Source organism: Glycine soja, chromosome 3 (assembly GCF_004193775.1).
Source record: "Glycine soja cultivar W05 chromosome 3, ASM419377v2, whole genome shotgun sequence".
Classification (NCBI taxonomy): domain Eukaryota; kingdom Viridiplantae; phylum Streptophyta; class Magnoliopsida; order Fabales; family Fabaceae; genus Glycine; species Glycine soja.
This window is the reverse complement of record NC_041004.1, coordinates 14,367,730-14,439,818: the sequence shown is the minus strand read 5'-3', so window position 1 is coordinate 14,439,818 and position 72,089 is coordinate 14,367,730. Positions and strand designations below refer to the sequence as shown.

At 32.4% G+C, this 72,089-nt stretch overlaps 3 protein-coding genes and 1 pseudogene across 7 annotated transcripts; 2 read left to right on the top strand and 2 right to left on the bottom strand.

Annotated features, from left to right (window-relative positions):
* The first annotated feature begins 4,117 nt into the window (after window positions 1-4,117).
* On the top strand, window positions 4,118-10,402 carry LOC114404976 (annotated as a pseudogene).
* A 485-nt stretch (window positions 10,403-10,887) lies between these two features.
* LOC114406183 lies at window positions 10,888-16,276 on the top strand. Of its 3 annotated transcripts, none has more exons than XM_028368824.1 (10): window positions 10,888-11,425; window positions 11,561-11,610; window positions 11,727-11,765; window positions 11,858-11,886; window positions 12,122-12,228; window positions 12,840-12,946; window positions 13,109-13,173; window positions 14,398-14,503; window positions 15,838-15,878; window positions 16,060-16,276. In XM_028368824.1, the coding sequence occupies exons 1-10, from the start codon at window positions 11,223-11,225 to the stop codon at window positions 16,219-16,221; spliced, it is 909 nt and encodes a 302-aa protein (XP_028224625.1). In that variant the 5' UTR covers window positions 10,888-11,222; the 3' UTR covers window positions 16,222-16,276. The 3 variants fall into 3 exon arrangements, with proteins under 3 accessions (XP_028224625.1, XP_028224626.1, XP_028224627.1); XM_028368826.1 differs by having other exon boundaries at window positions 10,900-11,425; window positions 15,833-15,878; window positions 16,060-16,183; XM_028368825.1 differs by lacking the exons at window positions 15,838-15,878; window positions 16,060-16,276 and adding an exon at window positions 15,196-15,806 and having other exon boundaries at window positions 10,893-11,425.
* Window positions 16,277-44,087: 27,811 nt separating this feature from the next.
* Window positions 44,088-46,504, bottom strand: LOC114406182 (L-type lectin-domain containing receptor kinase S.4-like). 2 transcript variants are annotated; one of them, XM_028368823.1, is made up of 2 exons: window positions 46,036-46,504; window positions 44,088-45,750 (listed from the first exon to the last, which is right to left on the bottom strand). In XM_028368823.1, exons 1-2 carry the CDS (start codon window positions 46,274-46,276, stop codon window positions 44,222-44,224), a joined length of 1,770 nt encoding a protein of 589 aa, XP_028224624.1. In that variant the 5' UTR covers window positions 46,277-46,504; the 3' UTR covers window positions 44,088-44,221. The 2 variants fall into 2 exon arrangements, with proteins under 2 accessions (XP_028224624.1, XP_028224623.1); XM_028368822.1 differs by having other exon boundaries at window positions 44,088-46,503.
* A 2,762-nt stretch (window positions 46,505-49,266) lies between these two features.
* LOC114406181 (delta-1-pyrroline-5-carboxylate synthase-like) lies at window positions 49,267-61,649 on the bottom strand. 2 transcript variants are annotated; one of them, XM_028368820.1, is made up of 20 exons: window positions 61,334-61,649; window positions 56,646-56,717; window positions 56,449-56,552; window positions 55,928-56,030; window positions 55,632-55,793; window positions 55,076-55,353; window positions 54,297-54,447; window positions 53,690-53,854; window positions 53,443-53,520; window positions 53,000-53,089; window positions 52,655-52,741; window positions 52,426-52,512; window positions 52,250-52,346; window positions 52,060-52,163; window positions 51,830-51,905; window positions 51,103-51,253; window positions 50,946-51,014; window positions 50,123-50,189; window positions 49,965-50,035; window positions 49,267-49,688 (listed from the first exon to the last, which is right to left on the bottom strand). In XM_028368820.1, exons 1-20 carry the CDS (start codon window positions 61,508-61,510, stop codon window positions 49,607-49,609), a joined length of 2,271 nt encoding a protein of 756 aa, XP_028224621.1. In that variant the 5' UTR covers window positions 61,511-61,649; the 3' UTR covers window positions 49,267-49,606. The 2 variants fall into 2 exon arrangements, with proteins under 2 accessions (XP_028224621.1, XP_028224622.1); XM_028368821.1 differs by lacking the exon at window positions 61,334-61,649 and adding an exon at window positions 57,597-57,662.
* Window positions 61,650-72,089: the final 10,440 nt, after the last annotated feature.

Sequence of the window (72,089 nt, the reverse complement as noted above, 5' to 3'; positions counted from 1 at the left end):
TTCTCAGGCAGTTAGTCCTTTAAATCTTTGTAAGGGGAAACAAAAGATATCTCAGGCGGTTAGTCCTTTGGAATTTTTTGTTTTAGGGAAAGGGAAGAATCAAAAGAATTCCCAGGCGGGGTCCTTTGAATTCTCTTGGAAACGGAGAAGGGAGACACAAAAGAATTCAGGCGGTTAGTCCTTTGTTCTTTTGAAAAAGGGAGAAGAGAGACACAAAAAGAATTCAGGCGATCAGTCCTTGTTGAATTCTTTTTGGCAAAGGGAGAAGAGAATAAAAAGATATAGCACACTTTTGTTTTCTGCAGAATTTTCACTTGCAGAAGAACAAGGTTTAAAAAAGAAACTTTAGAAAGCATTTTGGCAAAGGAAGAAGAAGAAGAAAGATGAGTAGGAAAGAATTGTAAAGATAGTAAAGGTTTAAAGGTTTCTCAAAAGTTGTTCAAGAAGATGTTGAAAAAAGATTATTGAATGCAAGTCAAGGTCTTGCTTTTATAGACTCTTCATGTCTGGTCAAGAAAACCATTGAAAGAGTTATAACTTTGAGAAAATCATGTCAAGAGTTACATCTATTGACTTTTTATTCAAAACTTGTCATTGGTAATCGATTACCATAATCATGTAATCGATTACACAATGCATTTTATGAAAAGATGTGACTCTTCACAATTGAATTTGAATTTCAACATTCAGATACACTGATAATCGATTACCAATATATTGTAATCGATTACACCATTTAAAAATCATTTGGAACGTTGCAAATTCAGTTAAAACTTTTTGAAATCAAATTTTAGCATTGGTAATCGATTACAGGAAACTGGTAACCGATTACCAGAAAGTAAATACTCTGGTAACTTAGAAAAATTTGAGAAAACTCTTTTGTAAAACAAAATTGTGCTATGTTTGGTTTTCGAAAAATCGTTTTCAATACTTCCCTTGTGAAGTCTTCTTGATTTCTTCTCTTGAATCTTGAATTCATCTTCTCTTGAATCTTGAAATCAACTTCTCTTGAATCTTGAATCTTCTTGATTTCTTCTAATGAATCTTGAAATTAATCTTGATCTTGAACTTGTTGACTCAATCTTGAAATCATTCTTTTGGGCTTTTTGTCATCATCAAAACTACTTGATTCATACTTGAATCATCATCATGAAGCTTGCTTCTACATTAGGGAGCTCAATTGTAGAGCAGCAGAGTTTAACTCCAAATTTCTTGTGTTAATCTCACCTCTCTAACAATAGTACTTTGCAATTATTATGTCTCTGATGTTACACCTTTGTTTCAGTTTGTTGTAACAATCAATTAGAGTTAGATCAACTACCACACTATAAATACTTCAACCTTGTACAGAACAATTTAGAAAGCATATGATTCAGGTTTCCATTCAAATATGTCTGGATTCTCTTTGGTCTCATTTTCTCTCACTTTCGCTCTGTTACTGGATTTCTATTTCTGAAAAAGAATGTGAGTTCTAATGCCAACCTAAGAATGAATTTTGTGAATATCTTGAAGACATTTAATTTATATTCACACAATTAGATGAGACTGTACAAGGAAATAATGAAAAAAAAAGGAAACCTCAATAAACATAGCCCTTAATTCCTATAATTTATCATATGCTTAATCTTTAATCCATACTAAATCAGTAAATTAGGTGCCTTATGTTTTTTTATCATAATAAAAGCTGAATAGAACAAGAGAAGCTAAAATCTAAGAAAAACTGAACCCATGGCATTAGCAAGCAATAAGTGATGCATGGGTGTAGGACAAGACGAAAACAAATGAAGTTTATCCTCATAATTTGCTTCAGACTATTACACATACAATAAATCAGTTCAAAATTATCAAGGGCATGGTTTTGAGGCTTTACACGTATGAAAATGAAGGGCATGGGTTCTGAGGCTTGGAAGCATGTTTGGTGTCCCCATTAAGCATCCAATGTCTTATGCAAATCAAGCACTTTGACTGGATTCCAACTCTTCCTCAACCATTTATAAGATTCACAAAGTAGTGGGTTTCCCTTTCACACACCTAACCCTTTGAAAACAACCCATTAAACTAAAATTCAGATTTATTCCATTTTATAATATATTACTATTTTCAAATTCCACTTTGCTGATATTTGATTGAGGTGGATGGGCTCTGACAAATTTGGGTGCCCAATGGTTTACTACACCATCTCTTTCTGAGAAATATTATAGGTTCTATTTCTGTTCAATATCCTAGCTAATTAAACAAAGGGTGGGGCTTCCAATTGTTAATAGTAAGAGATGTTGGGTATTAGAGACAATATCAGCCCTCTGTCGTAATAAGTGCTTCTCTTAATTAGTTTATTGTCCCAAATCTTCACTTTATAGCCTTAGGAACCGTCTTAAATATAAAATCAAGATCACAACTATAAAAAATATGCTCCAGATTTGGAGTTCCTGGCTCCCTGTGATGGTGCCACCCGCTCCCACTCTCTCACTATAAAATATTTTTCATTATGCTCATTGTTAAGATAAAAGTCTAGTTTTGATTAGAGAATAATACCAAAAACATGCAAGAAACTAAAGGTAAGGAATCTTCAGAAAAATGTAGAAGCCATTTTTGTGATTTTTTTTATACGTAAAATAATGGAACCAAAACTTTTTACAAGGAAAAAATAGAGACACCAACTAGAAGGGCACACACAGACATTGTTGAAAGAAGAACATGGAAATTGAGTGTTCCTATTTTTGTCTTCAATGTTGTACTATTTGCATCAAAAGGTCTAAGTTCTGTCTTCTGAACAGACTCAACTTGCTTAAATAGAAATATTAAAGCCTATATCCCTTCATCATACTATAGGTAAGAAAATAGAATACAACATTACTTATAACAGTAATGGAGATTCTTGTCATTCTCCTTAGGTTCTTGTTGGTGTTTCAGAAGCAAGGCCTAGGTGCCAATAATAGTTCAATTGCATACATAATTAAGTAATAAGTATTACTTTTGAAATTTGCTATTATAATCTAAAATTGTACACAGGTGAGCCCTAAGTGTCCTATTTTCTTGAACTTAGAGACTCTACAAACATCTAAAACTCTAAACTCATGATTTATCCAGAATTGGGTAGACTTCTTACCCTTTAGAATGACACTCACCAACCTAAAATTGTGCAAAACTTTGATACGAAAGAAGCATATATATGCAAATGTGCTTCAATCCAACAAATGATTTAATCTACCACATATTGTTATCTTTATTTGAAAGTTGTGCATCAAGTCAAAACTTCACCACTTTATAGGCTACACCAGCAAATATTGCTAACAAACAATGCTACTAATAATTAATAACAAAATTGAAACCATAACAAATTCATGACATAATTTACTATGAGATAGTATGCACCCATTAAGCTAACACTCTAAAGCTAGATTGTGCTAGAACCACTGATTATTATGCATTACCAACTACAATAAACTTGAAGGTAAAATACACTTCAAAGTTCAAACCATAAAAGGCTATATTGAATTTGATAAATATATCAAAAAGGTAGTTTTCTCAGCCAAAACCATGTAAAAGATTCAAAATTTAGAAACAACTTCAAGTCTTCAACATGTTCAAAGTTGACTCAAAACCATCTCATATCTTTCATAATTAGTAGAAACTAACCTCAACCTCCTTAAACCCTACATGCAAATTTTGAAAAAAGAATAAAGACAAAGGAGACATATCTATGTCGCAATTAAGATATGGGTAATGAAAATGAAAACCTTTGGCTATCCACACAGTTCAAACCACCTATTAACAAACCAATATAGCATCCAGTTTTTCCCCCCTAAGCCTCACTTTTTAATCTATATAAGCACCAAAACTCGCACTTACTTGTAATCAAAATAGCAACTTCAACTACTGATATCATATCACAAAACAGTGAAGAATTATTAAGGAAGTTTTATTAGTTTGAAACTGCACCAATTTATTGAAGAAAAAAAAAGCTTACAAAGACCCAGTGACATAAAAACATATATTGAAAAAAAAAAAACAAGCTTGCAAAAGCTCACAAAAATGAGAAAAAAAGCAAAACACGTACCTTGTGTTGATGTCGGACTCCAACGGAGGATGCTCCACCTCGCGGCAATGACGAACCCCAATGGCAGTCGCAAACCCCAGCGGCGACGATGGTGAGGAGGAGATGGCGGTGACAGGTCGCAAACGACGGTCACAGGTTGCAAATGAGGTGACAAGTCTTGTGGGTGAAAGAAAGGCTTTGTTTGCGAGACTGAGCGCCCGAGGGGAAAAAGGATTTTGGGTTTTAATTTATGTATAACATAACTGTTAGTCGATGAATACGACTAACTTTTGTGTATAAAACTTGTGTGAATTGTATCAAACTCCTCCAATTTATGGTTATTTTGTAGTGTTGTAAATACTTTTTGTTAAAGATAGGTAATAAATACTTAATACTTCCATTTTGTGTGTTTAATAATCGTTTTCTCTCAATTTCAAGTTAATTAGGCAAGTTTGTGAAGTGCTAATTTTTACCCTCTCACTAAGCCAATCTTCTGCCTTAGCGAGTCATCCGCTGAGCGCAACACTCCTCGGCTGAGCGTGAGGAAGAATCTGGAAGAAGGATGAGCTGTGCATTTGTGCTAAGCGATGGGTCATCCAGCGAAGCACACCGCTTCAGTCCATCCGCTGAACGAGAAAAGCACGCGCTAAGCCAAAATTCACTAATGCGCGCTAAGCGTGCAAGCACGAACAAAACCACCTATTTAAGCCGGAAATCAGATTTTGGAGAGGAGTTTGGCCTTTTCTTGAAGCTTCTACATGTCTAGAGAGTTCTAGAGAAAGAAAGGTCCAAGTTCTAGAGAGTTTGAGAGATTTTTGTGTGAAGATCTGTAGAGACCGGAGCTTGAAGAGAAAGTCGTCCTGAGAGCTTGAGATGAGTTTGTGAGTGATTGTGAGGTCCTAGAGATGGAGGAGACATCCCCACTACTTGTATTTCTTCAATCCTTCATCTTTCTCTTCTCTTTGTTGTAAAGGAAGCTTCTCAATTATGGAGAGCTAAATCCTCTGTTGGTTCTTCCTTTTAGGTACTTGATGTAAATACCTGTATGTCTATTTAATGATGTTTCGTGTGTTCACTATGCTATTAGAACTTCATTCTATCATGCTTTTACCTTGATCACGTAGATTGATGTGTTTTTAGGATCATTCAATAGTGGAAACCGGTCTGATTCTTAGAACTTGATAGGACAGAGCTAGTTTATCGTATTATCATGAGGGATCGGGGTACGGTAACCTAGTTGTTGTATGTTTGTCTTAATGCGGTTCTGGTTGAGTTTAGTCCAACAAGAGGAATCTGAGGATGATACTTGATCAGGATTAGGCTAAACTATCATGAGGAATCGGAGTTTAGCATTTCAGGAGACACCATAAAACACATGAGCATTGTTAAGTAGTGAATATCCTTTTAACATCAGGCACCTAATAGGAAGATCAATGTGTTGTCTACTTGTCTTTACGCATCATTACTCACGTGATTTTCCTTTTAATAGATAGTTTACATACTTGTTCATACTCAACATATCTCTTTTGATACTAGACATTTATTCACTGAAGTAGCTTTACCAAGTAACACAAGTTTCCCGAGAGTTCGATACTCGATTCTTACCGTTTTATATTACTTGCACAATTCGGTGCATTTATCGGATTCGAACAATAACATCGGTTTTTTTAAAGAAAATCGATATTAACCTCAATTGGTTAACATCAGTTTTATAAAAATCTGATGTTAACGTCAATTTTTTAAAAACCGATGTTAACCAATTGTGTTAACATCAATTTTGAAAAAACCGATATTAATCAGTTGACATTAACATCGGTTTTTTAATAACCGATGTTAACGATCTCATGTTAAGATCGATTTATCCAAAAATCAATGTTAACATCAACTGATTAACATCGGTTTTTTCAAAACTAATGTTACTTAACTCAAATTGTTTACAAAAATGTCACCGTGCTTTTGTTAACATCAATTTTTTCAATAACCAATGTTAATCATGCGATGTTAAATCTATAAATTCTAGTAGTGAATATTTTGTTATATGTTACTTATATTTTATTTCATTAAAGTCTTTATGTTTGTGTGTGTATGTAATGTCCTTATAATATAAATTTTAAACATTAGTCGTATCAAAATATTCCTGATGTGTTCTGTGTTTGAGTTACACTCGGTGTTTAATAGGAACTCCATGAAAATCTCACGGAGAATAATATATTTAAATTCAAATAAAATGATATACTATCAATCAATTCTAGAGATCTTCAATCCGACAAAAAGCATATGAATCAGCAAAACCCTACACAAACTCCATTAAGATCGGAACAAGCAAGAAGCATGACCCACCAAAGCAAAACCAACAACACAAATCGATTACGGGAAAGGATCGTGAAAATAAGGACAAAGAACTTTCAGAATTACGAAATCGAAATAATTGAATCGAAATCGAAAAGATGAACAATTGGGAGCTAGAAGAAGAAACCGAAACTTAACGCTTAGCCATATTTGAACGCGGGAAAAGCCTGGTCAAGGGGGTTTATATATATAGAAGATGAGGGTCAGGATTGACGGGTGAGATTACGCGGTTGGTGGAAATTTTAACGGTGATGATGCAATTAAAGTAAAGTCATTGACGCGGCTTTCTAATGGCGGTGGAATGCTGAATAAGATTTCGTTGGACGCGACTTAGAATGGACGCTAACACGCGCTAGAAATATAACTATCATGATGGACTTTTTATATCCTTAAATAAATAATAAATAATGAAGGATAAAATAAGAAAATTAACTGTTGTAATAAAAATCTATGTATCGGTTATCATATTTTATTAACTATTAAAATTTATTATTTATTATTTTAAATTATTTTTCTCAACTTAAGACAACTAGATCCTATTGCAGCCTTTAAGTGGTTGCATAGACTATTTTAATTGTGAGCATTACATATATAATTTTTTAGACCAATTGTATAGATGAGTTTTCAAATACTTAAGGGGCGGTTTGGTTTGAGAAAATAGTTTTTTACTTTTATTTCTTAAAAATAATTTTGCGGAAAAATTGTGTTTGAACTTTTTGAAACTTGTGTTGAAGGACAATTTTTTTTTTTGTTCCGAAGAAAATTTTTCATGAATTTTTCTACGAGAAATTACTCATAAATTTCTTCAAGGAAATATATTATCGATATATTTGTCTCCGAGAAATTACCGCTGGACAAATTTGGGGTTAATTTATGACGTACAAATCCAAAGGAAAACATAACATCTTTGACAAATTTTGTAGGTCAATAAAAAAATTTTGTAGTGCATTCATTAGACACATTATACATACTTAGATAGTCTACCGAGTTCAATTAAGTCATTTAAAACATATTCAACTAATTATATGTAGTTATAACTACTACAAATTTATCATTCAACATCGTCAAATCTACATCGGTTATTAAAAAACCGATGTAGCAAAATACGCGGTGGCATTTTTACAATTTAAATCAACTTTTTTAGAGTGTTAACAGCGGTTTTATAAAACCGCCTTTGATTTAAATGTTTCGAAAGCGGTTTTATGAAAACCGTATTTGTTTCTAAGCTCACTACTGCGGTTTTAATTACGACCGTCTTTGAATTCATAATATTTTAATTTATTTTTCATTTTCATTTTCTAACGTTGAGAACACGACTTTTCATTTTCACTCCAGAGAGGGTTTCGTTTCTGGCTCCTCCTCTGGTTCCTCTTCCCCTCCGCCACCATCCTTCAAACCCTTGCGCTGTCCAAGCCAAGCGCCACTTCATCCAAGGCGTGCAGCTCCTCACCCAAGCCAGAAGATCCAAAAGCGCTTCCACCGCAACCTCCCTCGCCAAACAGGCCCTAGCCGAGGCCGAGAAGGCCCTTACGCTCGACTCCAAGGATGCCGCCTCGCACCTCCAGGGCTTCAGTACCAACGCGCTGGATGCTCTCGACGCCGCGTTGTCCCCTCTCGCCGCGGGGTCCCTCGCCGAGGAAGAGAGGGGTGACGCGTTGCTGAAGAGGGCGGGGCTCAAGATTGCGATGAGCGGGCGGCACATTGACCGATGCTGGCCGATTTGACCGAGTCGGTGAAGCTGAGTCCGTGAAACGCGAAGGCGTGGTGCATGTTAGGGGAGTGCTACGAAGGAAACAAAATGGGAGAAGAAGCGAAGAAGGCTTATGTAGAGGCTTTGGAGTTGGAGCCACAGTCAAATGTGGCTCAAGAAGCGCTCAGCAGGTTGGGTTCGAATGATGTGAGGTTTAAGATGAGATCGCTGTGGAGGCCCTAAAGAGGGTTGCCAGAAAGATCGGTCTCGGTTGTACGGGCTTGGATGTTTCAGAATTTCCTGCACCTGTGAGTTTCAACCATAGAAGATCTCATTATACATGAAATGAACTTAAAGAAATTATTTATTTATTATTTGATGATGAATTTTCAAGTATCCTAAAGATGCAGAGAACTTTTTACTTGCAGTAAAAAGTAGGTTGACGAGAAGTCAGGTATTTTACCGGCCTACTACTAGTCTTGTTGTTTGTTACTTTGCTTAAAGAGCATATTCTGATATGCTTGGTTTGGTTGTGTCTTCAAACAAACTCAGGTATCCAATTGGTTTATAAATGCTCATGTTCGGCTGTGGAAACCTATGATTGAAGAGATGTATGCTGAAATGAATAAAAGAAAAGCCTATCGAAATGAAGAAGGAATGCAGAGCAACCATGGAACTAGGATAAGCACGAGCAATGAAAGGTTTAATCAGTGTCAACTATAGGCGAACAAAGTCACATGATGAAAATTCATACTAACTCGTTCGTTTTAGCATGATTTTTTTTTCTTATATTGCAGTGCAGTCTCGGAAATTAGATTAAGGGTATAAGTTGTAAGTGCCGGTTAAATTGCTTATGAAAATTCATGTGTAACATATGCTTGTCCCTTTCTAATTTATGTTTATCTAAATCAAATGTTTTTATGTAGACCTTCCTGCATTTATCTTATATGGAGTTTAGAACAAATTCGTTGAATTGCTTAAATGAAATGCACTCAGCTGGGCATATATTTATATTTATATCTATTTATGTATTTATATACATTTCAGAATTAATTACATTTAGAGAAACACAACTTTTCAAGTTAGTTACTTTTCTGTATCCTGCCTTTTGAATACATGGCTGATATATGTTGACAGGGAAATTCAGACATTTACTTGTGGTGGAGAATGGAGAAGTTTTGGGTTTACTAGACATAGCAAAGTGTTTGCATGATGCCATTGCCCGTATGAAAAGGGCAGCTGAGAAAGGAAAAGCAATTGCAGCAGCTGTTGAAGGAGTTGAAAAACACTGGGGAACCTGAGGTTCTGCTTTGTAGACTATATCCTTTTTAGAATCTGCATTTTGTTTTGAAGCTGTTAAATGCTAGTTTTGGTTTTGGTCCTCACCCATTTTTTACTTATCTTCATTTGATCCTGGTAGTTGTTGAAACTTGAAACCATGGGTGTATTCTATGTACTGAATCAAATATGATAAAAAGGAGATACAAAAACATTGAAATATAAAAATGCTATTTATGATTTTAAAAGAACAAATCCTAACCTCTCTGATTTAGTCCTTTCGAAACATAAGCTAACCTGTGAGCATACATCATAAGCTAACTTCTCTGATTTATTTTGCCATCAAACATGTATAGTCAATAATCTTATATTAGTAGTTTGATTAATTAATCTATGCATCATTAGCTCCTTTGAAGAGAATTCGATGCCTAACCTTAGTCCACTAGCATTAATGGCTGGTAAGTGGTAAAAGAAATATGAACATAATTGTTGTTAGTTTAAAGATTTTCACTGTGTACTGAAAGTGTAGCAATTTTTGCTCTAGTTTCCTCTGGTTTCTCGGAGTGGAAGAATTCGGAAGCTGCTGTTAGATGCAAAAGATTCAAAAGTTTTACGCATAAGTCTCCAAATGTGGCAGGTGGTGCAAAGGCATTTGAGGTAGCTTCCAAGTTTTTCCATGGAATCAATGTTGAGTTCACCCTCTATAAACAAAGCTCAATCATAAAGGTGTAACTAGTTCATATTTCTGCCTTGGCTCAAATGTGAACAATTCTATTGTATTTTTTAGTTATCTTTTGCTTTCTCACTTGGTAGGTTGCAATAGACTAGCAGATTCAGACTTCAGCCAAATTTGAGTTATCTTTTTCTTTGTTTGGTGAGTAAGGCAGTGCTTTGTTTTTGCCACATTTGTTGTTTTTTATGTGTATAATATTATGTATTGCATCTTGATCAGGAAGATGGGGTGGATATTTACTGCACCTAGTTTGTTCATTTTATAAGCGGCTTTCTTATTCTAAGTATTTCAGAACTAATGCATACCATCGACATCCTAACTCTTCTTTCTCAGGGTGAGACAATATATCCATGGGTTAAAACTGTCATAACAACAGAAGAGGTAGGCCTTAAATGTAAGAATTAATGTCTCATGTGAGAGACATGTGACTTATGTAGGGACTAATAAGTAAATAATTAACGATTAAGAGCTAAATTGTAATTGGGCTTAATAGGAGAAGTTTCTAGGGTTAACTGCTACTTGATGGGAGTAGTGGTTATAAAAGGGGCTTAATACCCACTAACGTGAAATAAGGTCCCCTTCCTGACCAGAAAAGTGTTCTCTCTCACTCATAGTCATCACTAACGGAGAGAGGCAGAAAAGAAAGGGCAAAGGAAGTGAAATCTTATTTCTCTCCTCTTTCAAGGAAATCAAAGTGCACCGGAGAGAAGTTCCTATGGAGAAAGGTACAAGTCTTCCTATGGAGAAAGGTACACATCATTATCTATTGTTGTTTATTGATTGTTTGTGAGAACCATAGGTTTCAAGATCCTGTTGTTTCCTATCATTGATAGTCTAGGAAACCCCTTAAGAATTTTTACATTAAATTCCCAAAACAATCTCTATGATCTCTCTCTCTATAAGTACATATTTGGTTTTCATGGTTTACTTAAATTTTAGTTTTGATCTTTATATTTTAAAAGTTTAACTTATGGTCTTTATGATTTTGCAAATTTACATTTTGATAATTTGATCTTTATAATTTTATTCTTAGTTTTGATCCTTATAGTTTTATTTTGTTGTACTTTTTTTAGGTTTTGGTCCCTCTAGTATACCCAACGTTCACATACACAACACAACACACACCTAACTTGTTTATGAGAGCTATAAGTCACCACCTTCTAGTTTCACTACTCGATTGGAGAATCTCTACCTCACGATCTCTTTTTTCTCTTAGAACCATCATGTCACAATCTGATCATTCCTCTGCTTTTACCACACCCAGATTAGTTCTCAAGAAGGTTTTGGCCAAATCTCAACATGAAGGGGATGGAGCTGTTGTTAGAAGAGGGATTGGAAGGTATTCTTAATCTTGGATTTTACTATTATGCGTTAACTTGGTTTGGTGGACATTTCCTTTCATTCTTGTATTTTAAAACTCCTCTTATGGGTGGTAGGTGTATTCATGGTTTTATTGATTTGATTTTTGTATCAGGAGCGAGTTGAAGAACTTGGATCCCTTCCTAATGTTGGATCACTTCTCAGGTAGGTACATTCATACATACATACAATTGTGTTTGTGTGAAACCTTATTGGTTGAAGCCTACTTTGGTTGACCTCCCTTTGTCCTGTTTCTGTTCCTTGCGTCTTTGACTTTGCAGTATCTCCCCCAGCAGGATTTCCGGATCATCCACACCGAGGTTTTTAACTCATATTTTCCTCGTTTTGTTGTTGGAAACTTTGTCTATTATTATTCTGTTTCCTTATATTTTGATTTCCTTCTTGTTTTCAGGTTTTGAAATCGTCACCTACATGCTAGAGGTACACGTGGTTACATTTAACCTTAAATTAAATTGTGCCTGTTGTCTTCGGCCAAAGCCTATATATTCATTGCAATTATAAGAGAGTTATTAACTACTGATTCCAGGCTTGCTAGCATGATTCTTGGCGATTTTAGTTTGATTTACTGTAGTTTTTTTTGTTTTGATTGGGCGTTCTGTCCCTCATGTCTATCGAAAACTAAAATAAACTTTTGTCTAATCTTTTATGCTTGCAGCTAGCTGGCATTCTTTTGGATACTGCGAATCTAAGGGACCCTCGTTGCTCCTCTAAAGATAAGTACATGGCTTCATTATTGATCAATGGTGCTCCTATAATCACAAGGTATTGACTTTTACATTTTTATAAAGGTGAATTTGGCCTATCATTTCATTTCACAAATGACAATATATACATATCACATTCCCTCTCTAAGTGGTACTGCATGCTGACTGTCGGCAGAGTAGATCGAACTATTGTTCTAATAAACTACTACAATATAAAGTTTCAGTTTAAGAAAAAGAATTAATAATATTTGATTGTATCTCATGTGAAAATTGGTCAAGGTTATTGTGGTCTTGAATCATGTAATATTTTCTTGATTATAAGTCACTTTTTACAAAAAATATGGCTTTGATGTTTTTTTTTTAAAAGTTTATAAACTAGTATCAACTAGAGGTGTTTTTGATTAGGTTATATTAAAAAAAAGTCATTGATCTATCATAAAATACATTTTGATTCAGTTTGAATAAGTTTTTTTTTTATATAAAAAATATAACATATATAATGTTAATGCGATAATAATTGCATAGTATAATTAACTCTGAGAATACATATGGTAAGGTATTTTCATTTTATTAATGTTTAATTTGCACACTTTTTTATATTTTATATATGAATGTGGGACACTATATTAATAAAATTTATTTATTTGAGGGGGGTAATAAACCAAAAAGTGCAGATTCAAGGTCAGTGCAAATTGGCATGAGTTGTATCGGAATTTCAATCGGACAGCTTCTTTCTCACGCAGGAAATCTAGCTCAAGAAATAACACGCTTCCAGTGTACGCGACTCTGACATAAAATCTCCGTTATTGAACTAATTAAAAGTTTCCATTTGGTTTTGGAAATAGAATATCTTTTTTTTTAATGGTGATAAATATCTCATTGTTGATAATTATATGCATTTCTTACTTTCAACCCCTTTTATTATTATTGTGCTTCAGTATCTGAGAAACTTCGAGCACTTATTGTCGTTTCGGGGTATTATAACGATGAAAAGAACTTCAAGGTTTGTTTCTACTTTCCATACTAATCAAACTCCAAATTAAGTCAAAACATTAAGATTCATTGCATCTTATATTTTATTAGTGTTTCTTCGATGATTACATCTATGGCTGTAAAAAAACCGAACTGAATTGATTTTGAATTGTTTTAATTAGTTTGATTTTATATTTAAATTGTTAAATTGATTTAAATACAAAATCGAAATGATTTTAAAAAATTAGTTTTAAATTGAATTAATTTTTAACTAATTTTAAACTAATTCTAAGAGTCAAACCAGTTTTGAATTGATTTTCAAATTAATTTTTGAACTACTTTTTTTAAATAAAAAATATTTAAATAAAAATCAGTTCAGTTAATTGAACTGATTTTGTAGAAACAATTCAATTAATCAAATTAATTTTATAAAATAATACACTAATTTTTTCTTGAACTAATTGAAAAAAAATTTATTCAATTTAAGTTCAATTTCAATCTAATTTTTTTAACACCTCTAATTACATTCTATTTTTTTTTAACACCTCTAATTACATCATATGTATGAGGAACCTAAATAATGTAAACAAACGCGTACTACTACTACTAGGTGAAAGATTATTTACTTGGCTTTAAGTATGTAGAGTGAATTATTAGTGTTGAAGTATAGGTAACATGTTTTGAGTAATGATATCAACTTTCAATAAAAAGGTGACATACGGCATGCTCCCAATGTTATTGTAACATTGTGGGATTTAGCAGAGAGGTTCAGATATTTGTAACCTTATCCATGTGATCAAATAAGTTTTTATCATGTTACAGGACTATGAATTATAGAACCGCTCTTATGTTTTACTTTTTTATACTCCAGCATGGCATTTTATCTGGCCAAAATTTGATTATACTATTTTTGTTTCTCAATGACATAAATTAATTTAGGTTAAGCATGTATACTTATTTTGATTAGTACTAAATTTTACGATGTTTTTTTCAGCTAATATGTTTGTCTTTATTGTACCTTTTCATAACATAGTCTGATAATACATAATTATATTTTTGGGGGAAGAATACATAACTAATTTAGCTTCGATATGTAATTATCTTGCTTAGTACGAAATTTTATCAACGACGTTTTCTACTAATTAAAATTAGCTTTACTATTGCAGTCCTCCTCTTAATGTATCACTTGATGTTTAATTTTGGCTTATTCGTGCCATACAAACTGAACATAATTTCTATAAATATGTTTGTTTAGAGAGAAGTTTTAATATCTATGGAATCTGCAAAGCAATTGGAGAGTTTGCTCTTCTTCTTCGATTTCAATGCTTCCCGGCTGCCACTCAAGAGCTTACACTTTCCAGGTTGGTTTTAGCTTTTGACTCATAAAAGGCTTAATTGTATTTGATTCTTTTATGAAATAATTTTAAGATGACGGACTGTTATTTGATAAATTGCCGATTCGAGCCCACATGTGAGTCCTTCATAAATGTTTTTTTTATTTATTTATTAGGATTGCAAGCTTTTCTTATCTTGAATTGAGGCATTATTTCTTTATCTTAAAATTTTATTAACAAAAAATCATTTCGTTTCTTTAAGAAAATTTAAAATAAGTTTCTAAATATTTATTGTTATTTTAATTTTTAAACATGTGTTAATATTAATAGTTAGGTTAATATTGTTCTAAAAATATTGTTATTTTAATTTTTAAACATGTGTTAATTTTTAAACATGTGTTAATATTTTCATTTTAATTCTGAAAATATTATATTTTCAGAATTTATTTTCTTTTTTAAATTATCCAAAAGCAAGCTGATTTAGATACACAGCATAAAAAATCTTCACCATTGCTGAATCTGGTTAATGTGATACACTCTATATTGCAATCTGTTCTAAGAATTCCAATCACAAAAGAGGAGCTCCAGCATAAGATACTTATGAACTCTTTGGATTTTGTTGAGATTAGTATGTTCTAGCACTATTGTTTACAACATACATGGTTTCTTGTTGATTATTATCAATAAACTCTAGCCAATTAATATTCTCATCGCTATAGGAGAAGTTGAAGAACAAATTGAGTATCTGGAAAAGTTGGTGCCAAACTGGATCTACAAGAAATTGGTTGTTACAGGACATACTGTGTACTGATGAGTCCCTTTTAGGAATGTTGATCATATCTAAATTAAATATTGTAGGCCATTAAGTTAGAATTAATTTTATTTTGTTGTGTGTGTTGGGGGGTGAGGGTTAACATGAAAGTAGGCAGGTGCTGCTTATTAAAATTAAAGAAATGTTGAGCCACTTATGCTTTCATGAATACATCATACGATGTAGTTTTTTGTGTTGAGCCACTTATGTTGAGCCACTTATTTTCTCGGTCTAAGGAAGTAACACCTCATAAAGGTTTCTTACATACCTCACGTGTTTCTTTTCATGGGTGAGATAATAAGTAGCAATTGACATATGAAGCCTACAATTTTTTTGTAGATCAATGTGTGGGGTATGTAAAATTTTGTATTACTATGATACTTGCACATGTGCTTTTATATTAGTTCAGTGGCTCAATGGTACATATGAGGGTTTGGTCCTTTCTCATATGCATTCCCCCCCCCCCAATATCTTTTATATTAGTCAATACTATTTTTTAATTTGCTTTTATGCTGACTTACTTTTTTATTTTCATCTACATATAGTGCAGAAGTGGCCATGGAAGCTGCAATAGCAGGTGGCATTTCAGTTGTGAGTATACTTTTGATGTTCTTTTATTTTGAGTCATATGTATATAACTCAGGACATTTTATATGGCCTGTTTTGTCTAATTTTTAAAATTGGTCCTACTAGTTAATTACTTTAAATGCTTTTTGGGCCATATATATGTTAATGGTGTGCTTCTCATCATCTATTTTCTTTTTACATGTAGTTGGAGATTGTGGTGTCGACCTCAGGTGTGTTTGAGGTTGTTTACCTAAATTTTTCTACTTCCTTACTAGTCTTGTTCTTAGATTTAGAATTCATATGCTTGAGATTGTGGTGTCGACCTCAGGTGTGTGGAATTTCATTATTTGTATTGTATTACATATAAGCAATGTAGCTTCTTGTACTAATTCAACCTGAGTAAAAAAAATATCCATATTCTACATCGGTTCAATTATAAACGATGTAAAAAATATCCTCATTCTACATCGATTAGGCGATAAATGATGTAAAAACTCTTCAAATTCTACATCGGTTGATTGAAGACCGATGTAGAAACCTTTCCATTCGTATCCATTCTACATCGGTTTTAGTGATAAACGATGTAGAAAATCTCCTCATACTACATCGGTTTGACGATAAATGATGTAAAAACCTTTCATTTTCTACATCGGTTGATTGATAACCGATGTAGAAACCTACCCATTCAACACCGTTTTCAGCCTTAGAACCGCTGTAGAAACCTACGCATTCTACACCGGTTGTAGCTATACAACCGATGTGGAAAAACCACCCTTCAAAGACGGTCATAAAACCGATGTTGTGATTCAACGACCCCGAGTTACCACCACGCGTCATAACCGATGTAGAAAGGTCGTTAGAACCGATGTAGAAAGTCTTTTTTTTTAGTAGTGATTATGAACAAATGATTAATGTAATAAAATTAAGGTTAAATTGTTTAAATATTATTTAAATTTAATCTTTGAAGAAAATAATTTTTTGTCATTTTATTTATCTCTCAAGTTGAACTTTAGATTAGTCAAAATCTATTTTTTCTTATGAATTAAAGAGTTAAATACAAAAAAATATAATTTTCATAAAATACGAGCTCACATTAGATAAAGAAACATAAATTTTCAACAAGAAAAATAAATTAAGAACAATTAGTAAGTATCAAGGTTATTAAAATTGGATCCTCGATTCAATTGGTTTGACCATGAATCGTTCTTGCATCCGATCCAAATTATGCGTTTTTATACAACTTTAAACTATAAGTTGATCTGAATTAATTACTACAAGTTATTACTTAAAAAACAAATATAATATTTAAAATTAAATCATAAAATAACATCAATTTTTAAGAAAATTGTTGTTGTTATTTACTTATCAATTTTTTTGAAAAACCGATATTGGAAAAAATAAAATAATATTGGTTATTTAAAAAAAATTGATGTTATTTTTTACTATGATAACATCAATTTTCAAAATGTTAATGTTAATAATTAACGTTAATAGTTTTAACATCGATTAATAATTATTTTTAATAATCAATATTTAAAATGTATTTTCTAGTAGGGCAATAAATTAATAATCTGTCGCTATTAAAGATTTGGTCTGCTTTTCTCTTTCGAATATTATCATCACATTTGATTTCTCGCACTCTCCCCCAACATAATCTACTGCACTTTAGTACCTATTTTCTGACTACAGAAATTAAATAAAGATCGATCACAATTAGATAAACTACGTACATATAGAAACCATAAGTAGGTAATTCTTCTAGTTCCTTTGATCAATAATGATGTGTACAAACTGACAAAATAAAGATGAGGTTATTGATTTAGCAATCATAAATGCGAGTCATGCGTGTTCAATATATAGTACTGTTGTTGGGCTTAAAGGGCAGTAACAATGGTGATTTTCACAACGCATTGAAGTCTGTGTTTCCATCAACTTATGGCACTTGATGATATCATCCTGCAAGAAGAAAAGAAATACCTCAACAAAACTGTACGTAAATTATTATTATATATCAATAAAAAAAAGTACAATTAGAAGCATAAATATAAATATTCTCTTAATTAATTATTACCTTCTGACTTTGGTTTAAGATACTCATAATATAAGCAATGTAAGTGTCTGATTTTGGTGGAAATAACTGGTCTAGAGTGCACCACAATGCAGATATACCAACAATGCTTGGCCTGAATTCCAGCATTTTCTGATCTGCAACATGGTTTGGACATAAATTAACAAGCAAAATGTTGATCTCTTCTTGGTGAAGAAACCAGTCATTGCAAATATTGAAATTAATTTGCCTTCCTCTTTGTTGAAAAAATTCAAATTTCACATTGATTAAAAATAATATTAAAATAAAGTATATAAGTAAAAAATAATCATCATTATATAATCTAATTTTGAAATTAAGATAGATCCAAACTCATATTATTGTATCGTATTAGAGCTTATAATCCATTAATAGATCATTTATCATATTATTCATACATCAAACCTAAAAGTATTGAGTAGGATGAAATGGATCGAGTAAAATTAAGTCTCATATTGATTAAAGATAATGTCAAAATAAAATATATAAATGGACAAATCTAATCATTTTAATTAATTCTTTAAATCTCATGAGAATATACCACTTCTTTTCTCATTTTGGTTATTGGGTAATGACCATCATGATAGCTATAATTTGAAGGATGAATTAGGTATACAAAAAGTGTCTCTAAATAGAATAATGTCACAAGCTATAAGGATAGTTTAAATTGTATACTATTCCTAGTTGCCTACACATGCAAAATCCGAATAAATATGAATGTTATAACATCATTAAGAACGCAACCACACAGGAATTGTAAAATTGCAATTTTATTACTTATCAGCCTGCACTATATCTTATCTGATAATAAAGTTATTTTTACATTAATTTCTTTTATATCTACCCTACACACCCTATTATGCTATAAAATCAATCTTTAATTATACTCTTGTCATTTTTATCTTCTCTCTACATTTTATTTAAAAATCTAAAGAAGTGTATGAAAATAATGTGAAAAACACTTTTCCAAACTAATTAAGGACTTGGTTCTTTAGAAAATGTTTCTTATTTTCACTTTTAATTTTAAAAATGGTATAGCTTATTTTTATTTTCAAAGGTTTATATAAGAGATAGTGAAAATATAAATAATTCTTCCTTATTTTCATTATTTTTATTTGCTATACAAATCCTTGAAAATAAAATAAAAGAATAAAAAAATTCTCATGATCAAAAAGACCCATAATAATTAGCACACATACCTAAAGTAGCTTGGATAAGGAGATCAATGACTCGTGAAATAAACTTCTCATGAAGATGAGGTTCCAAGAAACCAACACTTAGCATTTCTACAAAAGAAAAACTTGTCACAGAGTTAAGGCGCCACCCCAACACCTTCAACAGGATCAGCTCCATTTTCAAAATTACATTTGATTGGAATGAGTAGTCCAAATTCTCCACCTTCAAATTAAAACAGCCACACCAATCAACTTTTATCAGTATATATTCATATTATTAATAGATATTCTAGTCATCATTTTCAACTAATTAATCATATTAAATTTATCAATTAATTATATTATAATTCCAAAATTATTCTTTCCTTATCTTTCTATCTACTTAGTTATGTAAAAAGAAAATAATTAAATAAGGATATAAAAAAATAATAATACATCTAAAAATTAGAAAATAATCTTATAAAAAATGATAAACAAATTTTTGACAATAATCTTGTAATTAGGAACAAGGTAGTACTATATAATATTATATTACTCTCCATTCCTTTTTTAATCTGTCTTTTAAGGTTATTTTATAGAAATGCAATAAATTTTCTTGATTTTAATAAAATAGTTGTAAAATTTCTTATTTTTATCCCTTTCTTTACTACTTCACAATAAATGCATGAATAAATTAATTAAAGATTATGATACAAGTGAAAATATAATTGAAAAAATAATAATTAATGTGATTTTGAATTTTGCAAGCATAGGAACAAAAAATCTCCAAAAATATCACAATTAAAAAGGAACGAGGTAGTACATGATGGATGTAATGAAAATTAATAACCTGAATTTCATGCAACGAAAGTGCTGACATCTCATTGAACTTTATGGCAATTGATAAACATGCAATAGAAATCAATTCAAGCATCCAGTATTCCCAATCCTGGTATATATATACAAGTAAGGCTTAATTATTAACTATTCTCAATTCTCATATATATTCAGAAAAGTTATTAACAAATGTTGCAAACTGATCAATAGCCCGCAATCCTTACATGGCATTGACAAATGGATACAAAGCGATCAAGATAATTAACAGCCAAGAAGACTGTCCCAAAAGAAATATTAAAGCGACTTCTACACTGCATACACATGAGAGAACCAAGTGGAAGAAAGTTAATTATTGAGTAATGATGTACTTTGTTCAGCAAAAATTGACAGAGAAAAGTACAAAGCTAAGGACATTTAGTCTGAGAAATCAATCATTTTCTTTCCCTATTTACACAAATGATTACAAATGTCATCTAATTTGTATTTTATTTTTTATTTTTAAAAAATATTTGTGCAAACAAATTAAAGTAAAATTTTCTAAAATTATTATGAAAATAAGAAACAATGATATAGAAAATATTTTCACAAAAAAGATCGAGCAGCTATATATATGAGTTAAAGTTTGAAAGTACTCCAAAGGAAACTTATATACCTTGATAAACCATTGAATAACTCTACACCTAGGAAAAATCAAATTGTTGGAGTGTAAGTACTTTGTGTAGTCAGATTCGGGCAAGAAAGAGACCTCCTTCTCTAGACACACTGCAAAAGCCTCTTCAAACTCTTCATTTTCATAACTCTTTAGTGCAACAGGGTCACTAACTTCTTCAAAAGTATTTGAAGACTTTGAAAGCCACACCTCATCACATAACAAATTATCCATACATACATATGCCATGAATTGAAAGCTAAAACTTAATAACGTGCATGTGAGCCTTTTGGCTGGCACAAATTCCCAGGCATGCAAAGGAAAAATAACTAATTACTTTATAAGTAAAGGTATACGTTATGTATTTTTTTTTCTATCAGAAAGCCAAACACATAAGGGTATGTTTGGATATCTGTTGGAATGGCGTTGAATGGAAAAAACACATTTTCCAATGAACAAACGGAAAAACAATGTAAGTATGTGAGTTGAAAGTAGATCAGTTGGAAGAAACTGAAATCCAAACACACATTTAGTCAATTAAGAAAGAAGCTTGAGTTTACGGCTAAAGATGGGAAAGTTGTGAAACACAAGGAGGGTTGTTAATTATCATATTATCATTGGAGTGTAACATGGAGGTCCGCTCTCGAATGGTGGTGCGATATATATAAGTTACATTAATATATATGTTTTTTTTTATAGAAATTAAGATTGGAGAGCTTGGTGGGGTAGTTATGGTTGGTACAAAGTGGCAAGGAGATGTTAAAGAGAGAGAGGGAAATAAAAAGAAGGACACGTCCCGTATGAAATGGGGTAAATGCAAGAGTGTATTTCTTGTTAATTTGCCACCCTAGCTAACAGTGTAGTGCGTGAACGCACGAGGAGGAGGTTGTCCTTGTGCATGTGCGCATAAATGTTTGCCCATTTTGTCTCTCTAATGCCTAGTGTATACGGTAAATGAATTACTACTAAAGACTAAAGTAGTGTAATTTTATGAATGTCCTAATCTATTTTTTTTTAAGCTTGCATTTTCCCAACAGTTGACACAAGTGGTATTGATCATTGGACATGAAATAAATCATATTAGAAGAGGAATATTTATTTTGTGTGTGCTTAAGGTCTTCCATGAAAATTTATCACTACTTTTGACAGAAAAAAATAATTAAAAAACGCATAAAAATAACACAGGAGGTTCTAGATAAAACTCACTATGAATTAAAAATTGATACCATTTATTAATTGGTTATAAATGGGTAGTAAAGTATTTTGTATCTATGAATATCACTACATAAAAAAGGGTATTTTTTGCGGCACAAATCTTTCAATAACTCCCAAAATCCATTGGCAATTTATTATTTCTAATGGATTTCTGACGAATAAAAATCCGTCGATAAAATGCTCGTAGGAAATACCAACCAATGGAATTTTATGTTCGTTGATAATTTTCGACAGATCTATTTATCGAAAAGAGGTCGTCAGTAATTTCCAACAAATATATCCATCAAAAATACCATCAACCTTTTTTCGACAGATATATCCATCGAAAATTACCGATGGAAATATATGTGAGAATTTTGATAAACAATCATTATTTGAAATATAATAAACATTTTTAAAAATAAAAGAGCATGCAAGATAATGGTCTCACATGTGTCTCTCTAGATTTATCGTTGACAAATTGACTAGTACCCTTTCATAAATGAACTGTTGAAAGACCTCATCAACGTATGCAGATCGACCTAGCTCCTTTGACTATTTACAAACATTATATATAAAATAAACATTAAGTGATAAATTAAACAAGTACAAAGAAATATGTATTATAATTTTAATGTACATACCAAGCGAATGACGTGATCTTACTAGCTAATAGAACCACCTGTGTGCATACATACCCTTTTTAGATGCCCGGTTTTTTTTTTTTTTTTTTTTTTGCCTGTGCACACTTGGAACAATAACCAGGTGCATTCCAATGTGATGACAAATCGTTCCAGACACGACCTCCAATCCAATATGGCCTTTTATTTTTGTTTTGGGCATCTGAAAGTTCGTAAGAGACTTTCAAGTTAAAAGCTTTCTTAATTTCATTTTCTTCCTCGAGTCTCCATACCAATTTTGTCTAAAGTATCACAAAGTTATGAAAAGGCACACAATTAGTAAAATACCAGTTTTATAATTTCAAATCAAATAAAACAAAATCAGCATTAGTTATTATTGATTTCCAACACAAATGAAGGATATCAAATATATAGCACAAACGAATTAATTAAGCTAAAGCAAGCTAAACAAAAATGACCATTTACACCCCCATAAATTTTATAAATTAATTTTCTACCTAGTTTCTTACACATCTTGGATAGCTTCCATGACCCAAGCATCATAACATAACAATCACAAAACCAATTAGACTAAAATAAAGTAATGACTAATGGTAGTAAAAACAATTAGAGTAAAAAGTTATTTTCGTCCCTGAATGTGTAGAGCATTGACAAATTCATCCCCGAAAGAGAAATTCAAATTTTATTCCACAAAAGGGAAAAAGGTGTGAAAAATCCATCCGACCATTAACTTTTGTCTGTTACCGTTAATGAAAGAGCCTACATGGTACAAAGAGATGAAAATGTCACAAAAATGATTGTCAAAATGACTGCTGAATAGATTGGACCAAAATGCAGTAAGTTTTTATTGGACTAATTTGTCATACCCCAAATTTCATTTTATTTAAAGATAAAATATAATTTAAACTTTATCTTTCCCCCTTTTGTGATTGAAAAATTTGTAATGATTAGTATATTATTACAATGTTTATTTTGGTACGCTAGTAGACTGTTTAATTTGGCAAATTTCTATTGAGATAATATTAGATAATGATAAAATCAAGTTGAGTCTTATTTTTTTTATAAGGATTAACTTAATGTGGTTATGCATTTTTGTTTGAGTCCCATATTTTGGATAAGATACTGTCACATTAGAAATTTCAGAACAACAAACAGATTATTATTATGTTTGTTCTAACTTATATTTGTTTCACTATTTTTTTAAGTGTTCATTGTAATGTTATGCTTGCAACAATAAAAAATGAAAGGAAGATGAAGATTAAATTATACTTTATCCTTAAATGAAATGAAATTTGGGATCTGACAAATTAGTTCAATATAAACTTATTGACATTTTGGTCAAATCTATTCAACAATCATGTTGGTAATCATTTTTGTGACATTTTTTTCGCTCTGTGCCACTTAAGCTCTTTCATTAACGATAGCATACAAAAGTTAATGGATGGATGAATTTGTCGCACTTTTTTCACTTTCGAAAACTAAAATTTGAATTTTCATCTTTCAGGGATAAATTTGTCAGCACTCTATACATTCAAAAAAGAAATGACTATTTACCCAAAAATTAACAACAAATAAAAAGCAGACTGAGCTTGAACATAGAGCCAAAACAAAGGGAAAGACCCCAATTTCTCAACCCAGATCCAGTAATAATATATGTCAGATTAACCTTGATTTCCTATGCAACATATTGTTTAATTGCTTCTATATGTCAGATTTTTATTTAATTTTCATAGAGATCAAGTTATGGATACTGCTAGATACGGTCCTAAGCTAAATTTCATCTAATTCTTGAAATACTTCTTAGGATTGTTAACTCAAGTTCTTATAGTTTAGCAGCCAAGAAGTCTCTTCACTTTACTGTCAATAGTTTTGTCCAAGAGATTGAACTACCTTTATTCTATCTAAATTTTATCGCCTTTGGAAGAGCACAAGAGGATGTGATACTAATGTAAACAATAGTAAATTTGAAACCTGAAGTGAAACAATAGTTGAAATAAAATTCGCTTACTGAGTTGGCTACTGCTATTATTCTTAAATATTGATTACGTATAGTAAGTTCAATAGTAGATTTTGTGATATTATGAGCTGTGAGACTATGCTAACTTATATTGATTTAAACTTTCCCAAACATTGTTGCTTGTAGATTAGAATCATAATTAGATATCACACAAAACTTGATGAATTGCTTAGTTTGCTGCAAGACATTCCTATATAAACTAGTTAAGGTTATGAACTTTAGGCAGCATCATGCTAATGAAATATATGAAAACAAGATATTCCAAGCAAAGACTAGTTTCAATTGAGCATGATTGGAGAAGCTGTGTTATGCAATTGTGACACATGAACCATAATTTTGGTGGCAACATAGTGGTGAGACTGGTATAGATAGGAAAACACCAGTTGGAATCATTTTAGTGAGTGAAGATAAATAACAAATGGAACAAGCGCAAAAGTGGGTTGTTAATGTGGGAGAAAAGCAAATGTTTGGATATCCATAGTACCACCATATATAATTAAGAAAATTTGCCCATAGTACCATTTATACCTTTTATCACAAACACTTTTTGTTCTGTTTGAGATAAACTTATGCTTCATATATACATGTTCTTATTTTGTTGCTCCTACACAAACTACCACCCATTTTCTAGAGCAAGGAGAAAAATTCATGCCCAAAGTTTCTTTAGCATCCCAACTACACAATATATTACCATGGCTGTCAGCGCTATTCTCTTTGAAGTATAAAAGCTCGGATAATTCTATCCATTGTGTAAGTTGAACTAATGTCCAAGACTTGGGATTACGGAAAACAAGAATCAATTCCACTTTAATAAGGTTTCATTAATAATAAAGTAAAAGCTCTAAATACCTAAACTAGGTGTAAGAACCCCATTGAAATGAAGTTGATTTCACAAGTGCACACACTTTCCTTCACAAGATGTAGTAGTGAATTTTGGAAAATAAAAAGGCTCTAATATTTTGCTTAATCTTGCTTGGAACTTTTATATAAATAGTTATTTTTCTCTGTTCCTCGGTATATTAGCTCATCAGTTTTTTTAACAATAAGCACAAGCACCACAACGAAATGAATCAAATTAAACACTTGAAACCACAATAAGCAAGAAAGTTCTAAAAAAAATTAAAACCCAAACTGAAAGAGCAATGTGCAATGTGAGAATAAATTTGAAAAGGGAAAGAGTAATTAGGCCTAGAATGAAGATTACCAACGACAACCTTAGCGCGGGCACGACAGCAAATGCACGACGGCATGTGCAATGGTGATGTGGGCTCAACAACTGTAGTGCGATGATGTGGGTGAGAGGACGCGCACTCGTGTGAGTGAGAAAGACAGCGAGCGCGCTGTGTTGTGGTTGTAACGGAGGTGTAACGCCCTAAAATTTCGCTAACTATAAATTAATGTTTAATTGTATTTATCGTGTTATTTGATTATATGATTGACTTGAATGAGTTGAGGTATTGTTTGAATTAGACATGTGTGATTTGCTCGATGTGGATGTTGAGTTATGTGAAGTTTTATTGACCTAAGTTGAAATTATGATATTTCAAATTTTACCTAAACCTATTCCGATAAAACCATGATCCTAGATTCGTTAACCATTGGATTGCCTTCAAATTTTGACTGTAGGTTCTTAACACATTAACAACCCACTTTAACAACCCACATTTGCTTTTCTCCCACATTAACAACCCACTTTTGCGCTTGTTCCATTTGTTATTTATCTTCACTCACTAAAATGATTCCAACCGGTGTTTTCCGATCTATACGAGTCTCACCACTATGTTGCCACCAAAATTATGATTCTTGTTTTCCGTAATCCCAAGTCTTGGACATTAGTTCAACTTACACAATGGATAGAATTATCCGAGCTTTTATACTTCAAAGAGAATAGCGCTGACAGCCATGGTAATATATTGTGTAGTTGGGATGCTAAAGAAACTTTGGGCATGAATTTTTCTCCTTGCTCTAGAAAATGGGTGGTAGTTTGTGTAGGAGCAACAAAATAAGAACATGTATATATGAAGCATAAGTTTATCTCAAACAGAACAAAAAGTGTTTGTGATAAAAGGTATAAATGTTACCATGGGCAAATTTTCTTAATTATATATGGTGGTACTATGGTTATCCAAACATTTGTTTTTCTCCCACATTAACAACCCACTTTTGCGCTTGTTCCATTTGTTATTTATCTTCGCTCACTAAAATGATTCCAACTGGTGTTTTCCTATCTATACCAGTCTCACCACTATGTTGCCACCAAAATTATGGTTCATGTGTCACAATTGCATAGCACAGCTTCTCTAATCATGCTCAATTGAAACTAGTCTTTTCTTAGAATATCTTGTTTTCATATATTTCATTAGCATGATGCTGCCTAAAGTTCATAACCTTAACTAGTTTATATAGGAATGTCTTGCAGCAAACTAAGCAATTCATCAAGTTTTGTGTGATATCTAATTATGATTCTAATCTACAAGCAACAATGTTTGGGAAAGTTTAAATCAATATAAGTTAGCATAGTCTCACAGCTCATAATATCACAAAATCTACTATTGAACTTACTATACGTAATCAATATAAGTTGACATATTGTTTGAATTAGGCATGTGTGATTTGCTTGATGTGGATGTTGAGTTATGTGAAGTTTTATTGACCTAAGTTGAAATTATGATATTTCAAATTTTACCTAAACCTATTCCGGTAAAACCACGATCCTAGATTCGTTAACCGTTGGATTGTCTTCAAATTTTGACTATAGGTTCTTAACACATGTCCCCATAATTTGACTGTTGGAATATGCAAAATAACAATTTTTAACCTCTCACTTAGCACGAGAAGTGCGCTAAGTGCAATTCCAACCCGAGAGAGAATTGCGCTAAGCAAGAATTGTCGTGCTTAGCACAAGAAGAATTACACTCAACGCAAATTTTCGCACTCAGCGCAAATCCCAACTCGAGAGGAATTGCGCTAAGCATGAAAAGTCACGCTTAGTGTCAAAAGTGGACCCCCACTTAGCGAGACAAGCTCGCTAATCGAGATCTACAAATTATAAAGATTTTTCATCATGAGAAACACGATTTCACGCCTTTCTCTCTCAAAACTCTATCCAAACCACCCTAGAATCTCCTCCACCACCCACGACCACCGGCAACCATCACGAGCCACCATTGCTTGCCACCGAACCACCACACCGAGAGGAACGTTTTAATCGGAGTAGAATATTCAAAATCCACCTAAAATATTCGGTGGAGAATGTAACAACCTGCCTCGTCGCTACGATATCACCACTCTAAACCGCGAGAATTTTAATTTTTAAATGAAAACTCCATTAATTTGCTTATGAAAAATGAAAATAATTTTTTTCTAGATATACATTCACCAAACAAGCATCATTACTTAAATGAATTCATATATATATATATATATATATATATATATATATATATATATATATATATATATACTGTGGAAGCAATGCCTTCCAAGGTTATTTTGATGATGCCAAAGAATCAAAAGTCAAGCAAATTCCAAAGATTCAAGAATGAAGTTTTCAAGAATCAAGATTCAAGAATAATCAAGATCAAGATCCAAGACTCAAGAGAAGAATCAATCAAGATAAGTATTAAAAAAGTTTTTCAAAACATTGAGTAGCACATGAAGTTTTCACAAAATCTTTTACCAAAGATTTTTACTCTCTGGTAATCAATTACTACCTTCTGATAATCGATTACCAGTAGCCAGCATTGTTTTTCAAACTGATTTACAAAGTTGTAATCGATTACCATAAACATGTAATCGATTACCAGTGTTTTAAAACATTAAGATTTTCAAAATTCAAAATAAAGAGTCACATTTGTTGATGTGTAATCGATTACACCTTAATGGTAATCAACCAGTGACTGTTTTCAAAAAATTCATTTCCAAAAGTCACAATTCTTCAAGTGACTTGTTTATGAAGATTCTTTCAAAAATCATAACTTTTTAAGTAATTAGTTTTAAAGGAATTGCCAAGAGTTACAAGTTTTGACTTGAGTCATCAAGAAATTATAAATATGTGACCTTGGCATGAAACATACTCATTCATCTCAGTCATCTCTTTCAATCAATCTTTCAATATTTTCTTTCATCTCTTTCAATAGATTTTTTCTGATTCATCTTCTCTTCATCTTTCTAAAAGTTTTTGTTCAAAACTTTCTCTTTCAAGAAAAGTTCTTTGTTCAAAAACTTGTGCTATTCATCTTTTTCATTCTCTTCTCCCTTTGCCAAAAATAATTCGCCAAGGACTAACCGCCTGAATTCTTTTTGTGTCTCTCTTCTCCCTTTTCCAAAAGAATGAAGGACTAACCGCCTGAATTCTTTTGTGTCGTGTCTCTCTTCTCCCTTTTGCCAAAAAGAATTCGACATGGACTAACCGCTTGAATTCTTTTTGTGTCTCTCTTCTCCCTTTTCCAAAAGAACAAAGGACTAACCGCCTGAAATCTTTTGTGTCTCCCTTCTCCCTTTTCAAAGAATTCAAAATGACACAGTTTGAGAATTCTTTTGATTCTTCCCATTCCCTTAAGCAAAAGATTTCAAAGGACTAACTGCCTGAGATATCTTTTGTTTCCCCTTCACAAAGTTTCAAAGGACTAACCGCCTGAGAACTTTGTCTTAACACATTGGAGGGTACATCCTTTGTGGTACAAGTAGAGGGTACATCTACTTGGGTTGTTGTGAGTGAGAACAAGAGAGGGTACATCTCTTGTGAATCAGTTCAAGTGGAGGGTACATCCACTTGGTTGTTCAAAGAGAACAAGGGAGGGTACATCCCTTGTGGATCTTTGCTTGTAAGGGATTTTACAAGATTGAAAAGAAATCTCTAGGACCGCAGGTCGCTTGGGGACTGGATGTAGGCACAGGTTGTTGCCGAACCAGTATAAATTCTTGTGTTTGTTTTCTTCTTCCCTACACTCTTTAATTTCCGCTATGCACTTTTAATTATCGCTTTTACTTTTGGTTAAGTTTCTATTAAATTAGTAAAAGCCTAATTAAATCTAGTAACATTAAGAAGGATAGATTTTTAATTAGTAAAGGTTCATTAATAATTAATTCAACCCCCCCTTCTTAATTATTCCGAGGCCACTTGATCCAACAAATACACATCATTCACATAATGGAAAGTAAATTTGTTTATACATATAATTAAATTTGTGATTTACATCCTCAATTCAACAAAAAGAATTATGAAACCATCTATGGAGGAGTTGATTAACAAAACACAACTCTCTCCCAAAATAATCCCAACGTCATCACGTCGGCTCCACAAAAGAATCTCACTTCCTGTACTCTACTGCTGACATTCTACTCCCATGAACAAAGGTTTGTGATCATCACAGGTACCAACCACATGGTACAAAAATTAATACAAAAATCAAATAACCACAATTAGTAAGAAAACATTAACAAATATCATAAGCTTACACAAATATTCATTAGTCCAACACACACTCAACAAATAGTCATCATTCGTCCATAGTTCCAATCAATCATGCTCAGTATGATGCATGCACCTGACCTCAACTCTCAAATGCAATGTGGTACCATCCCCAAGGAAATAACCTAAGCGTGTCCACACGATACTCTCACTTAGGAAAACTAGGTAGTAAGTGTCGAGGTCACCCTGTCGTGCACAGGCAACTCCCCCCCCCCCCCCCATGGTGATCAGCTTGAGTCTCAAGGGAGTTCCAAACCGAGTGACATGCCCCCAAGTACAAGTATTCCTCCTCATGAGAAACTACAAGTACTTACTGACAAAGTTTATACTATTTCCATGTCATATGAAGTATGAAACATGGACACCATCAATGCACTGACCATGGATAATTAAAGATTCTAAGCCATCCCCCTCCAGAGATGCTTAAAACTCTTTAACCACTTTATTTCCCCCACCAGGAATATCCAACAAGGTCACTACACCCCCCATGTACATACACAACATACAACGTATGAAACATGGGCACCATCAATGCACTGACCGTGGATAATTAAATATTCTAAATCATCCCCCTTCGGAGATGCTTAAAACTCTTTAACCACTCTTTTTCCCCCACCAGCGATATCTAACAAGGTCACTGCACCCCCCATGTACATACACAAGATACAACGTATGAAACATGGACACCATCAATGCATTGACCGTGGATAATTAAATATTCTAAGCCATCCCCCTTCAAAGATGCTTAAAACTCTTTTAACCACTATATTTTCCCCTCCAGGGAACAAGGTCACTGCAACCCCCCATGTACATACACAACATATATCATCATAGTGCATTTTCACATCATCAACATTTCATCTCAATGTCATTATCAACATCAGCATTGTCTCATCTCAATGTCATTCTCAACATCAACATCATCTCATTTCAATATCATTCTCAACATCAACATCATCTCATCTCAGTGACATTATCAACAACAACAATATCATCTCATATTAACATAATCATCAATAACAACATCAACTCATATTAACATAATCATCAATAACAACATCATCTCATATCAATATTATCATAAACATCAATGTCACCTCATATCAATTAATGTCATCAATAGCAATATCATCATTAAGTCGCATTTTGCATATATATATATATATATATATATATATATATATATATATATATATATATATATATATATATATATATATAGTTCATTCCTGAGATTCACACTCCCCAAGTCTTCAGACAACACAAGTCTAGTAAAAACAATAATGTCATTTATCAATAATAGACGTATTGTGACATCCTGAAAATTTCTACCCGGGATTTTGTAAAGATGCATTTTGAATGATTATATATATAAGTATTATTCAGTGTATATATATATATATATATATATATATATATATATATATATATATATATATATATATATATATATATATATATATACTCCTGGTAGAAGTAGGTATATTGGGGGAAAGATACGCGGGTTAGGCTAATTAACAAAGAAAAATCCATAACTGGATAGTTATAGATTAATTCTCAATTAATTAGTCTAAAAATTATCGTTTTGCATGCAACTTAAAATTTAACAAAACCAACCTCTGAACCACGCTCGGGGCTTCATTCTGAGCGTTTTGATATATATATTGCTTACTTTCGAAAACTGGCCCCGACGGGTGCAGAGAAACGCGAGGGACTGGAACCAGAGAAACGGCACGCAAATCGAGGCAGGATTTTAGCATTTCAAAAGGTCAGATTTTTTTCTCTTCTTGTGGCTGAGTATGAGTCACATCAAGGGAAAAAGTGGGCCCCTTTTTGCTCCACTCAAAAGAAGACATGTGGCACAACTTTTAAAAAAAAAAAAAAGAGAAAGCCTTTTCTTAAAACACAAAGCCACGTTCTCTCTCTCCTCACTCACTCAGCCAAAAGTGCAGAAGCTTTTCCCTCTCCCTCACGTTGCTTTTTCTCCCTTTCTCCTCCACCATTGAAGCTCCAACCTTTGCTCACCATTTCTGCTCCAAATCGCGAAAGGAAGCCATTTTCGGAGTCGTGAAGCGCACCTCTACGTTGTGGGACTTCAAATTTCAGGTTTGGGTAGACTTCTTCTCACATAAATTTCGTGGGTATTGGGTGTTTGGGAGACATGATGAGTAGTTTTACTAGGTTTATGCCTTATGATAGTTATTTGTGAAGAAATTTGTTGAAAGAATGCTAAACTTGTCATGTTGGGTGTGAGTCAAGCTTACCCATTCTGTTTTAGGGTTTTATGATGATGTTTGTGATGTTTGTGTGCTGAAATTGCTGATGGAAAAACTGATAGAGATGAAGGGTAGAGTTAACCTAGGGTTGAAAAGTGAGAATGTAGTGATATGAGTGGAAAAGTGTTATGCTTTGAGGGTTTGAAAAGCTAAATCTAGATTTAGTGGTAATTGGAGGTTAAAGTGAGTTAATCCTAGTTTGAAATGTCATTTAGGACTTGTGGGAAAGCTTGGGCTGTGCAAAGGAGGAAAATGAGTGACCAAAGTGAAGGCAAGAGCCATTTCTAGGGTAAATTGGGTGTTGAGGAGTCAAATTTTGATTCGGTGGAGTTTTCATCGTAAAACCAGTTTGAGCGAGTTTAGATTAATGTTATAGACTTGTGTGAGATGAGAGTTTGCTCCAAAATTACCCCATTCTCATTTTCACTTCTCAAACCTTGAAAATCCACTAAAATGAGGGGTTTTAGATACCTAGATTTTGAATTGCTTTGGTCTGAAGCTTGTCTTTGATTTAGATATGATTTATACTTGATTTAGGACTTTTAGGATCCAATTTGGGCAAAATTGGATGAGGGCAAGAGTGATTTCGAAAATCTGCACTATTATGCAGAATTTTGTTGTTGAAATGTGCAGCAGGATTTTGTGCTTGTGCAGAAAATGCTTATGCATTGCTGGTTGTGGAAAGGGTTGTATATATTGGGTTCTGGACGTTTTCTAACAGATCCCAACGGTCAAAATGTAGACTTATGTACTAGGGACCTCCAATAAAATTTTCGAGTCGATCCAACGGTGAACAAATTGGAACGAAGAGAATGTTACTGGGGTATTTGAGTAAGGAAAGTTGCGGTATTGGTTTGTGTTTTGGGCAGAGTTTTCTGCCTCTGCCCTGTTTTCTTGGTTTTGATAGTTTATGATGTTTGGATGTTGAATTGCTTGGATGTTGTGGAAGCTTGGAGGGATTGATGGGGACCCGGTGTTGAGAAGAACGAGGATAAGGGCTACGTGGGAGTACGTGAGCTCAATTGAAGGTGGGAAACTGGGGATGGTGGATTTATGTGTGATTTGTGGACGTGGAGAGTTGACTTGCACCATCGCCCGACCGCCACCTAGTACCACATATGACGGGTACCCCATAATCCTACAAGCTTGAAGTGAGAAAGTGTGGAAGAGTCAGTCTTCCTACTTTTATTCGTTGACCATAGAGTGGTACCTGGAGATATGTCGCGGGGGTCAGGAGACCTTGGGGACGTCAGGTGGGGTGCTATTGCCCAAAACCAAGCTTGACCAATCCCGACCCAACCCAGGCATAGTCAATCAGTGAGAACCTGTGATGTACCTAAACAGGCGAGCTCCTGGCAGTCAACCGATAAAAGAACAAAGACCACAAAGCAAGGAGGCTTGTGTGGTGGCTGGCCAGCTATGAATCTTGAGTGGTAGTTGGAATATGGCCTCTGGTAATCGATTACCAAGGGTGTGTAATCGATTACAAGGCTTAAAAATGAAGACAGGAAGTTAAGATGGTCTCTGGTAATCGATTACCAATGGTGTGTAATCGATTACCAGGCCTTAAAATGGGGTCAGGAAGTTGAGATGGCCTCTGGTAATCGATTACCAAGGGGTGTAATCGATTACCAGGCTTAGAAATAGACACAGTATGTTGAGGAGGCCTCTGGTAATCGATTACCAATACTGTGTAATTGATTACACAGAGTAACTGGTCACTGGTAATCGATTACCAGTTATGCGTGATCGATTACACAGTGCATATTGCAGGTTTCCATGTTCTGAAGCTGTGTAACTCGAGTTTGGCCTCTGGTAATCGATTACCAATGTTGTGTAATCGATTACCAAAGATGAAAAGCCTTGAGGCACACCTTTTAATTACATGTAGTGGTTATGGGACGCATTGTGTTGCTACTGTAGTTAGATCTCTCGTGAAAGAGTCTACCCCCCTTTCTTTTATTTCTTGTAGATCGCAATGGCAGCGCAATTAATCCATGACCGAGTGGAGATGGAGTGCCTAGAGGGAGTTTGGGAGACCCTCGAAGGCAATTCAAGGTGCCGATTCCGGGGCACGATTCGATTCACGGCTACTTCATTAGTACATCCAGAGGAACCAGCACGCACGCTTCAGCGCACTGTGGAGTGGATATTACCTACACCTACTCCATATCGACTAGTGGAGCCAGTCCAAGTGATAGAGGTGACGACATCTGAGGAAGACCCTGAAGAGGACCCAGAGGAGCTACCTCCTGAGCCTGCTGTGGATGCTCTTGACTTTCCAGATGGTGATGAGGACCCACTCCTTGAGGTGGATTCTCCCGAGGACGTCATGTCGGCATCTGAGGCAGACTCTACGGAGGAGAGTGGTCCTGGGGGGATAGCGACTAGTGGAGGTTCTTCATCATAGCAGACGGCTCCTTAGACTAGGTTTATATACTTTTTGGGGGTGGGTGTATCTAGTACAGACTGTTAGGTTTACTCTTTTGGTTTTTGTATGGGTAGACCTATTGTATAGGAATTTGATGATTGTATACATATGGCTGAAGCCACCATAGTGGATACCTTTGCTCTGGATGTCACTATGTATTTTGCAAAACTCCCATATTTTGGACAACTTTAGATGATGAATGTACTTATGTTTAATCTTGTTATTTGAAAAGAATGTGTTAACAAACTTTATTTGAAAGAGAGTTCACCAATCGTATTTTATTTTATTATTTTACACGTGACGACCTAAAATGATGGCTGGTATACTTCTATTTTTTTTAAAGAGCAAAATATTTTAGAGGTTATGTGTGATCAGAAAGAAATGACTCCGAATAGAGTTGTGAACTGGCCATTCAGGACTCTATAGTGATGATTTTCCTTCTGAACTTAATTACTGTGAAAAAGAGAAAGAAACGAAAAAGAAAAAGAAAAAAAAATTCCCATGGTTTTTGTTATTTAAATCATTACTATTAAGCCAGTCATTATTTGGGGACGCCACACGTATTGCATCCCATTAGTCAAAAACATTGTTTTTCTTGAAAACCAGCATGCAACAGGGACAAGCATACGTCCTCATAGTTAGGTTCCCTGACCCCAACTATGGTATTAAAAATTATAAATGATAATAAACTCCCTTCACCTATCTTGAGCTCTCCGTCAATTCCTCTTTGCGTCGCTCAGAGGTCTCTCTCATTCACCCTCGTCAGTCCAAACGCAAGGTTCTACATACCAAATTGAAGGAAATTAAGTATAGATTTCAAAAACAAGGTTAATAACAATATTCAGAGTCAAATACCCCTGTCAAAACATAAAGGGTTGAAGGGTGTTTCAGATTCTACTAAAAGGAGACGTCATTTTGAAATTCCACTCACGCCAACATGATCGAGGTTCAATGAAGGTCATGAAAATAACATCAATGTTATAAAAAGATAACTTACAATATCTCATTTTAAAGGGTTTTTCAAAGGAAGTGTAAAAACACCCTATTATAGTACCCAACATGAGAGATATTAAGAGAAACTCAAACTAACTAAGAGAAAGGCTTAGAAGTCAAGATTATCTCAGAGAAACTACGAAATGAAGGATTGGGGGAATTTTCAACACTGAATCCTTGAGGAGGATTCTGAGGATTCCACTTCGATTACAACGTTCTTCTTGGTGTGGAGGTTCGACGGCAAGCAACGGCGGCTCGTGGTGGCCACCGGTGCTTGTGGGTGGTGGAGAAAAAGTTGTTAGGGTTTGGGTGGGCGTTTGGAGGGAAGGATAGGGGGAAAAATTGTGTTTTTAAAGCCGAAGAACGTATTTATAATCTACAGATCTCGCTTAGTGAGCTTGTCTCGCTAAGCGGGAGTCCACTTTTCGCGCTTAGCGCGACAATTTGCACTGAGCATAACTCCCTCTGCACTAATTCTCGCTCAGCACAATTCCCTCTCGAGTTGGAATTGCACTGAGCATGCTAATTCTTGCTCAGCGTAATTCCTTCTCGGGTTGGAATTGCGCTTAGGGCACCCCTCGCGCATAGCAAGATAATAGAAGTTGTTATTGTTGGATCGAGTGGCCTCAGAATAATTAAGAAGCGGGGGTTGAATTAATTATTCCTAAACTTTTACCAATTAAAAAATTACTCTTTTAAGGCTTTTACTAAATTGTTAAGAGAATGAGGAGTAGAAGAGAAACTTAACAAAAAGTAAAAGCGGAAATTAAATGCACAGCGGAAAGTAAAAGAGTAGGGAAGAAGGAAACAAACACACAAGAGTTTTATACTGGTTCGGCAACAACCCGTGCCTACATCCAGTCCCCAAGCGACCTGCGGTCCATGAGATTTCTTTCAACCTTGTAAAAATCCTTTTACAAGCAAAGATCCACAAGGGATGTACCCTCCCTTGTTCTCTTTGAACCTAGTGGATGTACCCTCCACTAGAACTGATCCACAAGAGATGTACCCTCTCTTGTTCTCAGTCAAACCCAAGTAGATGTACCCTCTACTTGTACCACAAAGGGTGTACCCTCCAATGTGTTGAGACAAAGATCTCAGGCTGTTAAACCTTTGATACTTTGTGAATGGGGATACAAAAGAATTCTCAGGCAGTTAGTCCTTTGAACACTTTTGTATTAGGGAATGGGAAGAATCAAAAGAATTCTCAGACTGTGTCGTTTTGAATTCTTTGGCAAGGGAGAAGGGAGACACAAAAGAATTCAGGCGGTTAGTCCTTTGTTCTTTTGGAAAAGGTAGAAGAGAGACACAAAAAGAATTCAGGCGGTTAGTCCTTGGCGAATTCTTTTTGGCAAAGGGATAAGAGAATGAAAAGATGAATAGCACAAGTTTTCAAGGTTTAGAAAACCAGAAAACTTCAGAAAGCTTTTGGTACAAAGAAGAAGAAGAAGTTCAAAGAGATTCAAGGCTTGTAAAGGATTGTATGAAAAGTAAAAGTATTGAATGAATTAATTGAATTTGCAAAACAAACCCTTGCTTTTATAGACTCTTCGTGTCTGGTCAAGAAGACCATTTAGAAGAGTTATAACTTTTAGAAAACTTGAAACCAATTTGAAAAAGTCAAAAACCTTTTGAAGAGTTACATCTTTTGATTTTTTCAGAAACAGTCACTGGTAATCGATTACCAAATAAGTGCAATCGATTACACAAAGCTTTTGAGTGAAAGGATGTGACTCTTCATATTTAAATTTGAATTTCAACGTTCAAGGGCACTGGTAATCGATTACCAAAACATTGTAATCAATTACAGCCTTTTGAAAATAATTGGAATGTTGTAAATTCAGTTTGAAAACTTTTTCAAACTCATTTTGCTACTGTTAATCGATTACAACAATATGGTAATTGATTACCAGAGAGTAAAAACTCTTTGGTAATGGTTTTTTCAAAAACACATGGCTATTCAAAGTTTTGAAAAAACTTTTTAATACTTATCTTGATTGAGTCTTTTCTTCATTCTTGAATCTTGAGTCTTGAATCTTGATCTTGATTCTTGAGATCTTGAATCTTGAATCTTGAATCTTGATTCTTGATTCTAGGCTTTCTTCTTGAGTCTTGAATTCTTCTTGATTCTTGAACTCTTGAATTCTTCTTGATTCACTTGAGTTGTTCTTTGATTGATCTTTGAGCTTTTTGTTCATCACCTTTGTCATATTGTTATCATCAAAACACCTTTGAATCACATTCACCATGAAGCCTTGCTTCTATAGTTATTTTCAAAATCCCAACGGTTAGACTGTGGAGAATTCTCTTAGGAAGCTCCAGCCAAAATTTGAAGACAATTCAATGGTTAACGAATCTGAGATCTTGATTTTACTGAAATAGGTTTAGGTAAAATTTGAAATCTCATACTTTCAACTTAGCTCAATAAAACTCCACATAACTCAGCATCCACATTAAGAAATTCACACACAACTAATTCAAGCCATACCTCAACTCATTCAAGTCAACCATATAGTCAAATAACACGATAAATACAATTAAACATTGATTTATAATTAGTAATATTTCAGGGTGTTATAGAGAACATTCCCCCAATCCTTTCTTTCATAACTTCTCAGAGGTAATCTTGACTTCTAAGCTTTTCTCCTAATTAGTTTGAGCTTCTCTTAGTGTCCCTTGTGTTTTGGGCAATGTACAAGTTATCTTTTTATAAAATTGATGTTATTTTCGTGACCTTTCACTGAACCCGGTCACATTGGCGTGATCGAAACTTCAAAATGATGTCTCCTTTTATGTTTTGACAAGGGTAATTGACCTCGAATGTTGTTATTAACCTTGTTTTTTAAATCTTTACTAAATTTCCTTCGATTTGGTATGTAGAACCTTGCGTTTGGACTGACAAACGTGAAGAAGAGAGGTCTTTGAACGACACAAAGAGGAACCAGCGGAGAGCTCATGATAGGTTAAGGGAGTTTATGATAATTTTATGGCTTTGATACCATAATTGGGTTCCAAGAACCCAATTATGGGAATGTATGTTTGTCCCTATGTATGTTGGTTTTCAAAAAAAAATGTTTTCGACTAATGGGATGCGATACGTCTGTTATTGATAAATGACATTATTATTTTTATTAGACTTGTGTTGTTTGAAGACCTGAAAAGTGTGAATCTTAGGCATGAACTATATATGTATGTATGTGTGGAATGTGATTTATTGATGATATTAATTTATATGAGGTGACGTTGACGTTTATGATAATGTTGATAAAGAATGATGTTGTTATTGAAGATGATATTGATAATAATTGATACGAGACGATGTTGGTGTTTATGATTATATTGATATGAGATGATGTTGTTATTGATGATTATGTTGATATGAGATGATGTTGTTGTTGTTGATAATGTCATTAAGATGGAATGATGTTGATATTGAGATGAGATGATGTTTATGTTGATAATGACATTGAGATAAGATGTTATTGATGTTGAAAATGTCATTGAGATGATGTATGTTGTGTATGTACATGGGGGGTGCAGTGACCATGATGGATATCCCTGGTGGGAGAAATAGAGTGGTTAAATAGTTTTAAGCATCTCTGGAGGGGAATGACTCAGAATCTTTAATTATCCACGGTCAATGTATTGATGGTACCCATGTTTCATACTTCATATTGCACGGAAATAGTATAAACTTTGTCAGTAAGTACTTGTAGTTTCTCGTGAGGGAAAATACTTGTACTTGGGGGCATGTCACTCAGTTTGAAACTTCCTTGAGACTCAAGTTGATCACCATGGGGGGGGGGGGATTTTCCTGTGCACGACAGGGTGACCTCGACACTTACTGTCTAGTTTTCCTAAGTGAGAGTGTCGTGTGGACACGCTTAGGCTATTTCCTGACAAATTGTACCATATTGCATTCGAGAGTTAATGTCAGATGCATACATCATACTGAGCATGATTGATTGAAATTATGGAAGGTTGATGACTACTTGTTGAGTGTATGTTGGACTAATAAATGTTTATGTATGATTATGGTATATGTTAACGTTTTCTTACTAATCATGGTCATTTGATTTTTGCGTTAATTTCTTTTATAATAAACTCACCCTTACAATTTTTGTACCATGTGATTGGTACCTGTGATGATCGTGAACCTTTGTTCGTAGGAGTATATGGATAGTAATAGAGTACGTGAAGTGAGATTCTTTTGTGAAGTCGTCAAGCCGATGTGATGACGTTGAGATTATTTTGGAAGAGAGTTGTGTTTTGTTAATCAATTCCTCTGTAGCTGGTTCTATAATTCTTTTTTAAAATGAGGATGTAAATCATAGATTATTTATATGTATGAACTAATTTACTTTCTATTATATGAATGATGTGTACTGAATTAATATATTTATATATTCATTTAAGTAATTGTGCGTTGTTTGGTGAATGTATATCGCGAAAAATTTACTTTCATTTTTCATAAGCAAATTAACGGAGTTTTCATTTAAAAATTAAAATTTACACGCTTTAGAGTAGTGATATCGTCGTGACGAGGCGAGTTGTTACTAGAGGCCTATGCGTGACAACAACATGGGTGTGACAAGGGCCACATGCGACGACAGCGTGGGTGATTGAGTGAGTGAGAGGAAGAAGAGTGCTATAAAAAACGTGAGTAAGACGACTAGGGTTTGGTTCTTTTTGTTTTGGGTGAAATTTAAATTTCTTATGCATACATATTTCATGGGTAAAATCCATGGGTAAAATTTAAATTTTCGACAGAACTAAATTTATGGGTAAAAATCCATTAGTAATTTATACTTTTTGACGGAAAAATTGTTCGTCAATAAATTCCCTCGGTAATTCAAACATTTTCAACGGAATTCAATCTTTCCATCGGTAATAACAATTTTTTTTGTAGTGTACTTATACTTTAAAATTATTTAAATATTTTTATTATATATAAAGTAAAATGTTCTAATTTATGATAAACACATGTTTCAAAATTATTTATTTTAGTATAGGATGAGTTCTAGGGTGTACCATCCCGGTACATCACTTATATTCACCACTATTATCTTACATCTTCCACCCTAGTTTCCTCCTCTCTCTCCAAATCTGCTCCATTAGTCAATATGAGATGCCACTGAAGGTAGACGCATTACCACCCACCATAGTCATTCCCCTATTGTCAAAACCCACCACCACTAGACGTTGTGAGCCATTGCCAATTGAGTGTAAACACCAATTAAAAAAATTTAGAAAAGGTGAGTTGAACATATACAATGGTCACTAGAAGTATCGATAATGAGAGTATATTGCATGGGTTTTTAAGCTTGTGAAAAGGGGGGGGGGGGGGGGAGGTACCACGAAGGACATTGATAGTTGTTAAGAGGGATCTCATGGTAAATTAATATCTTTGAAATTTTGAGCTTTAATCAAGTTAAATGACATTAAGTGATCCATGTAATATACATCATATATATACTAGGATAAGCCTTATGTTGATGTAAAATAGATATTTAAAGTGGAGTGGACCAATGAGTTGTTTAAACTAAATGGATTTTTTTGCTCAACCCTAATTTTTAATAATTTGTATGAAGAGATAATAGAAATTATCCACAGGAAAGAGAAAAATCTGGGCTATATTATTAATGACACACATGTAAAGTATATATATATATATATATTCGGTAAATCACACATCTCTTTTAAAGTATCGATATGTGCTTATCGGAAAGGTAATATGTTAGGGGACATTTGGTAGTCAGAAAGTTTTTATATATTTGGGAATTATGATTCCTGAGAAATTCGATTACTAGGAATCATGATGTCTGTAAATATGTAAAATACGTTTAATCAATCTTAATATATTTTTTGAGAAATAAAGATTCTCATGGTTGGTTACATAACTTTCCTGTGTATATAATAATTTTTTACAAATATACCCTTCATTAAAAAATGCATCTTAATGATTGAATCATCTCCTCAACAACTTTCACATTTTTTATTTTTATTTTTTTTCCTTTGTATTCATAGAATCACTTTATGGAAGTCAATGATTGACTATTATGGTCAAAATTGGCATGGCAATAGAAAAATTCAAGTGATCTATATCAAGTAATGCTTAACAAGGACAATGTCAAATATAAAAACTTTAGACAACGAGAAACACCTCAAAGTTATTCCATGTAAAGTAGGTCAAATTTAGTTTTTTGTTAAACTGCGTAAGTAAATCTGTACTTAGGCCTTCAATGAACCTTATTTGGGCTAGAGGTTTGAATATACTTGACATACCAATTTCCAATTATGTTAGATTTTTAATTATTGAGGTTCATAAATTTTGACCAGAAAAAAAAAAGTTCAGATAAAGAACTCAAGTTCAGAATTTGCCATGGCGCGATGGCTGCTTTGAATGAAGATGTAGACAGAGGATCATATGAACCAAGGGCTATTGTTGTTGAATACTCATTCGCAGTACAGTTTACTGATAATTCCATTGAAGAATCAGATGAGGGCTAGGAACAGTGGCTTAAAGATGGTTGTATATCAAGTTCATTAACACATTTACTGATAGGGGGGGTCTATCTTATCCAAATTTTCTTTCAACAGTTTAATTGTGTATAAGTTAATTAATGAATTTCTTGTGTCTATTTTGTTGATAATTGATTGTCATTGATCTTATGTTATCAGTATCTGTGTTAGGATATGAATTTCTTGTGTGTATTTGGTTCACTTGAGAGAGCATTCTGCTACCATTACAAGCTTTTTCTATTCTGTTGATCATTCTTTGCATCTTATTTTTTATCAATTTAGCTACTTTCCTGGATCCGGATCGTCTCCAGCTCCTCTCCAGCCAAACTTCTGACCGTTCAATTATAGGAGATTATATTTTGATATTATTCCTGATATTATATTTATTATTTAAAAAATTATTTTTCTATTAATCAGTAATTGATTGATGTTGTAATCAATATCAAACCAATATTGACTGTTAGATGAATCTGACAGCTGAAAAATTAAAAACCAATGAAAACTGTGAACCCAGAGCAAAGTGTGGACCTGTCACTTTCGATTAGCATGATTCTGATAATGTTGATGAGGTTTCCATGATTCCTTCATTGCTTGGCATATGGTAATGGGAGCAACTTGGACCCATTCTCCTCCAACATTTGGGTAGCTGATAAAGGAAAGGGAAGGGAAGGCCTCTTAAATGATGTGCTCAGTGTTACTGCTCCTAAGGTGCTTGAGAAGAAGCTTGAGGTCAAGAACATTGAGATCAGTGGCTGAACTTGAAGTTAAGCTGGGAGTGAGATGAGATCAAATAAAAATCTAAATTAATTAATTAATTTATTTTGAACAAGATAGATTTATAAAAGCTTAGCTTGGCTAGCGTCCAACTAGTCTGGTATGATCATTTAATAGCATGGGTTCAAATTGGGGTCTGCAACTCCATTTACGGCCACAAAATATTACTGTTGCAGAGCTGTCCACAATTGTGGTGTGAAATTCAATCACACAAAATACCACAATCCATATGCAACATAGCTGAAAAGGGAACCTAATAGAACTCAATGGAACCTTGGCTCCATTCTATTCGACTTTTTTGTCAAAAAAAGAGAGACTCATTTAAATATTCTATTCTAACTTGTAAGTGCCAATGATCAAATGAGTGTGGCTGTATGGGATGTTGGGAGAGACCAAATCTTAAAATGAATGAAAATTTATACTATCTTGCAAATAAAAGATATACCAAATAATAAGATTAATTGTAAAATTCCTTTCTACATTCGGTGCAACCATATAATAATTTCACGCCACAACGACTGCCATCTGCATCACAACAGTCGCAATGGCCACAACAGCAATCACAATTGCAACTGCAGTTTAAGTCCATGTTTAATAGAAATCTTGTATAATAGGTGATAGATTAATTTCTTCAAGTGGGGAAACGATTCTTCTTCTCAACAACAGTATTCGCAGACATATATGATTGAATCCAGAATCATATAGTGACCATAGCTTTATCTGATTGTATATGTTTCTGTGGATAAGGTGAGATTTCATTTTCAAATGTTTGAGTTGATTCTCATACATGAAGGGACTATTGCGATAATATTGCTTAGACTTGGATCAAACTTCCCAGATTCTTGAGGTCAAAACTCCAATTGTTAAATCAAGTCATTATTCTATGTACCAAAATTCAACTTTGCAAAAAAGTAATGCAGTATAAATAATCATTTGACAATGCAGCAATTCAGTTACCATTTTTCAACTTTCCGGGCAAAATCCCTTTCAAGCTGTCAAGCAAATTTCTTTATCCAAATTTCTGATGATGTTACAAATTGAGATTCACCTATTAGCATCTTTAATTTGAACATGCTTCAGCCCTTTCACCAGTTCTTAAGCACCATATAAAAAAATACAGAAGCAAAATTGTATAAAATGAAGGGGACGTTATATGAATCCCGAAAATGGATGCCAGTGGGGGAAATAATTAGAATACAAACTTCCTATGTTGGGATTAAATTTATCATTACAATAACTTTCTCTCTACAATTATAAGACATCATGAGATGATAAAATAAACAACTATCAAAAGTACAACTCTAAGTACGATGTAGATAATCACCTTGTTTCTCCTCTAGCATGGAGAGTATAAAGTGATGTATCAATAAAAGGAAACCTAGCATCCATGTCAGTCTTTATAGCATAGGAACTTGTGCTCATCTGATAAAAGGAAGAAGGTTCAAGTGAGTTCATGAATTCATCAAAACCCTCCTGATATCCTACCTCTTCTGGCTTTCTCAACTCATCTGGCAATCCAACTTCTCCATCCAAAAACCTCACCACCTGTCTCATGCTCGGCCTAGCCGCGGGTGCGGCATTTGAACATAGAATTCCCAATTTCAACACCATGAGAACCTCTCTTTCATTAAAAGCACCATTTAGTTTAGGATCCACCAAATCAAGTATTCTCCCTTGTTTGTACTTGTTCCACACACAATCAACCAAAACCACATCTTCTGGCAACGCCTTTGGCTCAAGTGGTCTGAGCCCACATGCCACTTCTAGTAAAAGTGCACCAAATGCAAAAACATCTGAGTTAGGAGTGGACTTCCCTGTCCTAGGCACCTCAGGTGCCATATAGCCAAAGGTCCCCACCACCCTTGTGGTACTTGGGTTAGCCCCATGTTCATACAACCTTGCTAATCCAAAATCTCCTAATCTTCCATTGAGTCCACCATCTAGAAGCACATTGCTAGCCTTCACATCTCTATGTATCACCACCTGCTCATAGCCCTCATGAAGATACAAAAGGGCTGAAGCAACATCCTTGATGACCTTAAACCTTTGCTCCCAACTTAAGATTGTTTTTGGCCCATCAAACAAGTACTTATCTAAGCTCCCATTTTCCATGAAATCATACACAAGGAGGAGGTCACCACGGCGGCGACACCACCCCAGCAACGGAACCAAATTCCGGTGGCGAAGCCGGCCTATGCTGGCTATTTCTGACACAAATTCCCTAAGGCCTTGTTTGGAGTCATGTGAAATTCTCTTAACAGCAACTTGGGTATTGGAATTTGGCAATGTTCCTTTGTAAACACTACCAAACCCACCTTGTCCAAGCAGCTCTTTGTCCTTGAACCCTTTTGTTGCTTTCTTGAGCTCTTGATAGGAGTACCTATGTGGCCCAATCTCAAGCTCCCAAGCTTCTATGACATCAGCATTCTTGTACCTCCTGTACATGTAGATGCCAAATAAGAAACCACACAATGCAAGAAAACCAGAAATTGAAACCCCAGTTATCAGAGATGTGTGTTTCTTCTTTGGGCCTGGAAGCTGTGGGAGAGAAGAGAGCTCAAGGGGTGGAGCTGGTCCATTGATCTTGAAGCTCCAACCCAAGATGTAATGGGAGCTAGCAAGCAACCCTGTTGATGCAGAGAACCCAACAAACATTAAATCCTCAAAGATTGGTGAAAGGTCCACATGATGGGACAAGAGAGGTCTCTTTGGTTTGGTAGAAGATTCAGAAATTGTAACATTGACAATACTTTGAGAAGCATCATAATCAACCCAAGCTATAATGGGTTCCCCACTTGTGAGCGTGAGATTCTGTTTGGTTGAATTATCATCACCCCCGGTGTAGTAACCTACAGGTGCAGAAGCAATGGAGACCAAGCTATTGATGTCAATTCCAACATGGTTGTCATCAATGTCCCCAAACTCAAAATCTTGGGCAGTGTCAAACTCAACAGCAAAGAGGTGGTTGGAGGAGTTCCCTGTGCTAGTTGAGTTTAGAAGACCAAGATACTGACTTGGAAGAGCCTTGAGATTCTTAGAAGATGCAATTGTAAAAGCAAGACCATGCCCTCCTAACTTTTCATACTCAGGGAATATAATCAAAGCAAAAGAAGAAGAAAAGGAGAAAGCTTTACCATCACTAGAGTTCTTGAACCTTAAACCAGTTGGATAAAAAGCTTGACCCACTACTCTACTTGAATCATCTGTGAGTTTCAGTATCCCATTTGACTCTATTTCTGCTACTCCTCTAAGGGACATGATGTTGCTTCCCAAGAATCCATCATAGAAGAGCTGGTTAGGCTGAGATGAAACAGGGATCAGAAGGAACAACAACACATGCAAGAATTGTTGGAGGAGCATGTTGAGGTTGGCCATGAGATCAGATGTGGAAAATCAACGACTTTGAATGAGTATAACTTACAAGGGGCTTGATTGAGCCTTGAGGCTTCAAAATATTGATTGCTATGAATAAAATAGATTTGTTGTTTTTTAAAGAGTATGGAAAAAAATGTGTTGGCGAGAATGATGGGCGGCTGAGGAACAGGAAGTCAGGAACGAAGCAAGCAAAGACAGCAACTAGTTGCTGTCGGCGTCCACATGAGTCAGCAGCAGTAAAGTTAAAGCTGTGGATTATGATTGGTCCAATAAAAGCACATGAATAATGAGTTTAAAGGTCTCGGATTAATAGTATGAAACACGTTTATATTTTTTTACAGGATAAAATATTTTTATATTGTTATATAATTATAATTTATTGTTAATATAATTTTTTAAGTAATTATCATATAAAATGTATAATATTTTTTTTCATATTATATAATACATCAAAGTGGAGAGCACATATATTTGGGATCCTTCTCAGAAACTTAAAGGAGCCTACATGTGACTGTGATGTATGTATTCAGTTTTGAATTTGATGGTTTTCAATTCCTTTTGGTAGATTTTGGTAAAAATGGTGATGGTAAAACAAAATGAGTTTGAAAATGTTAGAAAATCAATGATTTTTAATGATACGATAATATTATAATTTAAGATTAGTTAATAGTGTAAAATAAAAACCTTTTATAATATTGGTGTGTTCCAATTAAATTTATAACTAATTTTTTAGAAAATATTGGACCCTATTTCAATGAAGGGCCATTAGGAAAAGACTCTACTACCATGGCCACTCTATTGTGATATTTCATGAGAAAGAATAAAATAATGGAAACAGGATTGACTCAAAGATAAGAATTGGTCCAACCATAAGTGAAGTCTAAAATAAATTTTAAGAAAAATATTTGATATTATAAATAAGAGAAGTGTATATTAAACCTTTTGGCTAACATATATGATATTTTTTTAAGAAAATATGACTTCTTTTTCTTCATAAAAACTAAAGATATTTTTTTATTAGCGGACCTAAAATTTAAGCTTTAACTGTTTTAATCTTTTGATTGATTCTAAATAAAAGAGTGATGGTCACAGACACTATCACACACAAAATAGGCCAATCAAGTCAAGAATTTAAAGCAAACACACTAGATAAAGTAAAAAAGTATTCAGATTCGCTAGGAGACCTAATCAATCCATAAATAAACTACAATAGAGCTGGTATATCAGAATTAATAGCACGCAGTAGAATCGGCGCTTGACTAACAACGAGAATAAATAGTCATTTTTGTCCCTCGATATGTAATTTGTTGATAAATACATCTTTGAAATATGAAAACACAAAATTTATTCCTTGAAGTGTAAAAAGTATGACAAATATATCCAACTGTTAATTTTCATCTGTCATCGTTAATAGAATAGTCTACGTGACACGAAGGGACAAATTTGTCACTAAAATGATTGTCAATGTAGATTGTCAGCATATGGGCATATTTGTCATAATATTTTTTTGACTTTTTGTCTTCCCACTCCACTGACAAATGTGTCCTTGAAAGATGAAAATGCAAAATTTAGTCCCTGGAAGTATAAAAAGTGTGACAAATATATATGGACGTTAATAAATGAATTGTATAAGAGAGAAGCTAGAGAAACAGGGATTAAAAAAACAGTCAAATATAGTTTAAGATTTGAACTTTTATATTTTGATTATCTATCTATTTATCCATCTATCAAATTGTTAATTAGTTTTTTAATTAATCAATATAACTACTTATTTTCCAAAATAAAGTAAATTTCTTTAGTTTTATGATATAAAAAAATTGAGTTACCATTTAAAAAAATGAAAGCCTTTTATTTCTTGATATTTTTTGTTTCTTTAATTAATTATTAATTTTTATTACGTATTTTTTCATAGTATGTCAAATGGAATACAAGGTTGTTGGAGCCCTTAAATCAACGAGAGATATAACTCTATATCCCAAAGGCAAAGAATAAACCTCTGTATTAATTTTTTTTCTCTTTTGTTTTGAAGTTAACCTCTACATTAGTTTGAGCATTATTATATTTTTTATTTAAATTTATTTGAGTTCTTTATTTGTTAGTAATTGTTTTGATTTCATTCATATATAATAAGTATTGTCTTAAGTGAAAGTACATAAGGTTTATCTAAGAGATTCTTTCATATTTGAGGTATATATATACATTTTATTGATTAAGGAAAAAGACTTATAATTCCACTTTAGCTTTATCTAATTTAAATTTTGTGAGACTTTTTTTTTATAAAAAAAATAGTTGATTAAATTCTTTTTTTAAAATAAATAAATAAATTTGATCTCACGGCCGGTTGTGTTTTTTCTACTCAAAACTCTCGACATATTATTTTCAATATAAATATAAGGATACTTAAGTTGGAATTGAGATATGGAATGATTTTAAAGATTAAAAATGAAAAATTTAGTAGAAATTTGATAAATTTATAAGATATAAGATAAAGTTTTTTTTTAACAACAAATATTAAGGTTTCACAAGGAAATAAAAATAATAAAAATATATATATTAAAAGATAATTTAAAAAATATATTGAATAAGTACTAAACGAATAAGAGGAGTAAATTACAAACACATAATAATAATAATTAGTCACAATTTATTATTAACTTCCGGATATATTTATTGCACTTTTTATACTTTCGGGAACTAAATTTTGCATTATATTTTTTGCACTTTTTATACTTTCGGAAACTAAATTTTGCATTTTATCTTCCAGGAACGCATTTGTCAGCGGAGTGGAAAGACTAAAAGTCAAAAAAATATTATGACAAATATGTTCCTATACCAACAATCCACATTGACAATCATTTTCATGACAAATTTGTCCCTCCGTGCCACTTAGGCTATCTTATTAACGGTGACGGACGGTTGGTTGCACTTTTTACCCTTTCAGAGAGTAAATTTTGTATTTTCATCTTTCACATATTAGATTTTTTAATCTCTATAATAAAAACTTCTCCATAATTATTCAAGTTCACTAGTACGTAGTGAATAATATTTATAACTGTCACTGCATTGCTGTTTTACAAACTCGGAATATTTTATAAAAGAGCACCAAAGTGCAACATAATCAAACAGTAGCATTCCTATGATTATTTCCTCCCCACTCGAACTTGCTCCAGGTAAGAAAAAGGCCCTGGAAAGGGTTAAGTGATAGTCACGATTATAGCTGGCCAGCATCTCAGCAACTTCTGCATATCATAGCAGAACAGAAAAGTGATGCTGCTTTGTTGAAGTGGAGCATATTTAGCTTGAAAGTGAACTAAGACTCTGCTTGCAAAGCTATGCTTTTAGTGGAAGCTCTTTGTAAGTGTAATCGATCCCTTGATCACCATCAACCACATGCCCACTCCCTCTCAAAATCCTGCATTATATCCACGAAATATGAAAATTGGCAAAACATAGCACTGAATAATGCAAATAAATGTGTGTTTCCCTTTGTTTATTACCCAAAAAGGGTAGTTGTGTAAGAATAATGGAAAAAAATGTGTACAAATAATATTGTTAATGTAAAAATAAAATGAAGCAAAGGACAGATCCACATGACAAATATCAACAAGTGCATATATTTTTAGTTTAAAGTGTTATTTCCTTCGTTAAAACAAAAGCCCTTGATATGATGAGCTCAAAAATATCATACCATCTGTTTGTCAACAGCCCCTCAACTCCTACAGGACCTCGAGCATGAATTCGACTTGTACTAATTCCAACCTGTTCAATAATTAATATAACCAAGACCAGATGAGAAAATGAAATCACTGTCACTAATAATGATAGCATTTCGGGAAGATACATTACCTCTGCACCAAGCCCAAAGCGTGCTCCATCACAAAACCGCGTACTTGCATTGTGGAATACAGCAGCACTGTTTGTACACAAGGAAAAGTCGCATATATTCCAGTCAATGACATGAAGCAACATGAGTTATTCATAGTCTAAGTTGTGAGAGAATGAATTCTATTTAAGGTTGAAAATCGAATTATGTCCAAATAAAAGATGGTTGTTACTTGGTATCCTCACTGTATTTTAAGAAACAAAGTTTCAGAATCCCAAAATGTTGTTCATTAAGGACTAGACATGAGGTAGTATATAGGAAGAGAGAGAATGGGGTGAATGACAAGATTTTCTGTAGAGAGAAATAGATGGATTGCACAACAATGATTCTGTAAAATTTACAGATTCCACGGGACACTAAGATCTATGGAGTGATTTTAAGGGGAATGGTAAAGTAATGTTTATGAAATGGAATAATTCATTGAAGACAAACTAATGCAAAACCACACTTGATAACTCAATCTTATGGGCTGAAAGAGTATAGACATATCAGTTGCAAAAGAGATATTATAAAGGTGATTAGGTATAGGAATGAAGTAGTAACTAACAATGACAACAACAAAAGCCTTTTTCCCACAAGACATGGTGTCATGGTGATACAACCAAGCCTTTTCTTGGTAAGTGGACTCAACAAAGTTAGAGTGACACCAGACTTAAAATTTTGGGGCAAGAAAATTAGCCCTTAGTTGGCTGAGTGAGAATAAAATACCAATACTAATGTGAAAATAAATCTAACAATTAGATAAAGGCAAAAAACACAAGCAAGCAGTCAAATTTCTAGACATACCTGTCAACTTGACTTAAGAAAGTCTCAGCAACTTCACTATCTTCTGTAACAATGCATTCAGTATGAGCACTGCACAGCAAGATAAGAGAATTTTAAACACAATAATGATAAAGATAAGAGAATGAAAATGAAATTTATTTAGAGGAACCCAACATGCCTTCCATGTTGATTTATGTGGTCAATGGCAGCAAATACATCTTCTACAATTTCAACTGTGCAAGCAAGTGAACTATACTCATGATGAAAAGTGTTCGTTTCAGCAATGTTTAGTAAGCCGCTGGCTCTTGGTCCACCAAACATTTTAACACCTGCAAGCCATTTTATCCCTGTTTATTCATGTTTTTTCTGATTTTGAAGGAAAATATGATGCACATTGCTTGCACCATTCATTAAGAAAAGAAAATTGAGAGATTTAAACATGACACAATAAATAGAAAAGAAATTATATTTCAGTTTGGTGAACTCCAACTTTTGTTATGCAAGTGGTCCAACTTTTTTTCTTGCCATTGCTATATGAAATTTGAATAACTTAACTGAGTTTTATTTACACAGATGATTTTTCTTTCCTTTGAAAAGCTTGTTTTAAGATAAAACTTTTTCTTTATTCTTCTATACACTATGGTCACTTTTGCTTCCCTTAACTTGCACAATGTACTTCTGTTTATTGCTCAAAAGTTGGGAACTACTTGTACACAGAATACCATGATGTGATCTAATGATAAAATGGGGGGAAACAGAAAACAACATATATATCATAAAACTAATACAACAAAATCTCTTCTCATCCATGAAGGGGATTGTTTAAAAATCGAAACAAAATAAAAGATAAACATCAATTTGAACCAACATTCTTTGTTATAAATCCATTTGCAAGCAAAGTCTACCTTCTCGTTGGAGTTCAAGGACAAGCTCATTAAGTCCACCATTATTTGACAGATCCTTGTGTATGAGAAGAGTTTCCTAAGAATACCAAAACAAAAATATTTTGATGAGCACAGTCCATAAATTCCAATAACATCACACATACCAATTCAGTAAAACCTAAAAGGAGAGGAGGATACAGATGAACATGTTTTACTTGTTGCATTGCAAAGGATGTGTAAATGCTAATTACCATTGCATTGCAAGCTGCAGGATAATCAGTCTTTGCATCCCTAACAATCTGCTTTGCCATATCAAAATTAGCAGACTTGTCAACATATACATGACAAATTCCATCTGCATAACAAAAATAACAAATTCAGTAAAAAAAGAGAGGCTATTTACTAACTACAAAATAGGAAATTTATATGGAAGAAAATTACCAGCATGACCAAGAACAGGAATTTTTGTTGATTCCTTGATTTGAGAAACAAGCTTATTACTGCCTCTAGGGACCACTAGATCTATTACATCATCAAGCTGAGACAGAGTATAATTAGTGACAAATCATTGTAAAACAATAATTTTGAGGATTTATTTTTTACTAGTGATATCCAACCTTAAGTAGGTCAGGAATCTCATCTCTTGAAGTCACAAGCCCAATAAGTTTGTCACCAACAGTATCTGGCATCACTGAAGTAATGACCTACAATAAAAGAAGAAATACAAATGAGAGAAAATATGTATAAGTGAATTAATGACAAAGAAACAACAGTCAATTCAGATCCAGAATAATTTCATAAAACAACAATCTCAACTAAAATAAATAGATATTAGATAGTACTAACCTTGTGTAAGATTGCATTTGATCGTCGGGCTTCCTTTCCACCTTTAAGCAGTAAACCATTCCCACTTCGAATTGCCAATGCAGCTATCTGTTTATCAATTTAACCAAACAACTTAAAGATAAATATCCAAAACAACTAAACAATTTCAAACAACATACATTATCAATAAAAGTAGACTTAGAAGATTGCATAAACCAATAGGACATGTTTAAATTTGATGATATATTGAAATGACAATCAACTTATACTAAATGGATAATTTGTAATCATGCTCAAATCTTTGTCCTTCTAAGCAGTTTATTGAAGTTGAAAAAACAAATAAGAGGAAAGGAATCTTAAATTAACCTGAACAAGGGCATCAGGTCGAGACTCAAATATAACCAGAAGGACACCCAAAGGACATGATGTCTTCTCCAGGATGAGTTTATCTACTAGCTGAACAAAGAGAACAACAATCAGAACTGTCACAAAGAGTGTTGAACAATAGAACGTATAGTTTAATAACATTATTCATTTTTTGGTCAAAGCAGTGACATCAATTTGTTCTTATAGACCAAAGTTAAGTTACAGGATCAGCTCTACAATTTGTTTCTTCAGCAAATACTGGAAACATATTACATACTTAAAACATGTTAAAAGAGGAAAATGTTGAATATTTCAATGTCACATCACCAATATCAGATGTTACTTATAAGCTATTTATTTTCAATAAAAGAAGATACTCATTAAGATAAAGAAATCAGTGACTACAAAAGAATTAGGGGGATAAAAGAAAAGGGATTTTTGACCTCGGTCCTTTTTAAAATTTGACCAATTGGTTCTTCCATATCTGCCAGCAGGCGCACAGACTTTGCAAGACTAGAGATCTGTAAAGTACAACAATAAAGGTCAGACTAAAAGATGCTCACAAAAAAAAGCTTAGAAAATGCCATGCTTTGGAACAGGAGAAATCAATGTTATACAGTAACAACAAAGAAGGTGGTGTATGCTATCTTTCAGTATTTAACTCTAGTATGCAACCAATTAAGTTCTTGCCTTCTCTTGCTTCAGGGTTAAACGTGATATCAAGGATTTTTCATATCCAGCTACCACAGCATCAGCAACATCAGCCTCATTCTCATGCCTTATCATACTTTCATTTTTCTCCAATGCATCAGCAATTGCCAGCAATATTTTCCTCCTATCTTCAGATTTGAGGATCTGACACCAAAAACATCAATATAATTCCAATAACTACCCTAATTCAGTTCATTGCATTGAGAATAATAACAGTAACAGTAGTAGTATAATATAAGTCACCACCTAAAATTTTATATTGATGAAAGGAAGGACTATGGCGAACTAATAACACTAATACTAATATTTATTATTTAACAAGCAAAGCCTTAAATTGGTCCTTCAAAGATTAGTATGTCTTCACGTTATTTCTCAAAAGATTATTTTCAGCACATACGTTAGTATTTAAAAATGCAATGTTGTTTTGAAGTTCGTTCACTTTACTGTTTTATAAGGATGAATATAGCAACAATTTAAGTATTTGATTGACTCATTTGGAGACAAAAATCTTCAGAAGACAAATATGCTGACATGCTATATTTGGAAGATCAATTTAGAAATTCACTCAACGTGTAACTGTATTTACCTGAAGCTGTCTAGAACCCTCACGTGCTGCAACTGCCATTTCACGTGCGCTCATTTCCTTTATATTGGTCCATAAATGAGCATCTTTATGAAATACAGTACCTATTCTTTCCCCTTGAAGCACTCGTATGATGTTGTTTGTAGCATAGCCACTTCAACAGAGGTTGAAATATATTAACAAAGTCAGTAAAGTACAAAATCCAAGTGTATACGTGATATTATGCACTACATGCAAATTATTGCTCACAAGTCACAACAATAAGAATCCTTTTTATCTCTTGAACTATTTCCAAGATAATAGATACCAAAGGTTTCAACTTGCAAGTAAAAAGGGAAAAAAAATCTCTTTTCCTTTACTCTAGAATTACATGATCCACGAGCCACTATAGATAGCGTGACACATTACATTTATTTCAAACTGATCAAGGCCGTAAGATATATATACTCTGACATCATGGAGAATATCTGCATTCCCTTGTCTGATATCCATAATCTAAGTGTTGTATCAAAAAGAGGGTGGGGAAGGAACACACCCATTGATGCACCACAACCAAGAAAAAGGAACAATACTTTGAAAACAACTTCACTAGAGAACCTAATTCAACCTTTTTTTTATGTTTTGTCCGTGGTTTTAAAAATTTAGCATGAGGGTGACTCCCCCAATAGTCAACACAAAAATGACTCAATTAGAACAATATATATGTGGTATAACATGTGAAACTAAAAATAGTTATCTTCAGTGCCTATATGACTAAATGCACAGCCCAAAATGTTAAATACCTAGTTATAATGACCGGGATGCCAGCATGAGCAGCGCAAACAGCAGCATTAACTTTAGCAGTCATACCCCCTCTCCCCAATCTTGACTTGTCTCCAAAAGTAATTTCCCCTTGATGCTTCTCTTTTACATATGTATGGATCAACTTTGAGTTTGGGTCACTTGGAGGACCACTATAAAGACCCTCAACATCACTCAATAAAACAAGGAGGTCAGCTTTAAGTTCAAGGGCTAATAGACCAGCCAAACTGTCATTGTCCCAGAAAATACCCGAAGAATCCTGCACACAACACTTACAATTTAAGATAACCGCATATTAGATATTGCAAAGTCACCAACCATGTAACCAAACCCCACCTAGTGGGGCATGGCTTGTTTTGTTTATGTTAATCAAATTAACATATTGTTGGTGAAACATAAAGAGTTTTGACTAAAACATTTTGATCATATCATCTCAACAAACAAAGGAAAGATAGTTATCGAAAGAAAAATTAAACAATTTTGAAATAAATAAATAGAGATAATTCAAATGAAATAGTTGAAGAAAAACCAGCCTACCTCATATGGTGCCTTCCTAGTACTAACAGCATCATTTTCATTGAAAATGGGGATAACCCTTAAATCTAACAATGAGTTCACCGTGTCTGAAAGTTGTTTTCTAAAGCCAGAATCTCTGAAAAACCCATCATTCACAAGAAGTTGGGAAGAAGTCACATCAAGCTGCACCACAAAAAATCTGGTATCAGCGTCAATATGGAGGAAACAACAAAATCGCTTGCAAATTAAGGAAAAGAAAACACTTATAATGGATTGTGATGATAATGAATAAGCAACTTAATTAGTTTTGTGCCAACCTGGCTGAACATGGTATCATAGAGAGCCATGAGACTACTCTGCCCAACAGCCGCGCATGCTTTTCCATCAAGCTCTCCTTGTGGCTTTTGAAGATCAGAAAAGCTGCATCACAATTCACAAGTAAACAATGTCTTTAAGGCTAGTCATTCTCACCCTGAATTGAACCTCAAACTAATCGGAAAGAAACAAATTTGCATTAACTCCCTCAATCCTTCATAGGTCCAACCCTAATCACACAATTTGGACTAAAAGTTCTAAAGAGAAACATGCTAGTAGAGTATAAAACATTGAAGTACTTTCAGTTGTGTTTAAGACAGTTCTTTTTCTCCATTCATATTGCATTCGAAATCTCATATTTGCTTAGGAGCATCACCTACAAGTCTACAAGTGAAGCTTTTATCATTTTTTTTCTTTCAAATTCAAGTAATCAAAGATGTGAAAGCCATTGTTGATTAGAAATTTGATTCATGTCATTGGAAAAGATATACAATTAGCATAGCAAAAGATAGATTATAAGAACCTGCTATTGGCCAATTTGCGGTATCTAAGCCTTTGCCTGCCAAGACCAACAGCACCTGAAGTTACCAATATGACTTCATACCCTTGACTGCTAAGTTCTTTAAGCTGCAACAATTTCATTGGAAATTAGTCACATACACACAAATACATTATATATAAGGAATATAAAAGATATATATTTCTGAATTTTTTTTATACCTGCTCACAGAGAGCTCCAATTCTGCCCAATGCTAATCTTCCATCACTTCGAGTAACAACAGCTGTTCCAACCTTCATTAAAGATGATCCAATAAACAAATGTACTAGTTATAGAATTAGAATTATAAACAAAGCATGTATCACTCAGCCAAAGAAAAATACTACTAACATATAATCAATGCGACATAACACAAAACAAGTAAACTATGCACAAAAATAAAAAGAAACCTGCAGAATGGTACATGTTAGAGCAAAACGAATTAAATACTCAGGTGAATTAATTAGAACTTAATATACCATTTATAACCCTCTAAATTAAAAACTTTCTTTCCTTTTTTGTATCTTTACATTACATCAGAAAATAATACAATATATTCCAACAATAGATACATACATGATACATTCGTATTTTATTTTTGTTATTAGTAGGAATCAAATATAGGTACTAGACAATTATAACAACTCACATTTTATCCAATCAATTCAATTAGACTCTCTTAATATACACAGACATATTTATGTTTGTGGATACATCATACATCACACATATTAATATTAAGAAAGTCATCAAATTATAAGAAACAAAAATAAAAGGCAAATTTTTTAACTAGAAAAATAGGTGACATCTTTTCCATAACAATAATCACAAATAAAAAATAATCTATGTCCAATATACAAGAGAATGCATGTTGTAAATAACAATCATAATCATAATAAAAATTGTAAATAAGGTATTTGTACGAAGTAGTCTCCGTGGATTAATCTTCGTCGGAAACTACAAAATGTGTATATAATTTATTTTATATTAAGATCAATCAGAATTCAAATCTTAAACTACTTAATTAAGGGATATAAATGGCTTGCAATTGTTTGATCCATTGTTTACTTGTTGGTTCAATCGTAATCATAATAGTACTTAATAATTACAAAATAATGAAAATGTTGTGGGACCTTGACAACAACACGCTTGACAGAATTGATGAAATCTCGACTGGGATCCATGAAGTCCAATGCAATAGGACCTGGTCGAAACGGGTGTGAAATAAATAGAAGAAGACTGAGTGCGTGAAAATGCGTAGAAGAAATATAAATAGTTATAGGTGGCTTCAGAGACTGGGTAATACTTGGCTTTGTGGGCCCCACGAATCGAGGGTACTGTTCTTGTTCCTGCTACTTCACCCACTCACACCACTTTCTATTCGACTGAATTCTCATTATCTTGAATCTTTTTTCTCTTTTCTATTTCTTTTTTCATTGATCTTTTAGATTTTTTTCGTTACAAATTAAAAAGATTTTCTTTTCTGTTTTGAAAGAAAAATATCTTTTAGATTTAAACCAAGCATTTCAAGAATATGATCAAAACAAGGTCTCTTGTAACTTGGATAAGATAAAATAAAATAAGATAATTATTCTTTAACAGTTATAATTTTTTTTTTCTCTTTTCTAATTCATTTTTCAAAGATCTTTTAGATTTTTTTTCGTTACAAATTAAAAAGATTTTCTTTTTTGTTTTGAAAGAAAAGTATCTTTTAGATTTAAATCAAGCGTTTCATGAATATGATCAAAACAAGGGTCTCTTGTGACTTGGATAAGATAAAATAAAATAAAATAATTATTCTATAACAGTTATAATTCATTGTTTATTATTATGTAAAAATATAATAATTTTATCTTACTTATTATATTATCTTATTATTATTAATATAGTTCGGTTCATTAAATATAATAGATTGAGAGGTAAATTATTATAAATTTTAAATAGTATTTTTTTTCTTATCAATAAAAAAAATATTATTAACTTAATTATCTTGAATGAGAAATTATCTTTAAAATAATAAATAAGATAAAGTTTTTTAAATTTATATAAAAGTAAATTACATATATATTAATCAAGTTATTTTAATTAAATTTTAATTTTTTGATAAATTTAAAAATTTATTTGATCAAATAAAAGTGTGTAAAAAATGATTTTTTCTTATTAACTTGTAAGATTTGTTTTTAAACATAATTTAAATATATGATTATCATTTTTATATTTATTTTTAATAAATTAATAAAATTTATCATTTATCATTTTTATCTAAAATTAAATTATTTATTTTAATAAAATTTCTTTTTATTAACTAAAAAGATATTTTTCAGTTTCCAATCATAACTAAAAAGATATCTTTCTTAAACATGACCTAAGCTAAGTTTTTCTTAATTCAAAATATCTTCAAACTAATTTCAACATCCATTTTTTATGCAAATGAGAAATATTATGCTTATTTATAGATTAAAATTGGTTTTTTTGACCAAATTAGAAACTTGTTTTTCAAATTTTAAACGAGAATCAAGTGCTCTCCTCACTTTTAAATTAATTAATTATCTTTATCAATACATTTCCTTGCTCTCTTTTTTTTTTTCCTGTTAGTCTAAATAATGTAAGGGTGAGGGAATCTATCTAAATCTCATCATTCCGGGGAGGAGTGCTAAAAGGACGATGGAAAGATTGACAAAAGTCCAACACAAACCTAAACCACAAATAATTTTATCAAATGGTTTATGCGGAGAGTACTGTCTACCAAAAAAATTTAGAAGACTTCGGAATATTCAAAATCGCATTCATATTAGAAGATAAGTTTTTTTTATTATTCAATCCTTAACCATCATTCGCAACAAATACATCTTCTATACTCATCTTTTATTTTTGAATTGTTTGATATTAATCACATTAAGACTCTTTTTTTGGTTTTTTAAATTGCTAAGCTCGGAACTTATTTGTTTGTTATTTTTAAAAATTATTCTACAAAATAAGAATTAAAAAATTTAGATGTGTGCTTGCTTGATTATATTTTACTTTTGAAAAGAAATTTTAGAATATTAATTTTCGTCTTTTAATAAAAATATATTAATGTAAATTTATAGTATATATTTGTTTAAATATACATTTTAATTAACTTTACGGTTTAAAATTAATTCTGTCAAATTCAATTTTAATATACTTTAAAAACGTATAACTTCGAATGAATTATTTATATCTTAACAATGACTATGAGTTAGTATATTACTTAATATTTAAAGTATGTACGATAAAACTATATTATAAGTGAGGAAAAATAATATAAAACTAATTACAATCAATGTAAATATAACATAATTATGAAGCAATGCATGAGTAAGCGTGTGAATATTTTTAGCACTCTTAGCCTTTGTTTCTTTGTAGAGAAATGGAAAAGAATGAAATTGAAAGAGAAGAAAGAGATGAAAGAGAAGAAATATATCCATTGCATATTTTATAGCACTCCTTTTTTTTGTTTTTAATCCAGGCAAAAAGAGAAAAGATTTGCAAAAAGAAATATTTATACACTTTCAATACATAATCCTTTTTTCATATATTAATGTCTCTTTTTATTCAGAAAAAAAATGTTTCGTTTTTTACAATAGATATTAATGTTTCTATTCCATCTTTATTTATTTATGTATTTCCGTCAAGTTATCTCATCCGTGATACAATTATGATTTTACAAGTTTTTTCATTCTCTTCCTTTATTTTCAATATAACCAAATAATTGAAAAGGAACTCTCCTCTATTAATTTTGTCGATCCAAACAACATAAATTTTCAACTAAATTTTACTTTTATTTCTTTCTTGTTTTTTTCTTTGTTTCTTTTTTTTTTTCCTCTCAATTTCAACTCATATTCAAATAAAACATTAAAAAATATAGCCCGTCTGTCAGAGACATGTGCAACGTACCGAAACTTTTGCTTTTGGGGCAGTAAACAAATTAAAAAAATAATTTATAATAGTAAATAAATATAAACTAAAACTTCAAATTCTTCTTTGAAAAAATTTATAATTACGCACGTCATTTCTTAATAATACCTTGTTTTTTAAGAAAATATAAACATTAAACAATCATATCACACCTTACACAACCAAATAATTAACATTTAAGTGGCAGGTACTAACATTAAATTTTCGCCTTTCTAAAATTTGTCATGTTCGTAAAAAAAAAGAAATTCACAAATAAATAGGGAAATTCACTGAAAAATCCAGTAATTAAAACAAAATTACTACACACATTTACTTTATGCCAATGCAGTGCTATCAAAAACTGATGACGTTTTGATTGTTGAGGAAACTGCGACATTGATATGAAAAAAAAAAAAAAAAGTGTGTAAAAGGAAACTAGAAAGGGCCTCTTCTCCCTTACTTCATTTTGATGCAGAGAAAACAAAACGAGAAATTTAGAAAAGATTGAGAATTAAATTAAAGAAAAAAAATCATATATTTTTCTTTTGAAAATTAAGGCCTATTTATTTCTGTTTTTATTTTTAATTGACAAAATTTTCATTTTATTTTCAATTTGTTTTCTACTTTCAAATATTTATACATAAAATGAAGAGAGAAAGTTCTCATAATTAATTGGACACTTATTGTGATGCATCTATATTTTCTTTGACCTGTAAAAAAGAGAAAAAAAACTATACCATTTAAAAATAAAAAGCACATTAAAAACAAAGATATTAAAAATGAAAATCCAAGTAAACAAACTCTTCTTACCCTCATTTTGTATAATTTCCTCGATTAAAAAAAGGAGAAATAGTACTGATATATAAATTGATATAAACTTGTCTTAGAGTTTGAGTTTGATTTCTATGAATAAAATAAATAATATAAAACAATGATAAATTAAAAGCAGTACCTTTACAATGATACGCTTCACTTTGGTGACAAAAACTCTGGAAGGATCTATGTTGCCATAGTACTCATGAGTTTCGGAGAGCGAGTTGAGGAGAGTTAACGCGGCCCCATTCAAGAGGGGTAACTCGGAGGGTTTGATGCTGACCAAATTTTTGTGGCCATTTTGCAAGAGTTCCATTGTTTCTCTTGTTGTGTTTCAGATGAGAGATGAATGAATGAAATAGAAGCCACTGGTGTGAGAGGTTCTGTTCAAATGACTAGGGCTTTTAAAGGCATGCACAGGATTTTTAGGGGTTTTTTTAATTTTTTTTTTTCTGCGTTTTGTGGTCACCAGAATTTTTTAGTAGTACGGCTTCTGCATTGACTTTGGAGTTTGGAGTACAGTGCTAGTTTGGCTGATAAAGGGGTTTTTTACTTATATTTATAAAGAGGTCGGTTCTAATGAAAAAAAGATGCTATCTCAGGTGGCGAACTAAGGTGCTAATTGTTATTTTAAGAGATGTTCATGCATGCATATTTAAAGTAGGATATATTACCTTTTGATATTAATTTCTTAAATTTATCATTTTGTTCTTCCTCATTTTTAATTATTTTTAATTGTAATATTTGGTCTCTCTAATTTTTTAATTTGATAATTTTAATCTTTTTGATAGATTATTAACTGATAATTATAATTAATATACTTATAAACTTAATTATAAATTAATTTGAAACTATTAATTTTTAAAAAAATTAATGAAATCTATGAATTCTTAAAGACTTTAATAAACTTTAATAATTGTGATTAAAGATTATTAATTTTTTAATAATGAATTATTTATAATTAATTTAATAATTCTATTAATCACAATTATTAGTTGATAATCTATCAAGGGATCAAAATCATCAATTTATAAAATCAGGGGGATCAAGTGTTATAATTAAAAATCATGGGATCAAAATGATGAATTTGAAAAATTAAGAAGACTAAAATTATAATTTAGCCTTTAAAGTATGTTTGCTTTTATGTTCTAGATATGGTTTTTAGAAATTAATAGTTATTTTCTAAAAAAGAAATGAATAGTTATTATTTTAATATTTAAATGTTTTAAATATAATATAATTTGGAGGAGAATAGTATAGAGAGAAAGTAGAGAAAAATATAATGATAATTGTGAGTATTCATTTCAAGAGAAATAATTTATTTATAGATACAAAAGGTTATAAAAGACAACTGAAGAATTATAAAAGATAAGCACATATAAAGATAAAAGAATATATGGACATCCACATAAGTCATAACACTCTCTCTTGGATGTCCATTATCTGAGAATATACCTCGTTAAAATCTTACTAGAAAAATCATGGTTAAGGGAAAAAGAATGTAGAACGTGTTATATCTCTCTTGTGTAGATAATTATCTTTTAGGTGACAAAGTCCAATCATGTTAACTTGTTACTCAAAAGTCTTTCTTGACAATGACTTTTAAAGATATCTTCTAGATTTTCACGTGAACGAACTTGTTGAACATTTTTATCACTATTCTTTTTTAGATCATTGGTGAAAAAGAATTTTGGTAAAATATGATTTGTTTTATCTTCTTTGATATATCATTCTTTCAACTGAGCAATACATGTAATATTGTCTTCTCATGTGATCATCAATGTCATTTTTTCCTCATATTGAACTAAATTTTTTGCATGATTAGCTTATGTGTCTAGTTTGGTTTGTTTCATATATTGTCATGGGATTGTTGTAACACATCATGTAAACCTATGATATATCATTATGAGGATCTAACAAACACTACTACAAAAAGCAGTTTAACATCGGCTTATTAACATCGGTTTTGTACAAAATCGATGTTAAGTTAAACGCGGTGATATATTTGTAAATAAAGTATTCTTCTTAACATCGGTTTTCCAAAAAACCGATGTTAATGAATACACGTTAACATCGGTTTTTCAAAAACCGATATGTTAACATCGATTTTTCAAAAACCGATGTTAACGTATAATATGTTAACATCGGTTTTCCAAAAAACCGATGTTAATGCATACACGTTAACATCGGTTTTTTAAAAACCGATGTTAACTAATGATGTTAACATCGGTTTTTCAAAAACCGATATTAACATATGATATGTTAACATCGGTTTTCTAAAAAACCGATGTTAATGCATACACGTTAACATCGGTTTTTCAAAAACCGATGTTAACTAATGATGTTAACATCGGTTTTTGAAAAACCGATGTTAAAGTATGATATGTTAACATCGGTTTTCCAAAAAACCGATGTTAATATAATTTTTTTTTAATTATTTATATATTTAAAAAAAAATCATATATTGCGTTATTAATTATATTTTAATTAAAAAATATAATAATTAAGAAACGATTATAAATTCAAAAGGTAAACATTTAAAAATTAAACTAAATTTTTAAAATGAATTTCGTAATTTTAATTTTATTATTATTTAATCAACAAAATTTGACCAGACTTCGTCATATTTTTTGTCATTTGACTAAGCAAAGTTTTTTCTTCACTGCTTAAATGACCAACATACAAATGGAGGTGAAATTTAATATTTTGGTTATTACCAAATGCATTGTGTTAAGAGTAAATAGTGAATGCTACTAAAAAAAGAGTAAATAGTGTATGTTAATAATTTAATTTTTTTACACTAATATTTAATAATAAATTATTATGTACAATGTTTTTTTCTCATGTTAGTTATCCTAAAAATTGTAGTAATAATAAATTTTAACTAATGAATGATATAAAAAAATTATATGGTTTCTTTATAGAAATTAAAATCTTGCGTAACTTTTTTTTGTCAAAGATCGGTCTACCGCAAATGTCCAAATGTAGTGTGTGACTACTACCCAAGTAAGTGTAGGGTCGGATTGATTAATTTTTTTTATTCGTAAAAATTAAACATAAAAATATATAATAACTATTCAACCAAGAAAAGACAAAAAAAATAATTGTTTAGTCAGATCTCTTTGACCGATAAAATAATTTATTTCAATGGACATATTTCAGAATAAATATAAAATCATTGTTATTTATAAAAAATTCTAAAAATTAATTTAAGATATGATTCTTGCATAATACTAAATACATGCCGTTAAAAAGATACATATTTTAAAAAATGTGATTATATCCCATGAAAATTAATCAACATTATAATGATTTTCTCAAAAAGATCCAAATTTTTAAAATTATATTGAGCTTTATAGAGTCAAAAACTTTAATTATGATGTTTATTTAAAATAGAAAAAATTTACAATTTATTATATAAAAATTAATTGTTAATAATTAAAATGCACTATGCCTGATTATTGAAAAACATAAGTATCCATGTATTCCTGATTTTTTTTAATTTTTATTTGAAAACTTTGATTATAGAAAAATAAATCAAATATTAAGTTGTATATCGATAAATTGTTGGTCCAAATAGTAGTGGGTTAAAGTAAGATTTTGGATTTGGATCTCGTAGATGAAAAAACATATTGTTAAGTAGTTTAAGACCATCACGTCATCCATGATTCCGACCAATAATCATAATAAGTGAATAATAATTATTGTATTATTCATTGATCTAAGGGATTTTAATTAATTTAAAATATTAAATTATCTATTTGTCACATGATTATTGATTAGGATCATAGATAATATGATAGTCCGAATCACTTAATAATTTCTTGATTGAGAGGGAAGAACATATGAAATCATTTTATTATGATTATTGATTAGGATCATAGATAATATGATAGTCCGAATCACTTAATAATTTCTTGATTGAGAGGGAAGAACATATGAAATCATTTTATTTGAAAAGTCAGGTAATCAAGTTCATATGTAGGATCTTTAAGCATTTTATCTTCAACCATTTTATTTGATTAATCTAGAATATTTCATCTAATTGATTGAGATGATAAAAATTATTTTGGTTATCATCAAACATGTTTCTAAAGCCACTATGAAGCATTGTAACATCATCGAAATAAAATATATTTTAATCCATATATTCACTACAAAGAATCTTTCATCAAAAAATAAAAAAAAAATATGACACAACAATATTCCAATAGAAAAATACAAAGAAACAACACAATAGAATTTGATAGACGACAAAATTATCATAAATTGGTGTTCGACTTTCACTTAAGAGTTACAACTATCATGTACAACTTACCGTACCCTCGATTAGGAAATTTTTTGAAATATATCCCTATTGGGCAATTTTGAAAAAAAAAATTGCCTACTCTTATTAAAAAAAAGCCGAAAAATTTACCTCTTACATTTTTTATTTCTCTCAAGTTGAGATATGACTTTGGCTCTGAATTAATAAACTCTTTTATCTATCTTTCTATTGAGCAGTATACTACATTACATACTACAATCTGTTTTGCACTTGCACGCATATACTACCGATCTTAATTAATAAATAATATAAAATCCAATGCTACGATATTAAAAAAAAATCAAAACTATGGTCAGCTTATTTCTTTTCCTGATCTTATAATCATTAAGTTGAAATTCACATTACTGTAAAGTTAGTTAACATTACTGTCAACAACGATAAGTTTGACTTCTTTTTTTTTTTATCAAGAAAGGACAATTATTTTCCGAAATTCCAAAATGGAGTTACATTTCGAAAAATTATCAAGTCAAAGGTAAGTCGTAGATACCATTTACGACTTTAGAGTTTTTTTATTTTTGTTTTTTTTTAAAAGTCATGAAAATTTCTTTGACTTTATTATGAAATCTGATTTTTTTAGAAGTCGTTGGGCCTATGACTTTTTAGTTTTCCTTTTTTTTTTTAATATGTTTGAAATAGAGGTCATAGAATATGTAGGGATTTCTTTCTTTTTTGAAATAAGTATTATTAAAATAAAAATTTATTTAATTTATTTAATATGATTATTTTAATATTAAGGATAAAATATTTATTTACTAATAAAAGGTAAGAAAAATGCGAAAAAGAAAGAAATAAATCATGGATAAACTCAAGACTTCAAATTGGAATTAAACAAAAAAAAATGAGGTTGCAAGGGGTTTCATGACTTTGGTGAGGACAATTTTTTTTAAGAAAAGGAAAATTAAGAACATTCTAATTTAATTTTTACAACATAGATTTTACTGTGCAAATGTGGTTTACCAATTGTTTAGATTAATAAAGAGAAAAAAATTAAAAGGAATGATAGAAAACAAATAAAAATTAAAGATAAATATAGTCAAAAAAAGTGTTGTTTAGGCAAATAGAAAAAAAGAAAAATAAGTGGAAATATTAATATTACTTGTTTGAATGAACGTAAAAGAAAGCAAAAATAAATAAATAATTATATTAAATTATTTTATATTAATGAAAAAAATACGCAAATATATTTCTAAAACAATTTTTAAAAAATTTACTTTATAAAAAATCATTTAGCTTTTTACGCATTACCTCTCATGCCTCAGTCACTAATATTAAATTATGAGTAGAGACGTAGAGTAACAAAAATATTAAATTATGCCTCATTTCGTAATTCCTTACTACTAATTAGTATTTTTTTTATCATATTAGTAAATTAATTTGGAAAACAATATTTTTTTTTTTCAACAGAAAAAACCTGCAACACGTCTACACTCGGAAAGCTTGAGGCATGGACTACGGCCAAAATGAGGAAAAAGAAAAAAGAGTCAATTTTAAAAGATTTAAATAAAATTTAAAAAAAATGGGAATGATACATAGTTTCAGGAATTAAAAAAAAAACCTGCTTCTTCCTCTCACTCACTCACTCACTCTCCCTCGCTCGCTCTAGGTACTATAATGCCTCTTTCTCTTCCTTCCATCACATACTTCCAGCAGATTAACTCTTTTCCATGGGCTAGGGTTTATGCCAACGAAAGTTTCTAACTCACAACTATTGCCTTTCGGGTTCAAATCAAAGTGAGAGATTATAAAATTTTCTTATTTTTGATTATGTAAAGAGAATCACCCGATGATGGTGCAGTGGAAAATTTTCCCCTTAAACCCTTGATGATTTGTATAAGGCTTTTACTTTCTTGGTTTTTTAGATTAATATATATTGTTGCATCCTATATTTACATGTTGTGACATTGTAGTGTGATTGATAGTTAGGTCCATTTGTTGGAGAAAAGCTTTGAAGAAGAAGAGAACAAGCTGGAGCCTTAGAGGAAGACCAGTTGGCTAATAAGCTGGGATTGCAGTCGTGGCAGGTGTTTCTGTGGTTTCAGAACCTCAGGGCGCGAGAAGAACCAGGTGTGCCTGATATTTATTTTATGTCATGATTTATGAATTCTTCTGGCACGATAAAGCGTGAGAAAATAATAGGCAGAACAATGCAATCTATATCCTTCCACTATCTCATGAGGTGTTTTAGTTTAGCCTTATTTAAATTGGAACATTCAGCTGATAACTGATGACTAATGGTGATGACCTTAGGGCACTTGTTGGTTGCGCCATTAATAAAATTTTTTACAAGGGGTGAGTAAAATAATAGTGAAGAAATAGAAATAAAAAGAAAAATTCTTATGGAAGCTTCTAATGTCTCTACCTAACATTTTGGAAAAAGGAAAAAGGAAAAAGGGATGGTTGAAAAGGGACGCTCCCCATCATCTGTGGGAAGGGCATAGTTTTGGGATCTGGTTGAACAGGACACTGATCCTTGGATCCTTGGTGGAGTGGTATCTGTGATGTTCAAAGACACTATATCAAGGAGAAAAGTAATAAAGTAGAATATTAAGCTGAGAATTCAAAGATAGTTAGAAACTGCAGAACTTGTAAATGTAAATCATTATTATAGAAGGATATATAAACTAGAAAGTGGAAGTGGCAGATGAAAATGTCACTAACATCACGTGTGCTTCACTCCAGCACAAATTCCACCACCCTCTTCATATTGTGCCTGAAAATGGCACGTGGAAACAAAACTCTTGTTGTCAAGTCACGTGCTGTGATGGTGGATCATTTTTTTCCATAGACAGTATACCTCTCAAGATGCCACGTGCAATATCATCTTCTATGTTTGACCCTCATGACCATGTGGATGCACAATTTTCACTCTACCTCCTTAATTATTGCTTTTAGTTTTTTTTAGTATTGTCTAAATACAGATAATGCTCATGCTGAATCCGAGTATATGTATAATACATTATATAATAAAATTAGAAAAACGCCAAAAAGAAAATATTTTGTTGGCTTAAAAAAATGGGGGAGCTAGCTAACAACCCTCTCCGTCTTGATACACTTGTGATGGCTCTTATTTTGTAATAGAATCATAATCAACCACACGTATTGTGAATCCCTTAGTTGGACCCACACTTATGTCTCAAATCATAACATATGCACCTCCAGATTTCAGGAATCATAACATATGCACTCCATAACCAACACATGATGTTAGCTACAACCCTGTTATTAATTGTTTACCAGACTATTGAATTTTGTTTAATAAATTTGTCAAGTATAGTCCAGTTTTCCCATAATTGTCTTGTTCCGATGACAGTAAATGGTAGGTATATGCATTCAAAAGCTGTCTCCTACCTAAACACTAGCTACAACATAAGTGTTGGGTTCTTAGCTTCAATTCGTTCCTCTTCGCGAGTTTGACCAGTGACCACTGTCCCTGCCACTGCTCGTGTAGATCATATCTCAAACTTACTGTAACTTACCTAACATAGTTAATGTCTAACAACTCATTTACTGACCCACCAATAGCCCACTACTAGTACGCAAGGAATATTCAAATTTTACCCAATACCAGTTTATTATAATTACCCATCTCAAGTTAAAAAAGCAGTCCATCATATTGATATATAATAAGAATATTTTATGTTGCTAGATGCTAAATAGTCTACTATAATGTTTTAACTTTTGAATTATATGTTGCCCAATTAGTTTAGATTTATCTTGGTACAACTTTGTATTAGGAAGAAGGAATGAATGACATTTTCAATATCATTTTATTTATTTATTTGAGGAATAAAATTAATATCATTATAATATCGTATATAAATATATTTACTTTCTATTTTTCATTTATCACTATATACATCTAAAATATTTTGCACAATTAATCAAAAGAAACTTATATAAGTGTTATTGTATATATAAGTTATAAGTACTTATATGTATATATATATATATATATATATATATATATATATATATATATATATATATATATATATCACAAAATGGAAGACAACAAATTATTTAATATTTTTTTATATTATCGCTTTCTAGTTTCTTCTTTCATTTATCGCTTTGTAGTTTCTTCTTTCATTTATTTAATATTTTCTTTTACCTTTTTTATATTATTTGTGTGCGTGCAGTGCAAGTGTAGATTAGACACATAGATCAAACAAAAATAACTAGTAGACAGTTTAGTTATTTGACATGTAGTGAGAAAAAAAAAGACAGAAATACTACATAAGTATAACATTATTTGTGATAATAAAAAAGATAAATAAAATATATGCATTCCTATTAAGCTGATCTGACAAAAAAATCACGGGCCTCACAGCCCTTATGCGCGTAAAGTGAGTATTGGACTTTGCTTTTTTTCTGTTTTTGTTACAGGGCAAGGTCTTGATTTTTATTGTAAGTTAACAAGATTTAACTGTTTCGGAATAAATAAATGTATAAAATATTAAATTAGCATTAATATAAATTATGAGGTATTTTATTATATTTTGTTTGTATTTACATACGAATACGAATTTTTTGCATATAGTTTAATTTTGTCCCTTGTGATCTCAAATTTTCCAATTAAGGAGGCAGCAGTAACTTTTCTCTTATTTTCTAATTTCTAATTAGGTTAACGTATATAGGTGTGGATTTGGATGAAAGTGGTGTGTGACTGAAAAACTGGGGGACCCCGTGACTGGACCTGTCCACAGTGCAGTTCTGTGATCTTGTGAGAGGTAATAGAAGTTGTGTGTGTGTGTATGTGTGTGTGTGTGTGTATATATATATATATATATCCGAAAAGAGAAAGAAGTAAGACATTTTTTTGATATAATTTAGAATAAATTGTTCTCGTATCTTCTGAGTGCTTGTTATACTTAATCTTACTCTTTTTTTTTATCATACACAAGATTGTCTTATGTAGGTGTTCATTCAATTATTTCTTTGATTCTTGCTTTCATTTTGGACCGTGCTGCTCATCATCACAAGTACAAATGTTTGTTACCAATGAATATTTTTATTACGTGTTCACTGCCATTAATGACAATTGATATATGCTATACAAATTGTGTTCATGATGAGTGAACCTTAGATTCCCGTTTGAGATTGGATGCAATGATTCTTGCGGACAGTTTGCATTAATCATTGTATTCAATCTTGAATTGTCCGTTTGGACAGTTTGGGGAGACTGATATTTTTATGGTAGATTCATGTGTTAAGGTTAAAATTATTTTGTTTAATTTGATGAAATTTTGGTAATGCATTTCTAGTTGTTCTCTGAGTGCATACTTGATTATCGGGAAATTAATTTCATCGATTTCATGTCGTGTACTTGGAGACCAATGTGAAATGCTGCCAAAATTTTGTCAAATTTAACAAAATAGAATTAACCCTGATGTATGAAGCTACCATAAAAGACGGTCTTCCCGAATGGGATAGGGCCACGCCTTTAATAAAAAAAGTGAGATTTTCATGCATCGAATAACTTTGAGAGTATGACCAAGTTATTACTTAGATGGATCGAAGTTGGATGAATGAAAGTTGCATCAGCCCAGAATATGAGGAAGACGTCGAGCAATTCTTATAATTTTCTTCACAAAGAGGTCGACCGGATGAAGATGGAAAATATTATTGTCCTTGCATCAATTGTTTGAACGGAAGACGACAAATACTGGATGACATACGAGAGCATCTGTTGTATGATGGAATTCAGAGAAATTATACGACGTGGATATGGCATGGTGAAATGACAGACATGCAGAGTGGGCAACAATCCGAACCGTTTGATGTAGAAATGGGAGATCGCTTGGAGGATATGATTCGTGACCTTGGACAAGAGTCTTTCTAGCAAGCACATGCCCCTGTGTATGAAAGATTGCAGGGTGACTCAAAGAAGCCTTTGTATCCGGGGTGCAACAATTCCTTGACGCTATTGTCGGTGGTGTTAAGTCTGGTTAATGTCAAGGACAGATATGAATGGAGTGACAAAAGCTTTAGTTTATTGCTTCAAATAGTGCACGATCTGCTTCCACAGGATAACACATTGCCTAAAAGCTACTATCAGGCAAAGAAGATATTGTGTCCGATGGGTATGGGGTATCAGAAGATTCATGCTTGCCCTAATGATTGCATATTGTACAGACATGAATTTGAAGAAATGTCGAAATGCCCTAGGTGTGGGGCGTCACGGTACAAGGTGAAGGATGATGAGGACTGCAGTTCTGATGAAAACTCAAAGAAGGGCCCTCCAGTGAAGGTGTTGTGGTATCTTCCCATCATTCCAAGGTTTAAGCGTTTATTTGCTAATGAGGACGACGCAAAAGATCTTACCTGGCATGCAAATGGGAGAAAATCTGATGGAATGGTCCGTCATCCAGCTGATTGCTCCCAGTGGAAGAAGATTGATAGTTTGTATCCGGATTTTGGCAAAGAGGCAAGAAATCTTAGACTTGGACTAGCCAGTGATGGAATGAATTCATATGGCAATTTAAGCACTCAACACAGTTCATGGCCAGTTCTACTAGTAATTTACAATTTTCCGCCTTGGTTGTGCATGAAGCAAAAATACATGATG

What these genes read in the sequence shown, in the direction of transcription:
- LOC114406182 (XM_028368822.1), bottom strand. Translation starts at nt 46,276, where the DNA reads ATGGCCAACCTCAACATGCTCCTCCAACAATTCTTGCATGTGTTGTTG.
- LOC114406183 (XM_028368824.1), top strand. Translation starts at nt 11,223, where the DNA reads ATGAGAGCTATAAGTCACCACCTTCTAGTTTCACTACTCGATTGGAGA. An exon ending in TCGTCACCTACATGCTAGAG is followed by an intron (nt 11,887 to 12,121) that starts GTACACGTGGTT and finishes TTATGCTTGCAG; the next exon opens with CTAGCTGGCATTCTTTTGGA. An exon ending in GGTGCTCCTATAATCACAAG is followed by an intron (nt 12,229 to 12,839) that starts GTATTGACTTTT and finishes TAAACCAAAAAG; the next exon opens with TGCAGATTCAAGGTCAGTGC.
- LOC114406181 (XM_028368820.1), bottom strand. Translation starts at nt 61,510, where the DNA reads ATGGAACTCTTGCAAAATGGCCACAAAAATTTGGTCAGCATCAAACCC. An exon ending in CGCAAATTGGCCAATAGCAG is followed by an intron (nt 56,031 to 56,448) that starts GTTCTTATAATC and finishes ATTGTGATGCAG; the next exon opens with CTTTTCTGATCTTCAAAAGC. An exon ending in ATCCCGGTCATTATAACTAG is followed by an intron (nt 54,448 to 55,075) that starts GTATTTAACATT and finishes CCTCTGTTGAAG; the next exon opens with TGGCTATGCTACAAACAACA.